At 40.2% G+C, this 57,480-nt stretch overlaps 3 protein-coding genes across 9 annotated transcripts; 1 reads left to right on the top strand and 2 right to left on the bottom strand.

Annotated features, from left to right (window-relative positions):
* Positions 1-7,102: 7,102 nt before the first annotated feature.
* On the top strand, positions 7,103-9,054 carry EFCAB10 (EF-hand calcium binding domain 10). Its single transcript, XM_074869954.1, has 4 exons — positions 7,103-7,275; positions 7,409-7,573; positions 7,829-7,913; positions 8,422-9,054. The coding sequence occupies exons 1-4, from the start codon at positions 7,176-7,178 to the stop codon at positions 8,456-8,458; spliced, it is 387 nt and encodes a 128-aa protein (XP_074726055.1). The 5' UTR covers positions 7,103-7,175; the 3' UTR covers positions 8,459-9,054.
* Positions 9,055-9,492: 438 nt separating this feature from the next.
* Positions 9,493-19,707, bottom strand: RINT1 (RAD50 interactor 1). The gene is made up of 14 exons (XM_074869953.1): positions 19,564-19,707; positions 19,008-19,198; positions 18,609-18,850; positions 18,277-18,450; positions 18,050-18,199; positions 16,749-16,905; positions 15,466-15,576; positions 15,042-15,267; positions 14,320-14,457; positions 13,384-13,583; positions 11,951-12,165; positions 11,121-11,301; positions 10,921-11,039; positions 9,493-9,731 (listed from the first exon to the last, which is right to left on the bottom strand). Exons 2-14 carry the CDS (start codon positions 19,182-19,184, stop codon positions 9,518-9,520), a joined length of 2,304 nt encoding a protein of 767 aa, XP_074726054.1. The 5' UTR covers positions 19,185-19,198; positions 19,564-19,707; the 3' UTR covers positions 9,493-9,517.
* Positions 19,708-21,222: 1,515 nt separating this feature from the next.
* PUS7 (pseudouridine synthase 7) lies at positions 21,223-45,047 on the bottom strand. Of its 7 annotated transcripts, none has more exons than XM_074869945.1 (18): positions 44,991-45,047; positions 43,621-43,768; positions 41,905-41,980; positions 40,870-41,348; positions 38,883-38,979; positions 38,680-38,781; positions 37,624-37,768; positions 33,196-33,307; positions 31,826-31,903; positions 30,026-30,154; positions 29,678-29,803; positions 29,344-29,405; positions 28,755-28,915; positions 27,766-27,892; positions 26,920-27,021; positions 23,916-24,045; positions 22,700-22,791; positions 21,223-21,971 (listed from the first exon to the last, which is right to left on the bottom strand). In XM_074869945.1, exons 4-18 carry the CDS (start codon positions 41,232-41,234, stop codon positions 21,835-21,837), a joined length of 1,965 nt encoding a protein of 654 aa, XP_074726046.1. In that variant the 5' UTR covers positions 41,235-41,348; positions 41,905-41,980; positions 43,621-43,768; positions 44,991-45,047; the 3' UTR covers positions 21,223-21,834. The 7 variants fall into 7 exon arrangements, with proteins under 7 accessions (XP_074726046.1, XP_074726053.1, XP_074726050.1 ...); XM_074869952.1 differs by having other exon boundaries at positions 38,895-38,979; XM_074869949.1 differs by having other exon boundaries at positions 40,870-41,263.
* Between the last annotated feature and the right edge of the window lie 12,433 nt (positions 45,048-57,480).

The following is a 57,480-nucleotide window of genomic DNA, read 5'->3' as shown; positions in this document are numbered from 1 at the left end:
GGACATAATAGCAGCCTGCCAATATCTATGAGGAGGTCACTGGGAGATCAGAGCCAGGCTCTGCAGTGCTGCACAGCAGGAGGGTGAGAAACCATGGACGTAAGTTGATAAAAGGGAAGTTCAGACTGGATACAAGGAAAAATCTTCCTGCCATGGAGACAGTCAAGCGTTAGAACAAGTTGCTTAGAGAGGTAGGTGCAATCTCCAACTTTTGAGGTTTTCAAACCCAAATCAGATAATGGTCTGAGCAACCTGGTCTGACCCCAGAGCTGACCCTGCTTTGAGCAGGAAGCTGGACTACAGCCTTCCTGTCCTGTGATCCAAATGTGAAGAAAGCAATAATCACAATCTAACTCCTCTCTCAAGGACCCATCTTGTAGGGTCACCTTCTCAGAAATGCTCCCTAGGGCCTTCTTAGGGTATTTTCCTAATACCAGACCCTCTTCATTGTTTGGTCTTTATGTTATTCATTAACCAGCTTTTTTGGTAGCTCCCACCCAGAGCTGTTGACACCCAAGACCTTATCATGAGCCTGTCTCACTCTTATCTACTATGTCTTTCCTAGATAGATATTTCACTGGATTTTTTTCCCATATCTTTCCCTGAGATATACCACACAGTCTCCTTTGAATCAATTTACGCACGTTGTTTCTAAGACAGCCTAGGATGAGGCAAAGAAACTACTGTCCACTCTTAAGTCTTGTCTTTTTACATTCACAGAACCAAGCACTTAACATGTTCTCCAAGGATGTTAATCTCTTTTGAGGAATCACAAACATCTTTACACTAAAGATGGCTAACTATAACAGATTAGATGGCATTATTTTCTAAATCTACTATCCCCAGTAGTGAGCACATTCTCTGTTATAGCACGTGCAGTATTGCAGCTTATATGAAGAGCATGTCTATTCTTGACACCTGTGGGAAACCACCCACATTGACATTCACTTTCACCAAATGTTGATGCATCCAGAAGCGTTGGATTTGGCAGAGCAATGCTGACAGCGGGAAGTGCTCCAAGACCTCTTCCTGGTAACTGCTTTTACAGGGTACTGACTGAAGTGACTACTATTGGAATAGACGTGTGGACTTACGGTCAAACACGGGAAAAGACAGAGGTTACTCATCCATAACATGAACCTTTGGAGATGCATAATCCACACTTACTTTTGCTTCCTAATTGCATGCCCAGCCTTTCTGTTGTTCAAAACTGTCTCTTTTTGGACTGTGGGGGGGCAGAGAAACTAAGGCAATCTCAGATCTCCACCACCCCATGTAGTGCGAACTCGCTCTACAGATACTGCTAGAATAAAAGCATCTGTGGTCTGAAGAGCTGTGGGCTCAGAGCCACCCTTAAACAGACAAATATACGATGTATCTCAAAGAATGAAGGCTCCTGCCAATAACTTCTTTTTTCCTTTTATCTTCAGAAAGAGTCCCACCACAGTTGTAGGAAATCAGTGTCTTGGGTTTTCAGTCAATTAGGAAGTGGCCAGTTCTGTAAGAGAGCTAAGTCTCCTGATACTAAACTACACTTTTTGTGACCTATTTTTACTTCTCTCTGACTCAGAAGCAGTAACTGGGAGTATTTTTGTAATTCCTGATGTTTAATTTTTCCTATTATGTGATTTTTGAGTGCAGGTTTAGTCTTTATTTTGCAGTTGACTGAAAAAAACCCAAACATTCACAGCTTATATGACTGCAGGCTCTTGTTCTTGTGGAGGGGACTGCAATGACAACATGGTGGAGGCCAAGTGATCCAGGCTACTTCTGTGGTACATCAAGGACAATTTTTTGACAGAAATGCTCAACAAGCTGAGTCTGGCTATGCTAGACATGCTACTCACACATAAGGAAGGGCTGGCTGGGAACATTGACACTGGTGGCAGCCTTGGCAGCAGTGACTACGAGATAGCAAAGCTTAAGATTCTGAGGGAAGTGAGGAAGATAAATAGTTGAATTGCAACCCTGGAATTTAGGAGAGCAGACTTTGACTCCTGCAGACATTTTGTTGGCAGAATCCCACAGAAGACTGCCCTGAAGGGCCCAGGACAGCTAGCCGAAGCACAAGAACTGTCCATTCTGATATGCAGGAACTTGAGCAGACATGGGAGAAGGCCAGCATGGCTGAGTGGGGAACTCCGGACTGAAATCAAATCCAAAAGGTGAGTATACAGACTGTGGAAGCAGGGATGGGCTACCGTGGAGGAATACAGAAATGCTGCCTAGGCATGCTGAAGCAGAACTAGGAAAGCCAAAGCTCAGCTGGAGTTGGAATTAGTGGGGGATGTGAAGGACACCTCCTGTACATTAACATGGAAGAAAGGCTGAGTAAAATATGGGCCCCACTACATGGGGAGGGTAACCTAGTGACAAAGAACATGGAAATGACTGAGGTAGACTTGGTGCTGCCTTTGCTTCAGGTTTTAACTGGGGAGGTCTGTGCTTAGATCTTTGGGCAGAGTCTGGGGAATGAAGTACTACCCACATAAGAGAAAGCCTGAGTTAAGGACTATTTATCCCAGATCTACACCAGTTTGGGAAAAGCTGGGCTCAATTCAAGGATGCAGGCTGATATCATTACAAGGTTGCTATCATCCTTGAAAGATCATATCGAACAGTGTACAGGATTGGAAAGGGCAAATGCAATGCCCATTTTCAAGAAAGACCCAGGAAACTACAGGCTGCTCAGACCAACCTCAATCCCAGGCAGATTATGGAACAAACTGTCCTAGAAGCCATGTCCAGACAATGTGGATTCACCAAGGGGAAACTATGCCTGACCAACCTGCTTGCCTTCTGTGATGAAACGACTGCCTTCAGGTACTGACCAGAGAGCAGTGAATGTTGTTTACTTTGGCCTTAGCAAAGTTTTTGACACCATCTGCTTTTGTATTCTTACAATAAATTGGAGAGAGATGGATTCAAGGTGTGGACTATGAGGTGGGTGGAAAATCAGCTCGACAGCAGGGCTCAGAGGGCTGAGGTCAGCCGCTTGAGGCCCGATTGGTTGGTTGTTACTAGTAACATGCCTCAGGGGTTAATAGTGAGCCAAATAATGCTGAAGGGTTTCATTACCATCCTCGATGTTGGGAGGGGTTGCAGATTTATGGATAACAACAAATTGGGGGTAGGGAGGCGATTGATACAGTGGGAGCAGGGCTGTCCTTCAGAGGGAGCTCAACAGGCTAGAAAATTGGGCTGACAGGAACCTCATTAGGTTCATCAAAGATGAATGCAGAGTCCTACACCTGGGAGGGAGGCATAACCCTATGTCATTGCCCAGGCTGGGTGCTGATTGGCAAGAAAGCAACTTCGCAGGAAAAGGGCTGGTGGACAAGCTGAATGTCAGTCAGTAAGGGGCCCCTGGGGTGCTGAAAGCTACCCACAGCCAGAGGGCACCGACTGTCACCCTCTGTTTTGGCACTTGTGAGACTGCATCTGCAGAATTGTGTCCAGTTTGGGCCTCCACTGTACAAGACACGGCATGCATACTGAAGTGAGTCCAGTGGAGCGCTACCAAGATGATTAGTAGCTGAAGCGTATGATGTATAAGGGTATGCTAAAAAAATGTTTTGATCAGTTTTAAGACAAGAAGATTAAGGAGGGGAGAGGGGTCTGAGCGCTGTCTTCAGCTACAAATAGGTGATTGTATAAAAGATGGAGCCAGACTCTTCCTGGTGGTGCACAACAAAATGGCAAGAAGCAATAGACATGAGGTAGAACAAGGGGAATTCTGATTAGAGACAAGGCAAAAATTCTTTGCAATGTAGTTGAGGACTGGAACAGGGACCAAGCAATGTTGTAGAATCTCCATCTTGGAGACAGTAAAAACTTGACAAGGCTGTGAAAAACCTGATCTCAACTTTGAAATTAGCCCAGTTTGAGGAGGGAGAGAGGTTGACCACATGATCTCAGGACATCCATTCCAACCTATTCAATTCTGCTGTTCTGTACAGTAAAAACAAACATTTAAAAAAAAAAAAAAAAAGCCACAACACCAAAAAAGGGTTCTGACTGTTGAGATAATTAATACCCAGAAGTTTAACATTTCTGCTTTAAGCACTTTCCCTTATAAATCCCCTGGTGGAGAACTCGCCTGTATCTTGGAAGTCCTTGAGGATACATGATGGAAGGGTGCAGTGGAGCTCTTCCTAAGCAGCTACAGAAATGGCAGGACCCAATCGCTACAGCTCCACCCCGTGCTCCCTAACAGACTGCTTTCTAATGTCCACGTTGAGGAGGAGCAGAGACAAGTAAAGCATTAAAGGAGCTGCTACTCAGCATGTTCACAGTAAGCGTATGGCAGACCTAGGCATCTTTCCCAGCCCTTATTGCTCCTGTCTCTTCCCACAGCCCTAGACTTCAGTCTTCTAACACTTCCCTTTGGAAGAGCATGTCCATCTGCCTGTTTTCCTCAGCAAGACACATGCTTGTTCTGCAGCCAGCTTCATCTCTGACCTGCAGTCCCTGTTCCTCTTTATTGCAACCCTTAAGACTCCTGGTAGTCTATTTAGTCCTATGTAATTAGATAAAAGGCTTAAGTTACTAACAAAATTTTGCAAAAGGCTCAGCTTCTGTCACAACAGGTATTAAGTCTTTCAACCAAATTCAATTTATATAACCAGGACACTTTAAATACATGAAAATAGATTTGATCCTTTAGTTCTTGATTAAAACTCAGCAACATCTCTATAACAGAACTAGAAAACTTTCAGCTATTTGTCAAACTCTGCTTTTCTTAGTCAACAGAAGTTCAATTTCTCTTACAATAGTCCATGTGAGCTTCTCACAAATTGTCCTAAACTATCATACTTTTAGGACTCATATATATAGCTGATACTACCATCATATGAATTGAGGATTATAATTTATTATTTCAATAATAAATACATGATGCATTATCAGAACATTTTTTCAAGTAAATAAATTCTGCTTTCTTAACAGTGTAATAGAATTTTTTAAAAAAATTATTTCCAGTTGTAAATCAAATTGGGTTTGTTCTGATTAGTGATTTTTTTGAACCATTCCTTAGAAAAACACACTTCAACCTGTAATTCCTGTGTTTCTTCTTAAAATTTCAGCCTTCAACATATGTATTTTATACTGGTTATCTTTGCTGACCACTAAAGGTCCTTTGCCAAACTGACTTTCCTACCTTTCTCTCCAGTCTTTCATTTGCTCCTTCCTTTCCTGTCAATCTTCCTATCCTTAGGTTCTCATTTTCACAAAAATATTTTCCATGTCTTTATTTCTCCTCTGCTGCCCAGTTCAGTCTTGTTTGTATTTCTTTGCATGTCAAGCTACGCTTTCTCCCATCATGCCTCTTTAGGAAGAAAACTTCACTAGTGCTTTGCAAACTCTACTGAAAGGCATAGAAAAGTGAAATGCAGGAATGGGTTCAGTAACTACAAATTGTATTCCTTAGGAAAAGTAGGTTTCCACCACTGCCAGGTACCTGCCAAGAGAGGTAACTGTTACGAACCTACACTTCCTCTAGCCCTAGTTAAGAATTGAAGCAGGTAGCATAATCACTATAAAATACTAAATAATACAGAGCATGGCTGTACAATCTCTGCAGTTTTGGATGCTGCCTTTCTCCCACTCTTTCTCTAAGGAAAAAAAAAGTTGAATTCTATTAATGTCTTGTGGTATTTTAGTTTTGGCAAATAGTTAAATATATATAGTGCTAGACTTTTCACAGAAATACCATTTTTCTTTACTAAATGCTCATTTATTATTGTCTATTTTTATTTGATGGCAGATGGCTATGTCTTTGTAGATTTGCTTGAATTTTCTTCTATTTTTTAGTGGGACACTTTATTATCTTTCTCCTACTCCCAGGGGGGTAGTACAATAAAAAGTTTCTTTGATGTCTCTTCTCTGTTTGCACAGGCTATGGTTCAAACCCCACAATGATTTTTAAGATGTAACCTTTCTCGCTCTCCATTGCTCCTCGTTGTCTTTGCGCCTCATACCGGTACTGAGCGCACATGACTGTGTTCCTCTGGGCGGCAGCGGGACATTTTGCTGTCCTCTCGTGTTTACTGGGATTAACAAAGTCCACCTTTAGCAAGCGAGTCCGGGTAGTGGACAGTGTATGGAACAAAGCAAAGGGTGTAGCCTGCATTACCGCATAAGGAAGGAAATGTGGCTGAAAGGGAGAAGACAGGGAAGGGATCTTACCCCTGTACTCGGCACTGGTGAGGCTGCACCTTGATTACTGTGTTCAGTTTTGGGCCCCTCACTACAAAAAGGACATTGAATTACTCGAGCGTGTCCAGAGAAGGGCAACGAAGCTGGTGAAGGGTCTGGAGCACATGTCGTACGAGGAGCGGCTGAGGGAACTGGGGTTGTTTAGTCTGGAGAAGAGGAGGCTGAGGGGAGACCTCATCGCCCTCTACAACTACCTGAAAGGAGGGTGCAGAGAGCTGGGGATGAGTCTCTTTAACCAAGTAATAAGCGATAGGACAAGAGGTAATGGCCTCAAGTTGCACCTGAGAAGGTTTAGACTGGATGTTAGGAAGCATTTCTTTACAGAACGGGTTGTTGGGCGTTGGAATGGGCTGTCCAGGGAGGTGGTGGAGTCCCCATCTCTGGAGGTGTTTAAGAGTCGGGTCGACATAGCGCTGAGGGATATGGTGTAGTTGGGAACTGTCAGTGCTAGGTTAACGGTTGGGCTGGATGATCTTCAAGGTCCTTTCCAACCTAGATGATTCTGTGATTCTGTGAAATCTTACGTACAATAGAGTGTAATTTTCTTTCCCCGTGAATTAAAGCAACTGCGGTACAAACTAGTAACTTGGCTGGAAGCGCTGATTTTCTGTTCTAGCGCTAACGTGATCACAGCTAGGCAAATCGATTTGTGCGTCCCACTGTCTGTCCCCTGAAGCGGGGCCCGCGCAGCCACTACGGCCTCGGCAGCCGCTGTGCTCCGCCTGTCGCCCTGCGCGGGCCGAGGGCGCGCCCCGCCAGCTCTGCCGAGCGGCCGCTGCCCTCCCGCCGAGCCCCCCGTCCCTGTTCCGGCTGCCTTCGCTTCCTGGAGGAGCCCGCCCCGCCCCGCCGCGCCCTCCCCTCCGCCGCCCGGGGGCCGCCCCGCCGCGCTCCCCTCAGGCCGCCGCTGGCGGGGCGGGGACGGTTAACGGCCGGCGCGCGCGGTCTCCCAGCAACGCGGGATGGCGGCGGGCGAGCAGCAGAGCCGCGACTACCTGCAGCGGCACCGGCTCCCCGAGCTGCTCCACCGCCTCGGCGCGCTGCTGCTCTACCACCGCCCCGGTGCGGCCCGCGGAGCGGCAGAGCCCCAGCGCCCCCCGCTCCGCCGCGAAAAGGGGGTGGGCGGGAGGGACTGTGCGGCCTTCGGTCACCAGCTGAGGGCCCTGCGTCTGCGGGAAATGTTAATTCGTTGCAGAAAGACCACGCGAGTTCCTGATCCAGGCGCTGGAAAGGGTGAAGGCTGGACAACGAGCCGAGGGGGAGTACCCGTACCTCATGGACGAGGCCAACCTGGCCGCCATGTTCAGCTTGCTGGACGTGGTGGGCCAAGGCCATGTAACGCCAGCGCAGTACAGAGAAGGTGCGTCTCACCTGGAGAGCAGGTCATACTGACACGGTTGGGTTTGTTTGCACAGAATTATTAAAATAGTTTCAAAGCTATGCCTGTGTGTACTTTAAGAGTATCCACATGTCTGCCAGTACACAACCTGGAACTTGGGAAGCTAAAAAAGTCACATATTTTAAGTTATATATGTTTACCTTTTATATCTAGGCCACTTTAAGGTGTTAAATTAACCTTTCAAAGACTTGCATAGGAAATTCTCTTTCCTTTTAGCTCTTAAAACTTTGGGACTGAGCACTGAAGATCTGCAGTTTGGAGATGATGTGAATATCACACTGGATGTATTCAAGGAAGAAGTGTAAGTTTAACTGAAAGGGGTTTTTTTAGGTGCGGGAGTATGCACAGGAGATATTTTACTGATTTGTCTTTTATTTACAAAACTACATAATTAAAGGACTTGCTGCTTTAACCCAATTTACTTCACATTGCAAGATCTAAAAAAGTCCATTATTGCCCGACTGACTGTGCTTGGCTTGCTGTGACCTGATCCAAAATCAGCATTTTCCTCCACCATCTCGGTTGTGTGGTTCTCTCAAAGCAGCCCTCTCAGATTACCCACCCCTCAGGTCAGACAGACATCAGCAGGTAGCCCAGGGGTTCAAATACTGATCTAGAAATGTGAAAGTGTTGTCTTCTTTGCACAGCTGTAGATGAAACAAGCTCAGAGTTATAATAATTTCTCATGGTCAAGGTATGGTTCTAGGGGCAATTTTTTGGTAGCTTTTGCAGTCACCAAAAGGTAACTGGAAATAATTATCCTCATTGTTATCTAACTAGAATTCTTTTTTTTTTTTTTTCTGTCTTAGGAAGAAGAAGATGCTGGAGAGCTGGGCTGGGTATTAGCTTGAGCAGTGGTCTGCTACATGTATTAGAAATAGGCCTCTTGCTCCAGTTCTGGTTTGTCAGCTGTGGATAGCCAATACTCATTCCCCCCTTGTTTGAGCAATCAGCTGAGAAGGACAAATGACAAGAATTTGTTCACATTTAACAGGCCCTAGAAGGGCCTATTTTTTGAGAATTGATTTTCTTAATGCAAGTAGATGGTTAAAAAAAAAAAGTAGAGATCATATTTACACAACTAAAACCATGTTTTGAAGTTTCCTCCTTGAGTTTGTAGCTTACAGTAGGGGGTTGTTACCTGTTGGCTCATTACCATTACTCATTAACTTTAGGAGTTGAGCTGTTTCATAAGTTGTTTTTTGGGCTTGTGCAGTGTTTTGCCTTTTTTTTTTTTTTTTAAAGGAAAGACCAACTTTAGCAAGTTATGACAAATGTCCACAGTTAAAGAAAGGTAGCACTTCCAAGTAAAATGATGTTTTCAAAGTTACAACACAGTATTTATGCAATTTTTGAGAAACTTTAAAAAAAATTAGGAGATACTTTGGTACAGCAAATAAAAAAATTTGAATTAGTATGAATAAAGAAAACAAAGTGACATATTCATTCCTTCAGTGTCCTGTTTGCACACATTTTAATACAGAACATCCATTACCTGGGATTTAGATATGTAAAACACGCACATTTAGGTGAAGGTGGACCAAGTCACAGGGAAGAGTTGTTTGCGTTGTACACAGGTGTATTTACACTGTAACTACTCTGTATTCCTTAGAATGATGTTACAGCACACAACCCTGACCAGGCAGACATATCCATTAAAGATGACAGTTTTAGCTTCTAAAGGCAATGGCAAGGAGGTTAAGGAAAATAACCAAATCAGTAGCATTTTGAATTTTTTTTAAAAACTGTATAGAATAAGGCAGAAGATCTTATTAGATTAAACCAGTCATTCAGCATACAGTATTGAAAAAAAAAAACCAAACAAGTATATTACAACATACTTGCTTTGCTTTTGTTTAAAATAAGTAATTTAGACCAAGTTATTAACCATTTCTGAAGAAGTCTTTATTTTCCTGTATTTGGCCAACTAGCTCTCAAATTGAGAAGAATCTCAACATCCTTTTGAGCTAATTTATAAACTCCAAGTTCATTTAGTGCTGCTGTTGCAGACGGCTGGTTTGGTTTTAATGTTTCATTTTCTGAGGCTGACTGTAGTACATCCTTCAGCAGCAAGGCAGAGCCGATATTCAGGTTCAGGATAATACAGGCTTCTTTTATGCTAGAGGGAAGTTACATGGATTAAGATGAGAAGGACCCATGAGATAACCACTATGTGCACAAAGTTAAATGTAACAAAAAAACCTCCATAGTCTTCTGAAAAGGATCAGGAGCATTGAACTGAAAAGTGGTGCTTAGATCAAGGCAAACAGTATACTACTTCTCACTGTCTAAGCCTTTTCCATTATGTATGTGTATTTCATAATCATCAATATTTTGCCTCCCAGCTTCTTAAGTTTTTTCACTAATATTAAAAATACAGAATAGAATTTACCATTTAATCAGTCTAGCTTTCCCTAGCTACATTTGCCCCTAAGATAATTAGGAACTTCTTCAGTATATTTTAAGAGCACAATTTAACACACAGTTGCTAGAACCTGAACATTTTTCCTAATTAATATCATTAAGGACCAAACTGATACCCTGTTGTTGTCACATTGTTTCTAGTCTAAATACAATAGATAGCTGTGTACCCATTACGCATTTTTTTTTTATGGTTCCTTTGTGTATGTGTGTCCTCTTATGCTGGGAATAATACGCATGTATCAATACCTTTATGAACGTGATGTGCTCAAAAAAAACCCTTAAACCTGAAGATGAATATTCCAATTTAAAAATGCCAGCATATATTTGTCTTCAAGTGTTCAAGACTGAATGCCACGCTCCATATTAATTAAAAATATTAAGATTTCTGCCCCAATTACCCTAGGAGTTTAGTACTGGACTCTTTAGAAGACTGTGGACTATTTAAAAGACTGATCACAAAGAAGGTAGTTTCTTCTCATCACTGAAAGCAACTGGACCACTATGCAAGGCAATTCTGAGCAGGAACATAGTTTAGTCTTTCTTCTAAAAATAGTTTACTGTGTTTCAACTGTATCTTTGAGTAGTTTCTTTGGCTCCAGTTTCAAAAGCCTGTGCTACTTATATTCCTTCCATAAGTTAATTTATTTAGATATCCTGACTGCACAAAATACTCCAGAACACACACCACAGTCCATTGCTATCTGAGCATATGCTGCAGAATCAAAACTTTCCTAGTTGTAAACACCGGAAGCATAAATGATCCACATATTTTAAGTGTGGTTCAAAACTAACTGTGAAAATAATCTTGGTGATATGTAAAACACATGTATTCATCTGGACATTCACTTCTGAAATACCAACGGACCAGAAGTTTGCCTACTTACTGCTTGAAGTAGTTTTCTGGCCTCTTGCAGTAGTGTGAAAATAAAGGGAACAGATTTCTACTCATGTCAAACTGGAGTTGTGCTGCTCCTCCTTCATTGAAATGATTTGCCATAATTATCTACAAACACAAAGAGGTACATCTGCTGTTTAGGCCGGTCACTAGCACCTACTGTATGGGTCACATTTTGCCGATACCTACTTCCTGATATATGTATATATCCACTTTCTCTGCAAGCATTTGCCAGAAAATTTTGAACAGTGAGTGACAGAGCTGCTGTTCTAGTTGTAGCAAGCGGTCCCGTAGGGTCAACAACATTGGGCAAGCTGTGCTCGATAAGGACATCACTGCTTGCTCTGCTTGAGATGGTAAAGATAACCACCTGAAAGAAACAATCGCACCGAAGTCATTGTAATGAAGTTATTCACATTGCAACAACTGAAGTTAAAATTATCCTTTAAAAAAAATCTTGCCCATTTACAATGGTTCAGAGAGAGTTCTTTCCCATTTCAAATCTAAAAGTAATCAGTCTAATGCTATTTTTAGATTTCATTTAATATTAAAAGTCATGCTTTAGTTATAAATCTCTGAACACGCCATTCAAACTCCATCTAATCTAGAAAATCATCATATTCATTTTTTGAACTACTTCAGAACTGTTCTACACAGGAGCAAACATTCAAGCAGCCCTATGAGCCTGTGAAGACAGAACAGCCATTAGAGGCCATTTCGTATTAACTCTTTAATACTACTATGAAGAAAATAATTCTTGTCCAAACTAGAGTGATCCAGAATTCTCCCTAAGGTTTTTAAGGTAATGTGCCCACTAATTGTGGAACTACTTTAGAAAACATTAATTAAAATAGTCTTGAAGTAAGTGTTAAAAAGAATTTTCCAAAACTTACTACCCTGTGCCATTCCTATTCAGGAAAATAATTTTGCCTATTAGCTACTCCTTCCTTTATTTACCTCAATATTTTTAATAGGAAACAATATTGTAATATGGGAAGAGAGTAAACAGACAGAATCACCTCTCTTTTTTATACAGCTTTGCAGCATCTTTGACCTCTCTGAAGACATGATCTACTTGACGAGTGAGCATATCATGTTTCAAGCGTTCCAGGAGGTTAATCATTTCGTCAAAGACAGAACTCTCCATCGAAGCCAGCTGCCCTAGCTGTAGTTTACTGACAGCATTACTTTCTGCATGAACTTCCAGCTCAGCCTGCTGCAGCTGCAAGAAGAACTAGAGAAACAAAACCAGATATGAATAACACAAAAAATAATCTTACCATTTGAACTTTTCATTCGTACTTTAAACAGGCACAGTTCTAGAAAACACTCTCCTGACCAATTTATAAACTTAAAATTTTAAGATTTTAAAATCACTTTCTTATGGTTCCCTGTGGCCCTGAAAAACAAAGCACAGTGGTTTAATCCTAGTGATGGAACTGATACAGGTTTCAGATACGAAAGCAGACAGGTAAGGGGAACAGATCTAGAGAAATACCAAAAAGATATTTTAAGACTGACAGCAGAAAGCTTAAAAAAAAACCCCCTGATTTTGTCCTTTTTAATGTTTGTGAAAGTAAACTAGAATCTTTAATTGTAAGTCGTTTTAGAAATAATCGTTCATTAAATCATAAATTTTCTGGGCTGACAACTGCAAGAAAATGAAGCAAGTTTAATGTGACATAGTGGTAACAACTTGTTGGGTTTTGCTTTTAAGCTGATCAAGACACTTCAGCAGACACAGCTTTACAAGATGAAGGCTGCTGTCCTATCAAGCCAAGATTATCCTCTGCTAGAGCCACAGTTTCCTACAAAGACAAAAAGAATTCGGAGGCTGCCCATCTTGCACACAATACCTCTTTTTACATACTTTACAAGTAACAGGTTTTTTGATCTTTTGTACCAATAACCACAGAAAAGCTGAAATGCTACACAACAGCCATGCTGCCACCAGGCTATTACACAGCAAAATCATTAATTCCCAATTCCCAGTTATCAGTGAGTGGCTTTTCTGAGCTACACCTAAACCATGCTGCAACGCAGATACCCATGCTGAGTCTGTTTAAGCTGACCTGCCATGAGAGTAGTTCAAGCATTGTGCTCAGGCTACTGCATGCACTTCAACATCAATGCTGTCAATACTGACTCAGAGATCTCCAAAATTAACTGACTAATTTTTTACAATACAAAGCATGTAAAGGGACTACTTTTTTGTCTGTTCACATTATTCCATCCCCCAGGCTCTCTTTAAATTTCCCTAGAATGTTGTAATTAATACAGCTTAGATCTCAAACAATAATCTGTCCTTATTTATACATCTTTTATTAAATTTAAATTTACATTTCATTCTCTTTTTTCAATAATTAATTCTGAAGACACTTAAACAGTGCTGAAAAAAAAGTTTGTTATCCAAAGCCCTTTTTTTTTTTTTTTAAGTCGGATAATTACTTACTACATTGTCAGCCCAGTCTGCCAACACTGTTGCTATATAGTTAACAGCATTAAGGATTGCACAGTATCGGAAGCCTAAAGAAGCTCTAGTCTCTTCTTTCATTACTTGAGTTAATCGTATTCTGAAATCATCAACTAACTCCTTCTGTAGGCCCAGGAACTGCAGTTTTCTGGAAGCTGTTGGAAGATTCTTATACCTATCTGGAAAGACATTAATAAAATGTTTTTAGGTTTTCCAACACTGAATAAAAAGCTTTTCAAAAAGAAACATTACAGTCATCTTATTATACCACCTTACACCTATGAGAACATCATATAGTTTAAGACAGTTGACATATTTCAACGATTTCAGGGAACTAGTCGCTGCAAAAGCTAAACACATAAGAAAATGACATTCTTACCCCTCCCGATTCCATTAGCATTTTGTGTTCTAATACTTGAAGCAGTATGTGATTATACCACACCAGCCAGTGTGGCCCCTAAAGCGTACTCACACAGAGCAAGATAAAGCCATTGAATATGCAGTTAAGTGTCTCCTGAAAACTTACTTGCTCTTATGTTCTGTTCCAAGAAAGCAGATGTTACTTATTAGCTTCTAAATTGACACAGATTCAAAAGGAATAGTAGGATGCTTTTATTACTACATTGTAACAAATTATATTCTCTCAAGTATGAATGAGTTTTAATATGCCAAATATCAAATGGGTTTTTTCAGTTATTATTTTGTAAACATGTCACTAGATTAAGATTAGTGCCCAGAATATGCTTGAGTTAGTGTCCAAAATACAAAACAGGAAAGCTTTTATTACATTGTAAACGTCACAACTTTGCAACATTTAGTGACTGCTGCTGACAATGGATAGTAAATAAATCCATTAGCTGAACTTTTTTTACTATTCGTTACAAACAAGAACAATGCCCATAGATTAATAATTACCTGTTATAACTAACAATAGAGTCATAAAAGTTTCAGCGCAGTCTGGGACTTTCATTTCATCTACGTCAGTGATATCTTTGTATTGCGATATCCACGCAGCCTCTGATGAAAGCATCGAGTCCATTTTCTGAAGAGCAACTGAGATGCACACAACTCATAAATTGTTTAAGTTTTTAATTAAAAAAAATGCTAACAAAGCTCCCTCTAAAATACATAAACATAAAACCCTCATCTCTTGTAAGTTAAATTTTATATTTTCAGGTTATAAAAACTACTAATGACTTCATAGAAAACCAGCTTCAACGTATCTGCATTTGCAATGCTGTTAACAACTATGTCAGAGTTGATTGGGAGTTTTGTTTTATAATAGTTGTCTTGCTCCTTTCCAATAGATTTTCTCTTAATTTCTCAAAAGTTAATACCCTTCCCCTATTTCAATTTAAAGCCCATCCTTGTCTGCACACACATAAATATAATAATTATCTAAAAATAAGGCTACTGGATTCCATACAGCTTAGAGGCAAGAGTCCTACAAACTACAGAAGCACTATTCCAGTCTAAACAATTTTTAGTCAAAATAATCACAGAATATAAAAATATGTATGTCTTACATAGTAGCCCTGTCCAAGTGACATATCCTATTTGAGAATTCTATTCCTGTAAGTATATACAGTTTCTGAATGTGCAATATAAAGGCCAACAAAATCCAATGGAAGTCTTACATTTTTTTTCCACTGTTAGCCACCTTTGGAAGCAGGATTCTTCTGACAGAATATGCATGCAACTGGGAAAGGTGCTGAGATAACCGTGAACACTGTACAACTCTCTCTCAAACAGAAGTACCTCATCCACAAGGTGACAAAAGAGTGTGTCATCATACAACAGGCATGGAATATCAGCAGCCAGCTTCTCCAAAATCAACATTACTAGAGCACGAGAGAATTCAAGCTTTTAAAAGAAAGAAGTGAATAAAATGTCAGAGATAGGAAGTATTAACAGGTGCAAACATGCACATAACAAACTGCTACTAGACTGAGTTAAGTGACCACACACTTAGTGAGATCAGTGGAAGTGGGCTTGCACAAGTATCTATCAGAAGTTGACTTACATATTCATATATATATATAAAACCATGAAAGTGCTTACCCCGGCATTCACTGAAGATCCTGCCTTGTCCAGTATTGGCTGGATTTTGTCATCAAGGAACTTTGCATGATTTCCAATCCACATAAGTACTTGTGTTAAATACCACTCGGGCTTATTTAAAAAAAGAAAATAAAATACTAAATGCATCCAAACAACATTTATTCAAGTGCTACTATTTTAAGACCAGCTTCTAAAAAATACCCATCTCTTCCCTGCCTCCTCTTGATCTCAGATCACTCAAGTCTTGCACTGTGTTTTACTTAGCTTTGATTTTCATAAAAGCAGCATCAGAGAAGTATTTCTGGATTTGAATTGTCTTAAATGCACCAATTATTCTGTTTCTTCGCAAGCAAAAGCTCCATTTTTTTATCTCCCACTGCTCTACTGCCTTCTCACTCATGAGGTCCTCTTTTCTGCTTCACATACTTCCTCCTGTTCTTCTGTGTGGTCTTTATTTCTTGGTACAGCAAAAAGGATGCACTCCTGAGAAAACTCTTCCCAGTAGCTCTGTTCTTACTGTTATTGTACCCAACCTCAACCCCACCTTCCCCCTGGAAGGGGAAAATCTATAACCTTCTTATTTCACATTTTAATGCTTTTAAGCTTTTTCAGTTTCCACACTTAAAAATATGGGCTGTAGCTGTTACAAAACAGCTCTCAAACTCTGCTCGATGCATTACAGCAGCATCAATGCATTGAAACCTGTTCCAATGACAATTCTCAGATAGAAATCTCAGTTTTTTAAGTTAACTCATACAAAAAGTGAGTCAGTTTCCAACTGCTAAAAACTCTTGTTGTAGGTCAATTAAAAAATTTAACCCAGAAAACTAATTATGTAACAGTGCCTTTAGACTAATCACATTAAGAGCAGAATCTCAACATTTTCAGTTACACGAAGGTAGCAAAACACAATGCCAAAAAACAAAGCCACAGCTTTGTACAGCCTTTGAGCTCAAGCAGTAAGAACAGTGCAAAACCCTTTGCAACACAACAGAGAAAATTAATCAAACCTTCTGAAATTATGGGAGTCAGTTGAAGATTGTAGTAACGCTTTCTAAAGGATCTGGGCAAGAGAGAAATATCACCAGGCCCAGAGAAAACGTTTGTGCCTCTAAAAGGCCTCCAAGTGCTATCTTCATGCCTGTACACACTTAGGCAGGCACAAGAACTGCACGGTTTTGAAGAATCTTAGTTTCAGAAAGGAAAGTGTTAAAGGTATACAAATTTAAATACAGGGGGAAAAAAGCATTAAAAAAATAAAATTAAACTGCTTTCTCCCATACCTTGTTTAAAACATTGGTTTGTTTATTTCCAGTGAAATGATATTTGAATCTTTTCTGAAGAGGATTCAGCATGATCTGTATTGGAAGAATAATGGGCGGCGATGGGGGTAAGGAGTACTTTTCTGGCAATTGTTTAGGTTTGGTTAACAGTTCATCTCTAAGTTTGACAGTTAAGGACAAATTTAAGTGTTGAATTCTCCCAACATCATCATTTCAAGGGAATGGGTTTATAAAAATGAACATTTCTTAGTTCTACCTCATTGGCCGAAGGCAGTATTACGCAATCTATAAAATTCCTCAAATATGAAGGATACTCAAAATATTTCAGTTTATATAATATTTAATACAACTCAGGCTACTAAGGGTTATTTGTTCAGTGACAATACAAATCACTTAAGTCAGTTTGATTTAGAAAACTCATACAGTTAAAAAAAACCCAAACAAACACAGAAAACCACCATCATCAGTACCAAACACAGGGGCTATCCAAGAGACAGATGTATTCATATTTGTTAAAGGAGGATAAAGGACTCATGAGATTAATAAATGCAATATATGATTTCCCATTTTCACGTAACTGATTTAAGTGACCCAGTCTGACAGACCAAAACTGTTACCAACTCAGGGCTGTGTAGAATGGCCTTGTATCTTCCCACTCCGTGATTTATTTTAAAAACAAACAAACAAAAAAAGCAGCCACAACCACTCCAGGAAAAATGGCTTGGTTGCACTTTAGCTATGCTTTATTTAATTAACATAAAGAAAAGAACAGGATGAGCAGCAGTGCCTTCTGATTAACCTCAAAGGCAGACTACTATCACTGCACAATAAATATCCTTCCATGGCCTCCCCTTTTCACAAAGTCTCCTTCCGAGACACATATCTTCAAGCTTTCCCTCTTTTCTTTCTGGGATGGGACATATTATAAAGTGATTAAGGCTATGAAAGGAAAAGCATTAACTGTGTCAACTAACACATACATCACCATTTTTTTATTAAGATGGGCAATCTTGCTGAAGCACGTAAGGCTTGATCCTCAGGAACCCTGAGCTGTCAGCTACCATGAGATCACTAGATCTGATGACTTGGAGTTCCATTGTTGCTACTGCCAAAAAGGACAACTTTAGCACCTGGCATTTTCTAAACAAACAATACATTCTAATGTTAATACAAAGTAACATAAATACAAATTATCTTCTGTCTTTAGGGAGAACAAAATTTTAAATAACTCTCCTTGAGAATGTGCATCTCTGACATTTATTATTCTTACTAAAATACACCACAACTGTTTAAAAGGATACGAAGTTTGCAATTTCAGAAGCTGACAAAACAACATCTCCAAATTGTTGTATACATCAGGAGCACTGGCTGGTGCAGCAAGGCCAAATGCCTGAGACTGTGGTGGCCCCACAAATGGCCAGCGGAGCTGGGTTAGCACCTCTTCAAAGTCACTGAAGGGCAAAACAAGCACTTTAACACGAACCTACAGTACAATACAAGGATGAGGGAGTGGTGGTACATCTCTCACCTTGACAATTTGTCCTTAAGAATTTTATGCCAAAATTTAACAGTGGATCTCACAAAGGCAAGAAGATGAGAACAAGATGACTCCTGAAGTTTAATATCCAGTTCTGCCATGAATGCTAGAGTACTGGCTGCCTCTGGAACATTGTTGGTCATCAGATATTGCTGAATGCTATCACTATAAAATACAAGAAAAGCCAGGGTCAAAAATTCATTAAAGATAACAGAAAATAATCAAAAAATGAAGATTAAACTTTCTCAAAACTAAAATATTTTAATGATGGATAAACTAGGTTACCAGTCTCAGAAGACATATGCGGTACTCAGAAATTCTACCTTAACTCTTCTATTCGTGAAATCCATTTAAGATAGGCCAGGTGTCGTTCAATCTCTTCTACTTGACTAATGAGTACGTCGAGATCCTCCATCCACGGCTGAGCTTTCAGTAAGTGGCTACTGATTGAATCAGATAGAAGAGTTTCTTCCTCTAAAAGCCGACTCAGAGACTTTTTAGAATCTTCTGCATTCTTTAAGGCATTCTGAATTCTTTTAGGGACTTCTGATGAAACTGTAAGTACCTACATTCACAGACAAGTATTAAGTCTGACATAAAACCACTATCCTATGTAGAGTAGTACCATTTGAGGTATTAATACATTGCTTTAATTCCGTTAAATATACTTAATCAGTCATATAGCATATTCAGAGGAGAAAAAAAAAAAAAAAGATATTTACCTGTTCTTCTAACTGCTTCTTATTTGCAGACAGCTTATCAATAAGGTTGTCCAGCTTCCTCAGAGAATCATAGTCATTTCCCACTTCTCTTTCCACAAATTCAGAAACATAGTATGGGATATCACAACGATCTAGATCTCTAATGACTTCTTTCTTTCTAACAGCAACGGCTGCCATGATTCTCTGCAATACTGATTAGACAATTTCTAATTAGTCACCACTAAAACAAAACTCCATGAAAAGCTGAGCAGTTCAATTTAAATGAAAACTTAAATAAGACATTCCATAAATACACTGCTTTAAATGAGACAATTTGCTGGCATAAGTCTCAGCTGAGATATGATAAAACCTTGCTTGCACATTCAACCGGTGATTTGTTATACATTAATTACTGAAGACAAATATGCCTGTTAATTTCTTCCTTTCCCAAAAGTGTGAATTTTATTAAAATAGTTCATTATATATATGTAGTTTCTACCTATGTAATATGGAAAACGATAAAAAATACTAGGAAATTTTGTAAAATAAAAAGAAAGATAACAATGTTCCACTTTACCTTTTCATACAGTTTAGGATGTTCCAGAGATATCAACTGATGAGTGATGCAAAGTACTAGCAAAGTATCCACTTTGGTCTTGCAATGATTTGTAAAGTAGAAGGACCACTGAAATATTTGTAAGAAAACCTACACAGTATAACAGAAGAGGCACTTGCTGATCCACACATTTGTCAGCATCCAGAGAAAACCAAACCTGAAACAGAGGATGATTATCTACAGTGAAACAAAAAAGGCAACAATGACGAGTGTTTGGCTAGTTCAAATCTCAACATTTTAATATCACTTTCACAACAGTGTTTAAAAATTAAATTTATACACTTGCCTTTATCTGCTGCAAACTTTAATTAAGTGAAAACCCTATTAAACAGACAAAAGAAAAGAGAAAATGGTGCAACTAGCGAGCCAAAGTTGGAGAAGCAATAGAGAGCACCGGGAAAAACAAACTGGGAGACCAAGTGTCTTGCTAAAGAAGTGAATAAAGAAAAGAGTAGTAAAAAGCACCATGCTGTTTGCAACAATGCAAAAAAATAATGCCGCAGAAGACTACTAATCAAGCACTGCTCTTTTCTTACTAGAGGATCAGGATACAGGAGAAGATAGGAACAGGACACTGAGGAGCATCCTCCAACCTTTTTCCCGCTCAAGCACGCAGCTCCGCACCCACCTTCGCCAGAGGGCCAGGCCGTGTCACGGCGCGTTAGAAGGCTCTGCGGGCCCCGGGGAGGCTCCGAGCCAGGCCCCCCCCTGCCGCCCACGGCCCAGGCCGGGCGACCAAGCAGTCCCTTTCCCCGCCAGCCGTTAGCGCCTCGGCGAGCCCTTCTCCGCTCTGAGCTCTGCCCCCGAGGCGGCGCTTTCCTTCGCAGGCTGCCCGGCGCCCAGCAGAGCCCCGCCAGTGGGCGCAGGCGGCGGAGCTCGGGGTAACGGGCGGCGGAACCCGCAGGGGCCCGCGGACACCAGGGCTCCCCGCCGGACGGCCAGCTGCTGGGACAGGGCCCGAGGCAGGCACCGCCCGGCGCCGCTGACAGGCCCGCGGCTCCCTCAGCCGCCGCAGCCCCGCCCCTGCCGCGTCGCAGCCCCGCGGGCGCCGCGTCACGTGCGCGCAGCTCCGCCCGCTGGCGGGGCCGGCGGTGCGCGGGGCGCACGCGCCCTGCCCCGCGTGCCCCTGGGCCCGCGTGAGGCGCCCCGGCGGGCGGGGCCAGCGCGGCGCAGCGCGCATGCGCGGGGGGCGGGGCGGGGCGGCCCGGCCCGCGGGTTGGGCCCGTCAGGGCGCTGTGGGCGGGCGGCTGGGCCGGCGGTCGCGCTTTGAGCAAGGCTGGGCTCAGTCGAGGAGCGGGGGATTTTGTTCCTGCGTGGAAGACTCAGCCCCGCCGGCCCAGGAGCCTTCACCGCTTCGTGCTGCTCGAGACATCGCCTCTGCTGAGGTGCCTGAGGGGCGCGAAGGGCCACCCAGCCCGCAGGGCCTGCGGCAAGGGTAACCGTCTTCCACTTACCTGATTTTAGCAACACAAGCTTTTTATTTTGTTCAGAAAGAGGCTGAAAATGCAATGTCTTTTTAGAACAGCTGTATGGTACTTTTTTTTTTTCTACCAGAAGCCCACCTCATCCCCTACCAGAAATAGACAGACATGTGTAAAGGAAGCAGCTACTGATACACGCTTAGTCTTTCAAGTTAATTTATTTTCAGTACCTGTTCTCTGGTACGGGTATTAGTAAAGCTGGAAAATATGCACAAGTCTTTTCTCAATTAAAAGACCGACTAATTAAAACAGCTGTACATCTTTACATAAAAAGCCTTGCTAACAGAATCCTCTACCACATCAGTGCAAATGCAACCAGCAAAACACCCTGCGATATAAATGTTCATCGATACCTTAATTTTGTTGTAACTCATTTTTCTAAGCTGTAATTTATTGTATTTGAAGAGACTTCCAAGGTGTGCTGAACTCATGAAAACAGTGCTTGCCAAAAAAAAAAAAAAAAGCAAGCTAAACATTCTTCCAGGTCTGAAACTATTAGAAGCCCATTTCTTAAAGATGCACCCATGTTACAGCTCAAGCAACTTATTCATTAAAAAAGCACCAGTCACTAAGATCTATATTCATTTACAGCCACCATGTTGCAAATGACTACTGAAGTTAAACACTAGCACTAATAAAAACTTAAAAAAATACAAATCTCTTATTACCAATCTTTAAAGATTTGTACAGACCATGTAAATAGGAAAACACTTTATATATGTTAAAATCTGAGTAATTTTTTGCAATTCAATCAGCGTAACCAGGTAGTATTCAGTTGTGTCTGGTTTTTTATGCTTGTGTCCATTTTCAAAACTTCTCGAATCGCCATGGTAGCGTAAGTGGATGGGGGAAGGGAGAACTCCATCTTTAGTGCCCTGAATTTACCATCTGTCATAAGGGGTAAGAGGAGACACAAAGCAAGAAAAAGTTAAGGACACAAGTAATGCTTATTCTGGATGCCATCTAAACTGAACGAAGATTTTCCACGACCAACCCCCCCAGCACAAAGCAAAACAACCACCACCACCACCACCACAATCTAATTTATAATCCACAGCGGAATTTCATAAAACAACTTCTTTTTAACATTTTTCTCTCAGCGGGAAGTGTTTCCTTCTTTTAAAAGCAGAATAAACTTTTGTTTCTTTCAAAACTGAATTCCTAGCCTCTCTACACTTCTTCCAGAAAGCAGTGTCAAAAGACCTTGCGACCAGAGTTATATAAAAAAATTTCCATTGAATTCTGTTAAGTATTTGAGTAGTCTGTTGTGTTCAGCACAAATAATACATGCTCAAGCATACAGACAATTTGTGGCTTAATTCCACCTTCATGCATTTCACAGACATTTATTGCTAAGCATTTACTTTATTTTACAAATGCCTATAAGAAAATATAACAGTCAACACAGACTACTGGAAGAATTGCTTGCACACTTGAGAAACAAGGGTTCTTATTCAGACACCTAACTTCGGGTATATCTTTAATACCATTGCTTAACAGTCTAGTTAAATGAAAGATCTTCCTTAAAATGTGTAGTATTTCAAACATGTAGTAGTTCAAAGCAACAGCCAGATCAAACTTCTATTTTACAAACATCTGTCGAAAAATCAACTTACCTGTAGGAAGAACTGGTAATGGTTTTCCTTCCAGCTTATCCAAATCCGTAGTAAATAATGGGATTCTGGGATCGTCATATGCAACAACCTCCCTTTATAATATATGTAAGATTTTAAAATTATTTTTAATTATTTAGAATAAAATTTATATGTTTATTATTTTATATAAATTCATGTTTATTATAATAATATTACATTTTATTATTCCAATTTGGCAGTTACAGCTGAAATTGAATTAGTTTTCTAATAAAATAAGGGAAGGTGTCATTTATGGTGCAGTAACTGGTAAAGCTTTATGTAGAAGACTCACCTCTATCTGATGAAGATTATTTTAAAAAGAAAAAAAAAGTAGTGAGAAGTTTCTTTGCATAACTCATCTGTTTTCCCTCATGGGCTGTCAGGACTTCCAGCTATACAAGAAGTATAGTTTATGAAATTACGGGAAGAATGGTGTCAACTCTACGAATACTTGTGGGGGGAAGTGCCTTCATTTTGAAGAAAGCCATCTAAACTTCCTTGAAAGGGCTTAAATACATATTCTACTCTTTCTGCCATACATTTAACAGAAATCCGATATGTAATGACAAGGCTGAAAAAGTAACTAGGAAGTAACGAGCTTTAAACATCAGCACTAATTAAAATAAAGTGTAAACATTTGTACTTTCTGTCTCCCTCCTAAACCCTCTATATTTTTTTCCTATGCGTCAGTGATCAAGTCTTTCTGCATATTTGTACGATCACCTGTTTAAAAGGTATTTATTCAGTTGCCATATGACAACTGCGCTTTCTCTCTAACAACAGTGATTTAGTAGGTTTAAGTGATACAGATCTTTCTGATTGACAGACAGGTAATTGGAGACCAACTTCCTCATAGCAAGACTACAAAAAAGCCCGTTTTGAATATTATCTATCATGGTTTCAACATAAATAATTATCTATGAAGTGTTCAGGCAAGCCCTTTGCAAGGAGTATAACAACTAGATAGATGTCTTGACACTCATGCATCACAGAACCAGAGGACCAAGGAAGAAGTAAGGCTGTGGTTCAACTTCAGATGCATCAAAAACACGAGGGAAACGCACAGAGATTCCTCTCTACCTATGCTTCAGTCTACGTGTACATCCCATGGGTCAATCTAACGATTCTTGTACTTGGTCATCCCACACATACTCTATGCTGTCAATTCAAGTGTAACTTCTTTTCTCCTGCTACTTACCAATTGACATTCTGAGGTCGAATAATAATCTTTCTGTATGCTCCAGAAAGTGAATAATCTCTGATCTTATGCCTCATGTTGTTGATGTCAAGATTGTCAGCTACCAGCATTTCCTTGTAAGCCTCACCAACTGCAAGAGAGGAAAATATTTAATTGGAGTGTAATACAGCCAGTTGAAACAGCCTGTTTTCATGGATCATTCCTTCCCTTATATTTAGTAATTTTCAGCATATATGGAATAGACGTTACATAGAAGTTTAAAATTACTTATTGTAAATCTTATTACCTACAATGTTTGCTTCTACAACCTGATTAGTAGAGGCAGTAACAAAGAATATTAGCAAATCAAAATTTCAGTTGAAGACAAAGTCTACAAAATATTTTATTGACATTTAATTGACATCTCATACATGCTTTCCAAATATATAAACTTCACAAGACTAATCTTAGGTATATGGAGGGAAAAAAAAAGAAAAAGGGCCAGACTACCCATTGCTCTATCTTTGAAAAGTTAAGAGAGCCCTCTCAAGAAATTATAGTAAGGATCTTTAAGTACACTGCCAACAGAAGGAATAATTCTATTACAGTCTTGTATCCCTAAGTAAGGGCATGTGCATGCACACCTGGAGAAGACAGAGAAGGCAATGGAAATACAAGAATATACTGCAGCTAAAATACTGTCTGGTACCTTTGATTTGCCAGCATTACTTCATGCAGTTGGGAATTTTAAACTCAATGTGGTTCAGAGCCACACCTCATCACAAATAGATCTCTACCTTCCAAGTGTTTCAGAGATAGGTGATAAATGGGATCCTAGCTCTGGGACTTAGGTCTGACAGGCAGTCTCAAGAGACCTGACTCATCTTTTAAGGACAACCAAGTACAAGAGCAGTTCAACCCAATATCGAGGAAAACAAGCATATGTATTGGGAGACTGGTTTGGCTAAGCAGGGAACTCATGACTAAGCTCATATGAAAGGACAGATACAGTAGGTGAAAGCTAGGGCCAGCTACAAAGAAGGAATATAAAAACATTGTCCAGGCATGTAGGGATGGCGTTAGGAAAGCCAAAGCTCAGCTAGAGTTGAAATCAGCAACAGACATCAAGAGCAAGAGTTAAACTGCAACATAAAGAATAAAAGACAACAAGGAAAATGTTGGCCTGCTGCTAAATGGGGCAGCTGGCCTAGTGACAGACATAGGGCTGATGGTCTCAGCATCTTCTTTGCCTCAGTCTTGACCAGCAAGGCCTCCCAAGCCTCTGTTCCAAGAGGCACTACCAGTAGTGGAAGAAGATACAGGCCCAGAGAGCTGGCTCATGTCGTGGTAAAGCTTTTTTCTACCATCTCTGAAAGATCACAGAGATCTGAGGATGAGATCAGAAGGTGAGAAAACCAAGTGTTGCATCCATCTTCAGAAAGGGCAAGAAGGATGATCTAGGGAATTACAGACCAGTCAGACTCACTTTCCCAGGTCCCTGGGAAAAATAATGGAGCTAATGGTCTTGAAGCACGTTTCTGGGCACACAATGAGAGCATGGTTTTACCAAAGGGGGAAAAAAGAAAAGAAAAACCAAAAAATCCACCAACCCTACTGCCTTCTATGATGAAATTATTACATCTGCAGATGAGGGGAGAGCAGTGACTGTTGCCTACCTTGCCTTTAGCAAGGGTGTCGACATGTTCCCACAGCATCCTTGTATCCGAGGTTAGATTACAGTAGGTGGGGCTGCTAGATGAGTAAAAAACTGTCTGGCTTATTGGCTCAAAGGATAGTCACTACTGGTTTCAGTTCTAACTAGAAGCCTGTTACAAGCAGAGTTCCTCATGGAATACCTTTATCAGCATATGTGGAAGAGGACCTGGAATTCACCCCAAAGAGTTTGTGGACAAAATCAAACTGGGTGGCTATCGATACACCCAAGCGCAGGACTGCCATTCAGAGGAATCTAGGCAGGCTAGGGGAATGAGCCAAGAGGAACCTCATGAAATTCAGCAAGGACAAAGTCCTGTACCTGAGACTCATTAACTCTTTGCAATGGTACAGGCTAGGGAACAACTCTTCTGACAGTCACCTGGGACTCCCCGTGGAAAGGAGACTGAACAGAGCGCCCTGGCAGCAACAAAAGCTAACAGCAACACAGGCTTAGCAGTAGCTACACTGAGAAAAATGATTACTGCCCCTCACTGGGCACTCATGAGACTGCACTTAGAGTAGTGTGTCCTGTACAAAGCAGATGCTGATAAACTTGAATGAGTCCAATGGAGGACCACCCCAATGGCCAGGGGTTGTAGCTCATGCCCTGTGAGGACAGACTGAGAGAACTGGGCTTCTTTAACTTAGAGAAGAGAAGACTTAGAGGAGAACTTTGAGACTATTTGTTCTTGAAAGTTTCAAAGCCCTGACCAAGCTGGCCAGAATACAGCACTGACCTTGCTTTGACCAAAAGGTTGGACCAAACGGTCTCCTAAGGTGCTTTCCAACTGAAATGATTCTGCAACTCTATCCCTTAATAATAACATCATGTTCAATGCAAATAATTATAGATCACTCAACCTATTCCATTAAAGAAAATTTAGAACCAATACAATGTATTACAGGAGATGAAAGATATGATTTTTTTTTTATTTTTAAAACATTCATATTGTTTAATATTTAATTAAACACCTCTGGCTCTTTTTCCTAACTTCAAGCATTTGCTTGGGTTACAGATTCTAGAAGTTTGGTTTGTTTTCTCATTTAAAAATCAAATGCATACACTTTTCAATTAACATTTCACCATTTTTTTTCCCCTTCTGCTAAGTAATTTTGCCTCAGTAAAAAATTCCTTTCTTTGGAAAAGCTACTAGCTAAAAAGAAATATGAAACAGATTTATGTTAAATGAAACAAGTTACAATGCAGATCTGAAACCAAGGTTGCATAGATCTAATCTTCCTTTTAAGAACAATCTTAAAGTAGACTTACGTTTTCAGAGTAGGTACATAAGTTAGCAGTCAGACTTACTTTTATGCTTTGGATAAATAACATCAAATCCAGGCAATGGCATCACTACATCGTGAATAGTGTAGTTATCAACATCTCCTTCTTCAATATGAACAGCTGTGGCTACAATCAGGACAGAAAAATGAAGAGTTATTAGTATGGATGCCTGTCACAGTTAACATTTTAAATTAAATTTGAATTTTAAATCAACCATTTGATTGAAACAAGCCTACTCTGAGAGGGGTAACTGGTGTTTTATCTCCACTTAATAGACAACATTTCCAAGAAAAGAAGTAACAGTCTTTAAGGCTGTCACAGTTACTGGCAGAACCACAGCCTGGTTTCCAGTGACTTTTAAAGCTGAATGAAGTAAGGACTGTTAAATGAACAGTTCCCTTACCAGGCATCAGGCATACATGAAGGAGAAATACTGTGGATATTCTCACCCCAGGGAAATGCCTGAGCAAATTCAAGTGAAGAAACTGAGCAGAGCCTCTGCTTTACAAGATACTAATGCAAACAAAAATTTCTGTGGTTAACACATTCATAACATCCTTCCATAGGTCTCCATAGCTCAACTAGGTTTGAGTTCATTCTTGAGAACAATCAGTCTTTCATAGTCTCTCTTCCCTATCCAGCTATTTGGAAAAACAAGAAAACCAACAGCTCACAGATGTGTAATACCTAACTTCCAATTCCTTGCAAAATTTGACTAAAACTGTCCAATGGATTCAGAAATCACTGGACCAAAATGGGTGAGAAGGAAAAGAAAATATGTAAGCAGTATCAAATAAACAGGTATGTGCCTTGTTTTCCTAGGAATTTAAACCACACAGTGTCACTGGCTTTTTGTTTGTCTGATTTTACCTCCTTTAAGCGTGAGATCTCCTGCTACAGCTCTAAGCCCATATTCTTCTATTCTCTTGCTCACCATATTATTCCACACATAACTCTGGTAGCTATGAATATACATTAAACGATTATTTCTTGGTATCTAGAGGTACAGGAAAAAAAAAAAGTGAAAAAGAAAAAAAAAAAGTGAAACATTTTTTTCTCTCAATCATAACCAAAAAAGCTTATATTTGAAATGTTACCTTCTCCAGCAACAAGACTAACACAATTTCTTGCTATACTGGTATAATTTTTGTCCATTATTTGGGAAAAGGGTATGAGAAGAAATAATGTTTTTATACATTTTAAATCCACAAAAAAAAAAACCCCTGTGCTTAATTTTTTTTTAAAAAAGCTTTTTAATTTTTTTTTTTATTCAACAGCTGAAACACATACGGCTATTATAAAACACTGAATTCATCAACCCCCTGAAATCTTAAGTAAACTTTGCAGATGTGAAAGCACAGTGTTATTCTAATTTTCTTCATAAACAAGAAATTATTCCTACAATAGCTCCTACAATGGGCCCAGTAGTTTGCTGGTGATGAGGTATTTTCTCCAAAGACTTGATCTTGATTACAGTCCTTGAAAATGATACCACCTCTATGCCAAGCTTATTCATTAGCACACTATCAGTTTATTTTTAAAGCAACAGAAAACTCTGATACTGAACTTTAGCACAATTCTCAGACCTGTATTATACATGGTTACTAAGCCTAATTGTATGGCTTCCCACATACCAGAGAGATTGCTGTATAAACTGGAAAGCTCATTATGCATACATTAATTACAGATGTCATCAGTTACCATGCAGCAGTACTTCAAACAAAAAGGCAGGATAAATGTAAGGATTTTACACTTAACCTTCTACTCATCAAGCATCTATGAGTCTACTTCAAATTCATCATGATACCATCAAAAGAGCATTTATTCAAGTAAATACCCCACAGCACTTTTACACTCACTATGCCAAATGCAGAGATTATGTTCTTCATTCCATACTTTAAGAGTCCACGTAGAAGCTGTCCTTCCACGCACCTTTTTACGGGTAGTTTCCTGAGGGCTGCTGCTGGATCTTTAGTCTTTGCCCATTCTTCTCTGCATTTTACTAAGTATCCCTTTTCAGCTAGAATGAGGATGTAAAATAAAAATATTTTAACTATGCACCAAAAAAAAAAATCCATCTCACATTTTGTTAAAACAGTTGAAAAATTAAAGTTTCTGTCACAGTAGTTACACAGATTAAGAGAATCACAGAATAGGTAAGGCTGGAAGGCTTCACATGGAGTCTGAGCAGATTCTGTGGGTAAGTATTCAGGTCCCTTTTCACCCCACCACAAGAAACCGCACAGCAAGGAAAGAGAAGCAGAAAGGCAGAGTCTGAAGATTGCTTCTCCATTGCTAAACTGGCTGAAGTTTAGCACGTGCAAAGCTGTCCTCACAAACACCCTTTCAAATTAAAAGAATCAAAATCTAAAAGTGTTTTTTCCTGAACATACAATTCTTGGAGGAGGAGAGGCAGAAACACCTGAAGTATCATTTTTCAGTCCTTACCTCCTGGTCGTGGTTTTAATATCAAATCCATTACTTCATTCCAATTGTTCTGTAGAATAGCTCTAAGATTCAAACAGTAAAGTTTATTAAGAACTGACTACACATATTTTAAGGAGATTTAGCCAACTTAAGAAGTGTTTAGATTTATGCAATATTTAAAGTAGTGGTATTATGCAAGATACCTGCTGAAACAAGTTCAGAAACAAGTTCCTTCTTGAATCTAAAATTAAAACTGACACATGCGATATGCTAGAAAAACATTCCCAAAAGTACATTAGAAGTTATACAGGGATTAAAATAAACAAATAATAAAAGAGATGAAAACAACATATACCTGCCAATTTGATATGTAGGAACAGCTGTGGTTCCAAATCTTTGCATTCCATAATAATTAATGAATCCAATTTCCCTGAGAGAATGCATTGCTTGCTCTATCTGGTCATCAGTTCCTGTTATGTTTCTAGCATTAAAAAAAAAAAAGTTATAGACAGATTATTAAGGACTTACACTATTTTGTGATCCCCATAATATTAAAGCGCAACATCAACATTATACAGCACTTAACTCCTGCCAACAGAAGGACTTTTGTTCTTTTTTATAACACAAGATGCACTGATATACCTTAACTATTTAAAGAAAAAAAATTCTAACAGAGCTGTCTAAATACATACTAACATATCACCTGAGAACAACAGTGAAATGGTTTCCTTGCAGTTCTCCTAATTTCAGTGGATGGTTCTTGTAACTGAAATTTCCTAGTTTGAAGTTCATCAAACATTTATTCAAATGAGCAAGTCTTTGTGCAGTGATTCTAAAAAGAAACAGACAACAGTGACCAACCCATGCTTTGAAAAAGAACATAGTTAAATAAATATAGAAATGTCGGCATTTCAAAACAAAAAGCAGTGAGTCCAGTTTGCCCAATTTTCTATTGTTGCCTTTCAAAACTATTTTAATGAAACATCTAAAAGAAAAGAACAGGTAATTCTTAAGGCTACTTATATACCGTGACAAGAATGTTAGTACCGGCTTTTCACATCTATGTTACATTATATACTCAACAAGGTGTTGCAATATTGATGTATACTGTACCCCACAAGCTGAACTCTGCTTTATTTGAGTAACTACACCATGAACCACTCCAGTTAGCACAGTCATAAACACAGAGTGAAGTAATTAGCTACTGTGTAAACTTAATGCAGATGAAGGAGTATGAAGTCCAATCCGTCACTAGTATCTGTCATTTTTGTTACTAGTACTTTTGGAAGCATACCCCATTCTTTGCATCACCAACTCACTCTTTTTGACACTTCCACTAAAATTTATAGCAGGATAGACAAGTTTATCAACCAGCATGGCCTGTGTACTCAGCTCAGCCGGCTGATAAATGGTAATGTCTCCTCTCCTACGCCATCCTTCTCCAAGGTTGCACAGGAGAGTTGGGTACTGTGGCACTACTGAACAGACACCACAAATCAGTACATTCCCCCCCGCCAGTGCTTACAACGCACTGAAGATCTTGGACACAACATTAAATGTGATCATGTTAAAAGTAAACGGAACAGCACCCAAGATGGCAACACCACAAGTTTGCTTAATTGTCATCACTTTGCAAACTTGCCTTGCAGCAACAAGAATCTGGGGCTTCTCATGATTCACAAATTAATAAGTCCTTTTATATGTGCAAATATATGCACATGCAAAACACTGGGAGGAAAAATATGAATAAATTAAGTAGTGAATGTCATCCTTTTAACAAGAATTTGATCAAATTTCTGGTGCTCAAACCTTGGAATTCCTCACTTAAGGAATGTGGTTTTCAAAGAGTTGTAAATAGTAGTCCAGGAATAATATTCCAGCTAGCTAAACAGATATTGTAATACATGACTGCGAGGCATCCATCATTCCCAGTCATGGATGTAACACTAATTTCAAGTTCCCAGAAACCATATAATTATCTTGGAAACAAAATAAATTTTGTTTTCTCTTAGTAGGCAACTTAATGGAAGTAGGTTAAGGGAGGAAAAATTCCTCATCATTTTTTGCCCCTTCTGGCTACTCACAGATGAGCAAAGGCAGTGGTTAGCCTTCTCTGTAGCTGTTCAGATAGATCAGTGAGGAAAAAAAAAAATAGGATTCCAGCTGGAGGAAGGGGGAAACAAAAGTCACGAAGAAAACGGGACATAATTTCTGGTTTTCTGCTGTTGCATGGGAGCCATGCAGCATAAGAGCACATAGGCAATCCGGCCCACTGCTTCAGCCAAATACATGTATCCAGCCTACAACTCAGACGACCACTGACTGAAAATACTAGCAATCACCACGGAGTAAAAAAAGGATTATAGTATCTTCATTAATACATGTGTTTTACAAGATCAGAATCCACCATTTGTGTCACATGCATACTGAGTCTTCAAGGTATTTAGTGAATATTCAAGCTATCACATTAGGAGTGCAAATACTCCAGTATACTTTCACTTACCTAAGAACAGCGATCTCTTGAACTGTTATAGCCCTTTTATCTTTAGTTCCCATGTAGGAAAATATGTTTGGCTTCACTCTTAAAAGCAACAGTAACAGATATTATGTATATTAAAATAGCCACAAACCAAACATAATTTTTAGCATAATTACCTAAAATTATTAATCATCTATATTAAAAATAGAAAATAAACATATATTCCCCATAACTAGACTACAATTTGACATATGTGACATTTTCTAATCTCATCTGTAAGTACATAAAACACAGGGAAACTTCTGTTTTAATTATACGTAGACAGATTAATTTTTACCACAACTGTGCTTTCAGAATATGAGCTTTGAAGTACTTCTTTATATACATCCACTCAATGCACAAATATGCAACCACCACTAATTTCACTAAAAAAAAAAATTCACGTCCATTTCTTCCTTAAACTTCAAATAACATGTCTGTTTGAATACTATGCATGTACATTATGTGAGAATATGAGAATATAAAGTTTGATCCATTTCTTTCCTTGAGAGGAAAATTTACTTTCCTTTCCACTCTGTACTTTACAGCCTGTGTTACACAGGGAATACTCCCAGTTATTCCAGCTATGGGCACCAGGGGGTAGCAGGATTACCATTACATGCATTTTTCCACTAAAGTATGCTCCTACCATTCTGTTCTCAAATACAAATACTGCTAGTATACTAGTCAGAGGCTAGATTACAAACATTTATTTTTGGACAGGAAGAGTGAAGGGAAAAGGAGGGGAGAAATGTGGAAGTTTCCCTACGAGTAGATCACTGAATTGACCCAACTTTAAAATAGTCCTTCCTCTGCAATTCACTGTGTTCACTTCATGCCTCTGGCAAATCTTTTTGTTGCCACACTTGATGGGGTGAAAGGAACTAAGACTGTGTTGCCATGGAGAAATTAATACATGGAACAACAGTTTACCAGCTGTAACTGCTTAGGAACTGATCAGCATATTATCACAACAATATCTGACAGGTTCATAACATACTTGCGTATGTTACACACTGGGAAAGAAATAGCATTTCATTCAGGTTATGCACATCAAGGCTTTCAGCTGCCAAGCCTTTCTGAGATCAGCCAAAGTCCACTGAAGTAGTAGAGTACAGTCTTTTAAATTTATTGGGATCATTCTGTTCCATTCTCACCTCCTTCCAAAACTTAGAAGTTTCAAATTTGATATTCTAAAATAACTTTTTTTTTTTTTAAACACTGGCTAAAAATTAGGCAATAGTAATCACTTGTGTTGCTCTTACATAAATTATGAAGCATAACATTTACAGTAACATGAAACAGGCAGAGGGAGGACTGCATGCTAGCCAGGCTGGCAGAAACAACAGCCTTACCTTAAAAATTTGGATAGGACGTTAATGGCATCCATAGTATCCTTGTTCTCCTTGTACAGTACAAAGTGGCAGTAGCTTCCCCTAGATTTTGGCCAAGAGTGTTTTCTTGGATCTTTAAAAAAAAAAAAGGTTAAAATCTGTAGTGTCATTTTAAAAAATTTAATTAGTATCTTTGTCATTGCAGCCACATTTAAAACAAATATGCAAGAGTCAATTTCTGCTAATTTCCATCTGCTTTTTTTAAAAAAGAAGAAAGTGAATTACTGATGGCAAAACCTGCAAAGCACATTAAAAAAGACCTTCTTCCCTTCCACTGGGCTGTAAACTTCTCTTTAATCAATTCTGTCACCTAGAAAATCTTGAATGAAACGGTGACAGTTCTCATTAAATTATCTAAAAATATACCCTAGTCATTTAACTGCAATATTGCCTGATTAAATTTCTCAAAAACATTATCATTACACTGACTTTCAGCAATAAAAGCCACTCCACACTTCATCTAGTGCCTTCTATAATTAATAGATGAGGACCACTGGAGCTCTGTTCGTGGGAATAGTACAATTATTATTTATGGTACTAACATATTCTTCATTTCTGTAGGATTTTTCCTGTGTGTCATGCAAAAGTATGGGTTGTATCTCTACAAAAGCCTAAAAAGTATACTCACAAAAATTTACTTTTAGGTAAATTTTTTTAAATTCTACGGGAGAGAGAAATCTGGCCCAATAGACATTAACAAATAATTCAAGCCAGGGTGAGATAACTTCAGCTCCTGCAGACTAACAACTGATTTACAATTCTGTACAATTATTTGCCGTTTTCTGCAGAGGGAAGAAAACTGTCAATGTATTTGTCAAGCTTTTGTTGTACATAAAAGCTTCCAGAGATAAAACTTTCCTTTTACAATCATCCACTGTTGATGGCATTACCGGGAAGGGGGACTGATTCTACACGTTTAGCAACCAATTCTGAGCTACTCTGTTTATCAATTCGTTCTTTTATAAGAACAAAACTAAGGATTTGTTTGGTTTTAAATAAGAAGTCCTTTATCTCTTGGTAGCCACCAAGCAGACATTCCTGGTTTAGTACAAAAAAGGCTTAAGCATCTTTCATAACAGCAAAAGCTAACTGAAAAGGCCAGTCCTATTCCAGTATATAAACACCAATACAGGAAAGAAGTTCTTAGGAAATTTTGCTCTTTTTGTTCACGTTAGTTTAATGAAGCCCAGATGTCCCACACAGACAGTGAATGTATTTAATTTTCACAAAACTTTCCGGTAAAAGTTAATTCTTCTTGCTCTTTTTTTTGAGAAGCTGCCATCCATACACACACTTCTGCAAAAACAATTTTGGATGCTACAGTTTAGAATACTATACACGTAGTTTTCAATCACTTAAAAATTATCACAACGCTTGCCTTATACCATCATTTCTAAGCGAAGCTCCCCCATGGAGTTTCCTAGGACCTAAACTGAGCAGTATGGTCCAAAACCTGTTAAGAGACCTCATGCTCCTGGTCTCCCTTCTGAGCCACCACTGCTCTTAAACACAACGAAACACTGCATTCAGCTTGAAGAGCAAGGTCCTTCATGAAGAACTCGGTAATGAGAAGGGAAGAGAGGAAGACAGAGCATGATTCACAAGGAAGATCTTCTCCAGCTGGAACCATTCTTTAAATTTAACTAACACATCTTGCACACGGTCATTTCAACACCCTTCAAAAAGTGAGCCCTAATCTGGGCTAGTCTAAAAGGACTCTACAGATACTATATATACCAATGGGCTCCTCATGCTTTGGGCATCACAGCCATGTGCCTATCCACTGCACTGGCCATGCTGAGTACTGGGAGGCTGCAGCTGCAGTCCCAGTAGTTAACCATTCCTCACCCAATACTTCAAAATATTCAACTGGGTAGATGAACCAGAGGGAGAGTTCGCAGGCCTTATTGCTATGTTTCAGAGCCATGTTACATTTTTGACAGAGAAATTGTATTTCCAAGCCCTTTTTTCAAACCTTTCACTGCAACTCGAGGGCTAGAAGCTCTTTTTCAGTATCGGGCTGTATGAGATACAATTTTAAAGCTGTATAAATACAGATAGTGGTGTCTGAAATACAAGGCTGAAGAGCGAAGGCTTGACTTAATGAAATCAATGGAAAATTTACCATAGATGTCAAACAGTATCATCAAAACTGATCATTCACATAATTTATTACCCTCAGACTTTCTCTGCTCTGAACAAGTACTGCCTATACTGCACTAGGAAAAAGAGGTAGCACAAGCCCAATCCTTGGCTGTTTCAGGGAATTTTAAGCATTACTTATGTGTAGGGTTTTTTTAAAGGATTAATTGTTACTAGTTTGGCCAGTCTTGTGGCTATTTAGGAGGTCGTAATGGTTGGCATTTCATTTGGTTAGCATGAAATGTCAACATCTCTTACCTGTTGCAGTTCTGACCTCTGTCCCAGTGCATAGCATAAAGAGCACAAAAGAGTAGCATTTAATTTTTAGACTGTCGAAGGGTTTTTAGAGGTGAACATGCAGGTTTATGGTTATGGGATTGTTTATGCTTTAGGGAGCATCCAACAGTTAGGTGGTGGATGACAGCAATTTAGACAGTTATGCAATGGAATCGTGCAGAGGCAAACAGTGAACATATGGAAAGCTTCAATTGGAGATGCAACAAACTTCATTTGTGGACAATGATGAAACAGCAGTTTACTGACAATTTAGTAAGGTAGTATTTTAAGTATTTTGGGTGACTATAGACACAAAGCAGCTTTTAGTTTTAAATTTTAGGAAAGTATGTTTGGTAACCTTTTACATTATCAACAAAAGTAATCAGATGTCTCAGCTAATATTCAAATATTCTACACTTCTGAGATGCTTCTTGCTGGGGAACCTACTCAGGACTGACGTGTTAGTGGCTATATAAACGCAAAAGATAAATATAATCCTGACTAAAAAGAACTTGCACTCTTAAATCCTACATTCATAAGCATTTACACACACTCACTGAAATTGCACACATCTCCACCAACACACACAAGTGTCTGTAGCATCACAACTTAGGAATCCAAGTTTAAATAGATGATGCTTCTCTGCATCACAAGATGGTGCTCCAGATAATGTTTTAATCCTAGAGACACATCACTAAATTCTTTTCCGCGTATTTCAAATACTTAAATTCTTTTACACACTATCTCTTAAGTCAAACTGGTCAGCTTAATAACAACCACTTGACTGTAACAATGGTTAAAGAATAGAAGCAGCAGAAGGAAAAGGTGGAGGTAAAACCATTACAAACCAACAGAGAACAAACTGGCTGAGGAGAATTTTGTGCTGGTAAGTATACATACTCCATGCATAAAGCATGCAAACATACAAATTTTCTAAACATGGTTAAACAAAATACATAAACACATTATAACCGTACCAATAAAAGTACAACATTCCCATATTTGTGTAGAACGAGCCTTAAAAAAATAACTAAATTGAATGTGGAGATGGTGTTATTTCCAATTTTAAATTGTCTTATCTCCTTATCTTTCTCCATCTCCTTCATCTTTAAAATAAAACAGATAGGTTTACACACTGTCATTTTTAGTAGGCTGAAATGACATAGGAATGCAATCAGTTTAAATCAAGCCAAACCTTTCATTAAATGTGCAACATTCTGCATGTAAACAATCCTCTCAACTTACAGTAGCAACAAATTTGTAATAATATTAAAAGATGCAGAACACGTGAATTTATGCCCAGTAACCAAAACAGTATTTGGCAAGGTTAAGGTGGATAACACTTTGTTTTGAAAATCCCTCATTACTTTGATTATTCCAAAACAGTAACTGTGATTTATAATGAATAAAGACAATTTTCTGCAAATATAATTAGCTTTGGAAGCACAAGTAGCCTTAAAGATCATGGTAAATATATTATGTTTATATAAAACCATAACTCTTAGAAAACAAATAGGTGCTTGTCTCTATTCAAGTCATTGAGAATTTTGTCATGGATTTTCAAGACAGTCAAAGATTACACTGACCGTCAGCGTAACGTATGCATTTCAACTACAACGTCTTCCACAATGCACACTTACACATCCAGGTAAGTTCAAACTAGCTAAGTTCAAACAATACTGAAAATAAAGCCCCTATTTTGCCTATTCCTACTGAAATAGCAAAAGATCCTCTCATTTCTAACACAGTTGTATTTGATGAATGATTTGGAAAGAAAAACTAGTAGAAATTTAGATTTGAGACACTCCTTGTCCTAGTCATTTTAGATGCACAGCATCAGTTGCAAAGAGGAAAAAGCAAAGCCAGACTAAAGTAGGAGGTATGCTCCACTTGAAGTACTTACTAATAATTTTTATTTTTCAGATAATTTTAGCATTTACTTTACCCAACTGCTGTGATACTGAAACTCACTTGCCAGTGCTTTTTTCCCAGCAGCATGATAAGCAATAATGTATTTTTTTCCATCTCGATCTTCTGTTTTAGTCTCCAGTCCAGGAAACAAGGACTTCACAGCCTGATGGATAACTGTTCTTTTTTCTTTGGTGTCTTCAATTACCTGTGTTAATACACACACATGCAGAAACCAAATAAAGTAATACAAAAGGGGAGGGATTCTCTCAAGAGTTAAATTTTGCATGCTTAAAGAAAAGCTACCAAATCACACTGAAGTACTGAATAGGTATACTTTTAGAAGTCTGTCCTACTTATTAAAATTAGTTTGAAAAATAATAAATAACTCTGCTACAAAACCCTGTCTCAAGATTCACAAAAAAAATTCTCAAGATTTGTTCCCCTCTCCTGTACTTAATAAAAATTCCCTCTTCTAATGAAAACTCTGGCAAAACAAAGTTTTTCTATATGCATTAAAGGAAAAAAATGGCTAGATAAGATTATTTAATGTGTGAATGCTTATTTGAAATTACTAGATTCAATCCTACTCATCTCTGTCCCAAATTTAGCTCAACAGTTATTCTTCAAGTATATGGAATATTTATATGTTTAAAAACACCAAGTTTTAATTTCATTATGTGGCTTCTTATTTTTCTTGTTACAGAAGAGCATATTTATCTTTTTTTCTATTAAACCACTAAACACTGATGTTGAAAATAGTCTTTCATCATGATGGATGTTTTATTTAATCCTTCTTATATAATTATTCCATAAAATACTACTAGACAGAAAACCAAAACACTGCAAGAAAATTTTAACAGCACAGAAACGAAGACGCATACTTGAGTTCATGCGTACAGTCCCACCGAAATCAAAATGACAACTCACGTGCATGAATTTAAGTATATCTGTAAGGGTTTAATTCTGTAAATCCTTAACTGGAAACATTTTGGTATTACCTGGTGCATCATGTTCAAACTGCTCTTACAACTTACAGGTGCTACAAAGCACGGACCTTCCACTCACTCAGTCTCTCATCCTCCCCCCCACAAACTTAACATCATTTATTAATTTTACCTCTATGGCAACACTAGTTTCCTTATTCTTAAGAAGCTGGAGCTCCTCTAAACGCTGCTTGTCTTCGTCTGACAAAACTGTGAATGTTTCTTCTGATGGGTCCTAATACGTATTTCGGGGGGGAAAAACAAACATCCAATAACTCTCATGGAACAACTTTTAATGTTTCTGCTTAAGGAGCATAGCCATTACCAAATCTTTACCTCAAAATTTACCTCATCATCCACTGGAACTGAAAAGTCATCTAAATGGCTCACACGTCCATCTTTGCCTATTTCATGGACAACAAAGTCCGAGTATCTGATAGGAAGAAACACGCATTAAATTTGTAATTAAAAAAATTAAAACCCTGCATCACATAAAGTCCTTTCCCAAGAAGCTGTTTGTTAGCAGAATTCACTCAAGAATTCTGAATTCACATAATTCAATTCACATAAAAGAAACTTCAACCGTGAGAAAGCTGTACCTGATCCCACCCCTCAGAAGGATACCATGAGAACACAGAAGAAAGTCTGGCATATCTAAACACAGCAGACTTCTTTGCAGATAACCAAACACCTGCTGTAGATTTATTCTGAGTCATTTTCTCACTAGTTTGCAGAGATCAGTAATGCATATCCTCAATCCCAGTCATTACTGACAATTAAGACTCTACTGGATTGCTACAATGTGAACACAAATGCATTAACTCTGACACTTCAAATAACCTGCAGAATAAAGTGCATGTTAGCCACTCTAAGGAAAGCAAGACAAATTCAGCTGTTACATATATTCAGTTCTAGAGAACATCTTTCAAATAAAGTTACTCTGTATACTCTATGACAGAGCAACAAAAAATTTGACTGTGACTTTTTCAATCAAGTCATTATGTCTAATAATAAAAACATCCTGACTTTAACAGAGCACAGACAGTCTATGGTGCAATTGCTAAATGGTTTTTAAGTAGCATCTGCTTGTAAAGGAAAAGAAAAAAGAAAAAGAAAAAATTCTTAGTCTATGAGTGTTGAAAGATGAATAAAACTTCACCATGAGAATATTTCTACTGTATCCCCCCCAAACCCTTGTTTGCTATACCTCTGTGCAGCCATATGGATAGAATTCCTTCCTGAGGAGGGTTATGTGTCCTCTCTCTTATTATCTGTAGCTGTCTAGACATGCTAGTGACTGCTACCATAAAAACGCCAGGCCTAAATTAATGATAGGTGTTATAAACTAGGATCAAAGAAAAACCATGAGCCCATGAACGTTTCTACCACCTGGCTACCTTTGACCACCTTGGTTCAAAATTGGCAGATTTCCCAGAAGGAGGTTCAGCACAGACTGTGTTCCCCAGTGAAGGATTATGCTAGCTGCTTAATGCTGTGTATAAAGATTAAATACATACATAATGTGTACATATCTCTTTCTTATGTAAAATGATCTATATACAAAGCCAGTATTGAAAACCATGGACTTCTTGGTGTGTAAACAAAGCATCCTTAACTGCTTTGCTAAGTCAGAGAAACAATGATTCTCACTTCGGTGTTTTGGTATTTGCATTCTGTTTTATTCCAAGATGTTATTTAATTTTGAAACCCTAGAAGTTTCATTAAAAAAAACTACTAAAACCCAAACATCTTATTAAGTATATAATGTAAAATTCCACAACCTGAGTTATAAAATTCCCTTTTATGTTTTGTAAATTACATTAAAACTGATCAGACTATAATTTAAAGTATAACGAACCATCTCACAATATATGTGTTTAAAGACATTTGCACAAAAAAGGCAGAAAAAAGCAAAGAACCACCAAAGGATGGTTTCAATAGCATTCTCCAGTGCATCTTGCATCAGCACTGAAGAGTGGTACAAAAGGTGAGTGTACTGCATAAGGTTTTATGCTGTACGCTGCTGCCACAGAGCAAAACAAACAGCAAAGGTCAGTGTAATCACGTATTTCTATCCATACACAGCTTCTTTCTTCAGAGCTCCACTTGACAGGAAAGAAGGAAAAAAAGCAAAAAGTAAAAACAATCTAGAAAAGTCCCAAATTAAATCTTTTTTTCAGTCTTAGCACTAGGAAAAGAAAGTGATCAACCTCCCAAGTAGCTGCACATAACCTAGTGGCATCCTGAGAGTCAGAAAAGGAAAATGGAGAACAACAGCTGCTTAACACAAGGAATTAACATACATAACAAGACAAAGAGTTACCTCTCTTTTAAGATTCCAGAAAACCCTTTATGACAGCTAACAAATTTAGTTATGCCAACATCACTTTCTGTCAGTCCATGCTTCATCATGTCTGCAAAGCTCTCTGGATCTCCATCTTCATCACTGTCCTCTAGTTCCTCATCTTCCTGCTCCTCACTTTCCTCATTGGGGATTATTTCATTTTTCGTGTCCTCAAGCAGAGATTTGTCAGGTTGTTCTGTTACAGTCTCAATGCTCTGCCCAGAGTCGTTCCCTGTCTTAGACTTCTCTGAGGTCTTCTGTCTTTTAATTTCGTCTGCATTAGCCACATCATCCTCAGAATGAGGACGTTTCAAGGATACACTATTCATTTCTACAGTTTCCATGTTTAAGGCACAGTGTAGGACAGAAAGCCCTGAGGAGCAAGAAGAATGGCTTATTTCCTGTCTGTTTAAGAGCAATATCAATACATAGTCTCTTCACTCCAAGGACTCTGCGGCCTGTAATAGTTCAGGAAAACCATATAACTTTCTGCAATTTAAAGTTAAACATCAAGTAAAGATTTTGTACAGCTAGAAACAGTATGTACTTGGGAAGAGAGAAGGGACAAGTTAAGGGGACTTAATACCCACCCAAGGCAGCATGCATGCGAGGCTACAGAAGAGCATGATTTAATACTACGCTGACCATTTACCACCATCGTCACTCTTGCCCAACTCTTACCACAGCTGCATCCAGCCTTGTGCACACGGGCTCTGCTGTCAATAGCAATTCAGTGCCTAAGAAACTTTTTGTTCCCAAGCCTTCTGTTAAACATGACAACTCCCAATTATTCCTTGTTCTACCAAGATTTCATCTTGCAAGGATTGAGAGAAGATGGCTTGATTTCCCCAAACCTGAAATCTCATCTCCTCTAACAAGCACAATCCCACATGGAAGTCAAGGTGGCAGCAATTCAGACCAAAAGATAAGAGGGATAACAAAATTGTTGAATGAGTAGGACAAACAAAACAACAAGGAAGTGAAATGATCTCTGAGAAGAACATGACTACTCACGTTGGTGGACCTGAGCTCTGACTCTTCCCCGGCAACCTGAGCTGCCACCTTTGTGTGAGAACTAGTACCTTCAGATCTGAAAAACAGGAAAACTAACTCTTTGAGAAAGTTTTAGGAAAAAAAACCCAACTATGAAAACATGTATGAATGTAATCATTACAGAGACCGACTGCCTCTGAACCCAGGTATCAGTAGTTATATAGGAGTGAACACTACTCAGACAAGTTAACAACACATACAACTGTAAAAGTGTTACCAACCTAGTGACATAACACAGTATTGCTATTTAGCAAGCTACAGCAGAGAAGTTTGGGTATATTTCTACATGTATGAAAGGAGACCAGAGTTCCTGTAACTAGGCAACAGCAGGACCTTTCTCCCAGCATCACCCAACTGGCACACCAGTGTGTTGGGGATAAACCGCAGGTTTTGGTAGCAGGGGCCTGCATGGGAGGAGCCATCAACTGCCCTGCGCTGGTCATGGCCAGCTCCAGCTGGCTCCATAATGGACCAAACCCACCACCTGCCAAAATTCCAACTAATCAGATGAGCACACAGTGCCTCTGACCTGGCTTGTTTAAGAAAGGGAGGAGCTGCTGGTGGCAGCACAATGGGAAGCACAGGAGGAGGTGTGTGACAGCACGCTAAAGAGGACACAGGGAGAGGCACAGGGAAGGGGACATTGTTGGGGATGAGGCTGGAGATGCACTCTTGGAAGGAAGCTTTTCACACCAGAGCAGGACATCCCTGAAGAGACTGCAGCCCATGAAGGAGCCCACACTGGGGCAGGGACACCCCTAAGGGGACTGGAGGTTGTGCAGGTGCACACATGGGAGCAGAAGAAATGGGAAAGAAGGAGCAGCAGAAAGAAACCTCCACTCACCAACCCCAAGCTCCTGCACCACTGCTGCCTTGCCCAAGGGACAGAGTGTAACCTGTGGGGACAACCAGGGGAAAGGAGAGAAGGAAAGCAGGGGAGGGGAGGTGTCTGGAGTGAAAGGAAGAGGGAGGAAAGGAGTTTTCCCCAAGAGTTTGTTTAACTGGTTCTCTTCTTTGCATCTCACTAGCCAAATCAGTAATTGAAAGTTTATATTAACTGACAATAAATTAAATTCCCTAAATCAAGATGGTTTTGCCCACAACAACAGACAAGTTTCTAAATTAATAGGATTCAACTGTTACTAAGAAATTAATCTAGGCACAGAGCAGTATTTTAGAGCTACACACATCGTCCTGTATCATTTCTCCAGTCACTAGACAGCATATTCTATTTAATTTTAAAGGGTATGTTTTTAAAGGAAGACTCAATACTAACTTGATAATCACCACATGCTGGGTTGTTAACTGTTACCAGTTAGCTGTTAGCCACTGCTGATTTCACTGCCTGGACTTTCCGTTGTAGAGGTCACAAACTTAGAGTAAAGAGACAGAACAACTGTTTTGGAAACACCTGAAATGTTTTGCTCAAAGGATTGAAAATGGACACTAGAAAAAAAGAATGGACAAAAGTGAAATAAGGAGAGACATAAAAAAGTGTAGGTATTGCCTGAAGAGTGACAAAACACACACAAAAGCAAGGAGAACAATGAGCAAATCAATGTACCTTCAAGCAGAAAGCACCAATTTCAGTTTGTCCTCAAATAAAAATGAAAGTACATAAAATCCCGCTTTAAAAATAAAAAAATTTTAAAATCATAGCCAAGAGAAGCAATTCACCATCATTTCCAGATTCTTCTCCTATGTACCCAAATTTACAGAGCCTGGGTTATAAAGCACTGACATGGAAAAGACTTCTAGACAGCTTGTGAATGTCTCCGCATGGCGAACAAAACACCACTCGGCACAGTGAAATCCTCTGAGACACCTGCCAAAGGAGGTAACAGGACAAATCTCATGTTTCTAAAATACAATTGTAATACCTAGTTATTGAATGACACAAATTCTTAGAAGAATTCATTGTTGGCCACAAATACTCTCAAAGTTGTCAGATACGGCCTATTCTCACAGCAGAGAAATGACTCACATACAACAAAGTACTATCCTGTGCCAAATGGTGGCTGTCATCTGGGGAAACTTCTGCAGGATAATTACTTGTAGGAGCAAGTTGAAGTGAGTGGGGCACACTCAGTCTCACTTTGTGCAAGATTGAGGGAGAGGCGTCTAATAATTTTTGACAGCTGCTCAACTGTCTCGGTCCTTTTCCTAGCAAACAGGTGTTTCCCTAAAATCCAGAACTGGCATAAACAGCAACTCCGCAGCAATTTCAACAGAGACCCTCTTTTAGCAGAGCCTGAATTTACTACTGCAGATAAAGGGCTTGATTCTCCCCAGCAAGAAACGCTGCGCGGTTACTCCTGGCGTGGAGGCTGTCAGGCAGACACGCGGGCTGGCGGGGCTCCGCGGAACTTCCCACTTCAACGGATAAATAAAAGAGTAGGCGCACGCCAGCGCGGGGGGCGAAGCTGGTTTCTCGTGAGACGAGGCAGATGGATGAAAAGCGACCGCCGAGAGGGCTCGGCGATACGGCAGCGCCCGCACGCAGCCCCTCAGGCGGGCGCAGGCGGCCGCGGGAAGCGCCCCCCGCCCCGCCGGCCCTGCGCGCCCATGCCGGGCCGGGCCGGGCCGCCTCAGCGGGCGGCGCTCCGGGAGGGCCGGGCCGGGCCGGGCCGCAGAGCGGTGGCCGGTCCCGCGGCCCGGCTCTGCCGTGGCCGGGCGAGGGCAGGCGAAGGGGCAGGGGGCGGGGGGAGGAGGCAGGACGAAGGCGCTGCGCTGGGGTCCCGGCACCACGCGGCGGCCGCTCGCCCGCCCTATCGCGGGAGCCCCGGCGCGGGCCGGCGAAGCCCGGCGCAAGCGGGAGGGAAAGTTGGCCCGAGGCTGAGCTGCCCCCCTCCACCACCACCACCTCCGCCCGCCACCCTGGCCCCGCGCCCGGGCTGGGAGCGGGAGCTGGGAGCCGGCCCCGCCGCGGAGGCCGCGGCTCCCGCCGCGGAGCCCTGGGCGGCCGCGGCTGCCGGGGGAGGGCGCGCCTCCGCCCGCCGCCAGGCAGGAGCCCGGGGTGTGTGTGTGGGGGGGGTGTTGCCACTTACCCGCACGCCGGCACGGGAGGACGGGCCAGGCGCCAGCGCCGCGGGGAAGGAGGCGGCGGCGGCGGCGGGAGCGAGCGGCGCGGGCCCGCCCCAGCTCCGCGTGTGCGGAGGCGGCCTCCTGCCTGCGCCCGCCCCCGGCCGGCCCCGTCGCCGCAGCGGCGCGGCCCGGCCAGCGGGGAGCGAGCGATCCTGCCCGCCCGCCGCAGCCGTTTGCGGGCGGCAGCGCCTCCGCGCCCCGGCCGGCCCCCGCAGAGCCGCCGCTTTGCGGCGCGGGGCTCGGCCGCGCCTCCCGGGGGGAAAAGCGGTGAATAACCCCCGGCGGGGGCGCCGGGCCGCGTCCTAACGCGGAAGGAGGGAGGTGCCATTAGCAGGGCGCCTCGCGACACCGTAGTCGTGTTTGGCTAAAGAATGTCGAGGCCGGGCCAGCCGCGCGGGGAGTGGCGGCAGCGCGGCCCCGGCTGCCTCCAGCCAGGGCGGGGGGCGGTGACACCCACCGCGGGGCTGCGCTCGCTCACGCCTCCGTCACCTCTGGGCTGCCGGAGCTCCCTTTGGCAGTAAAAGCCGGTTTGAAGCATCTAGGGGAAGAATCTAATTTAGAAAAAAAGACAATTTAGAAAAGAAGAGCAACTCTACCGAAAATGTTTAATTTCTAAAATACAGCCATAGCCAAAGCCAGGAGTCACGTATACGAGACGGTGGCCTTTGGGAGCTCCCCCGATATTTGACACAGATTACGCTAAGTAAACATTAGTCCCAGGACAGCGACATGCTGGAGTACCATTTCAAAACCTACACCATATGTATGCAAATCATGCTACCGTTATAAAACTAAATAAAACCATGCCCGATCTGTACTATGAGTCTTTTCTGACATTGTCAGAATGTCATCTTCTACCCTCCTTTCTATTTTAAGCAGTGGTGCAAAGAATGCCTTTTCATTAACTTCAACACGTATGATTTGTCTTTACTTTTAAGACCCTTTGTGTCATATCTTAATCCTACCCAGCCTCAGACTTCCTCTTTGCCAGGCTGTTAACATCACTCTTTAGTTTCTCATACTTCTCATTCTCTAGTTGTATTCTATTCACTCGTATTTGATGAGACTTAAAACCACTATGCATGTATGGGTGATTTATTTTCTCATCCCTTGTTCTTACTTTCTTACTCTACTCCAAGAGGGGAGGTAACACAATGGAGTGGTTTGGTTTGGATTTTAAAAAACCCGGGTAAGCATGCATTGCTCTATGGCTAGCTTATAAAAAGGCCACATCAAGGAAATGCATGGTGCAGTTCAAAAGGAAGGAGCAAAGATTTGTGACTATCCTTAGTTCTGAGCGGAGATGGATCCATAGAGATTTATTTTATCAAGTACTAGGGGATCAAAAATTTGTCTTTATCACAGAGCTTTAGTTTACCTACGCCCCACCCACTTGGAATTTAAATAACCTACTAGAAACCAGTCGGGGTATCAGGAGTGCGTTTAATGTGTTCCTGTGAAGAGGTCTGGAAAGAGTAATAGGCATTAGCGATCGACAAGGCAGAGTATGGTACTGCTGAAGACTGTAGCATCACTGAGGAATCCAGAGCTAGGACTACTCTTGTCCAACACCCAGGCTGTCTCAGTGATAGGAGCAATACAAAAGAGCTGTGTGTCCCTTGAACGTTGCTGTCACAGAATCACAGAATCATCAAGGTTGGAAAAGACCTTGAAGATCATCTAGTCCAACCATTAACCTAACATTGACAGTTCTCAACTACACCATATCCCTAAGGGCTATGTCAACCTGACTCTTAAACACCTCCAGGGATGGGGACTCCACCACCTCCCTGGACAGCCCATTCCAACGCCCAACAACCCGTTCTGTAAAGAAATGCTTCCTAACATCCAGTCTAAACCTTCCCTGGAGCAACTTGAGGCCATTACCTCTTGTCCTATCGCTTATTACTTGGTTAAAGAGACTCATCCCCAGCTCTCTGCAACCTCCTTTCAGGTAGTTGTAGAGGGCGATGAGGTCTCCCCTCAGCCTCCTCTTCTCCAGACTAAACAACCCCAGTTCCCTCAGCCGCTCCTCGTATGACATGTGCTCCAGACCCTTCACCAGCTTCATTGCCCTTCTCTGGACACACTCGAGTAATTCAACGTCCTTTTTGTAGTGAGGGGCCCAAAACTGAACACAGTCATCGAGGTGCGGCCTCACCAGTGCCAAGTACAGGGGTAAGATCCCTTCCCTGTCCCTGCTGGCCATGCTATTTCTGATACAATTGCTGTCATCTGACCAATTGCTATAGCTGCGGTATGTAGATGTTGAAGGGTAGTTCCTTCACCTCTCCCAGGCAAAGACATATTATCTGGCTGAAAACAACTGGCTGAGGGATCCATCAGCAAGACTTTTACCATGCATCTGTCCAACTTTTTTTCTCACGTAACTTTTTGCTTCTTTCATCTGGCACGGGAGAAGTTTTCTGAAATACTTATTTTTCCTCCTCCAAATTCTTACATTAAGTACCTCCCTGTCTACAAAATCCTTGTCAGTAATTAAGTAGCTTGTATGTTACAACCTGGGCTTAGTATGATGATTACCCTACTGTTAGTTCTCCCAGTTGACTATGTTCATCTATCATCCATTACCATTAGCTTGGATTTAATAGAATTTGGAGTGGTATGAAGTGCCTCATACAGTGAAGAACCAGCATTTTGAAGGACCTGCAGGTGCTACCACAAGGTAAATAGCTAATAATAGCATTACTATGCATTTCTCAAGTTTTCTAATATATTCAGCAAAGTTTATTACTCTTTTCTCGATACCAGTAAGCAATCTCTGACATGTTAAAGAATACTTGCCTATGTCTGAGAATCTACAGACAAAATCCTTGAGGCTGTCCTTCCTGTGGTTTAGGAGCTGGAAGGAGGGAATCTCTAGTTCTGTTTCTGAGATAGAACTGAGCCGTTCTGGCAAGTAGAGACGATCACTACTTATAAGATGACATGCTCAGTCACCTTCTGTTATGGCCTACCGCTAACATGGTTTCCCAGTGCGGGCTGGCAAAGGGCACACAGTCATCACCACTTTCTCTTTCCATTAGTCAAGTGCTCCTTTTACGTACAGAAGTATAACATAAAATATGATAAGAAAATAATTATATGGCTGCAACTTCAGGTTGATTTTTTTCTCTGGTTGGTTTAACAATAAAAAATACTCTTATAAATGGTCTAATATACCTGACAGTGGTATCATTAAAATATTTTTTTAATCTTGATTAAAATGTATCAGTACATTCTCATAGAAACTTTATTTAATGCAACCTACAGGAAGTTTGTTTTGTGGAAAAAAATTATGACCAACCATAGTTATGTCCTGTAATAAGTTTATAATGTCTTCCTACTCTCAGGCTCCCCAGGAGGGGAAATCAGGATAGCACATATCAGCAGATGGGAGCATAAATCTGGCTAGAAAGAGAACACAAGTGAGAAGCACGTTGAGTCAGTCTCCTCCAAAGATGCTTCTTGAAAACCCGAAGGTACAAAGTTGAGTTGTTCCCACTCCATAGAAAAAGCTAATAAAATAGAGCAGCAATAACTGCACTCACTCTTCTTCAGTTTTATGCCTCCCAAGGGCACAGACAATCAGGCAGATAAATTGTTATTTTACACCTCTTTGCACCATCTGCACTTAACTGGTCTGATTTTTACCTGTCACTAATAGCACCACAGAGAATTAAAATGAAAGAACTATTAAAAGCCTAATGTATTTTTCATAGGTAGGTTGTTTGCATTTCTTATGCTTATTTTGAAGCCTTGCATGAAGTGAAAAGTGGAGGTGATAATTCATTACCATGCAAAATCTAACAGTATGGTATTATTAAAAAAAAGGGAGGTTTTTTGAGATAGAGAACTTAATGCACAAGGTAAGTAATTTCAGTGAAGAGGTTCTTTGAAGAATGTTGAAAACAGTCCAAAAAGAATAACACAGATTTGCAAAATAATGACAAAAAATGGGTTTCAGAGAACACAGATTATCAAGCTTTATAATGCTTTAATAGGTCATCGCCTTTAAGTTGATGGAAAAGGCCATTGCCCTTCCCCCATTCATTTCTTAAGATGAAAAGCTGGTTATTTTTCAAATTAATCTCTCCAAATCCCTTGGTCAATTAGTTTGCAATAGGAGAAAGGTGGAAAAGCATCTTATATAGACAGACAATGAGAATTTTAGGCAGAGAGGACTGTTTGGTTTTTTTACCAAGTTTGTTCCTCTCTAAAAAAATAATGATATCAAGGTAGCTGTAAACCAATCATCAGGTACTGTGCTGTACAGGGTAATTTTAAATTAAGAATGTATGTGACTATAGAAGATTAAGTAAAACCTTAACCATAGGATTGGGAGGTAACTGAAATATATTTTCTTTTTGTACCTTTGTTTCACTGTTAGAAGTTTGACTCGGGGATGTTGTAAAGCTTTGCAGCAGTGTAGACAAAACAGGATGTTATCACCCACAGATCAACTATCTTTGAGTGGCAGCATTCACTTTTTGCAAAGACTGCAAAGAGGAAGTATTACAAGAAATAGGAATCTGAGCTGGGGGAATAATTACATATTTCTGCCCGCACCCACAGTTATCTTGGAAGACCTTTCACCTCCAAGGGCTGAAAGACCTTTCTGTGTATTAGGGCTAGGGCCATGTGCATGGGAGGAGGAGAACGGCTGAGACAGGTCACAGAGCCTGAAGTGTGAGCTGCCAGCAGGTCTGGCTGCTCCTGCTGCTCTCACAAGGGCCATGAAACAGCGAGGATGCTGAGTGGTGCTGGGTGGGACCATCTCCTGCAGCAAAGCTGCTGCCTCACATGCAGGAGGAAAAGCAGAAGGCCCCAAAGGTGGAGGGAGAAAATGAGCTATCCTGGCAACTCATGCTGCTCAAGCGCTGGTCTGTGGGGTAGCAAAGTGTGCTTTTATATGCCTGCCTGCCTTGCCTGTGCCTGCTGTCACACTGGGTTTTCCATTAATTTTTTTGGCTGCCTTTGATCATTGTTATTGGTGTGGCATTTTGTCCCCTATTAAGTTCCTGGTAAAATGCCTGTTGTTCTCAGTACAACTGGATTTGGTCACTAAAAACACTTTAGAAGTCACTGCATTCATGTCAAAGATTGACAGACATGAAACTGAAATGAATTATGGCAATATCTGTGGTATTTTTTGCACATGTGAATGACTTTAAAATCTCATTCCCCATCATCCTTACAGAAAATCCTGATACCTGTGTTTGGCTAACTTCTAGGCTGTAGTCACATCATAGTATTCCCTCTTTACATGCCTAATTCTTCATGTCGTTTGTGGATGATAAAATCCAGAATACATTTCTATCACTCTCCTCTTTCCTGCTGCCTGGAGATACTATTGAACCTTCATTCACTTATGGAGTTGTCCAAACTGATTAGCGCTGGCCAAAGTAATCCCTGGGTCCTCCTAGTTACTTGACAAAAGGAGCATGACTGACTTCAGGCTACTGTCTAGAAGGAGTATAGTAAACACTCGTGATTTCAAATAGGAAATAGGTAATAGGAATGTATTCCACCAAAGTGTCATTTCATAGCAGCTTGTTTAGCTGGGCATTCACTGGGCCAGTGCATCAGTACTGGGAGTGCACAAATAAGCTCTCCTATGCAGCTGAAGATGAGAACCAGAATCCTGAAAATATCCCAGAAAAGTTTGCCTGTTATATGGAGTGAGAGGTACTTGCCAATTTTTAATCATCGAGCTTAGTGACTGGCATGATAACATTTTTCTGTCAGGAAAATTATTTACAGGGAGTTGGAAAGTCTGTAAGGAGATCAGGAGGCTGGCTCAGTGACAAACTTAGAGTATGCCTTTCAGTGAACCCAGTCTCTCAGGTACCTGCTTGGTGGTCAACTGGGAACATGGAGTATGTCCTAAGAGCAATCACCTTTCAGTGTACAAAATTACCTTGTAATTATGAAATAAGTGCAAAGTTAGGGAGGACTCTGCTTTGAGTCTAAGCTTGGCTGTGGGACATGATAGAAGGTGTATAGTGGGCTGATACAGTGCTCGATTCTGGTTTTGCATCAGACACTTGCCAATGTTGCTGGTGAATAGTAGGGGGGAAATCTGAAAAATCCCTAAACCAAATGATAAAATAGAGTATTAGTTTCGTGTTTCTGCTGCCAGAGAGTCATGCAATCCATGGAGTACCACACAAGGTCTAAAATGTTGAGAGAGGAATTCCAAATATGATTTTTAGTATCCAGATAATCTCTGAATCTAAACTCCAATAAACCTTTTCACCAAAATGAGATGTTAATTAGTCAACACTATATTCAGACTCTTTTGTTTAAAAAACCATTTACTTCTGCAGAAAGGCACCCAAAACCTGTACTATTTGTGCTACTCTGTTTCTGTGGAAACCGCGTGTTGGACTGGAATAGGAAAAACAGCAGGGAGAGAAGGAGAGGTGAAGTGTTTTTGGCTGAAGTCCCATTGGCCAGTCACAGTTTCAGCTTGGGTAGGTCAGACAAGCAAACCCTAAAGTCCAGACAGTTCTCTTCTCTCTTCCCCTTAACTTGTGGCAAGGGAGGAGTCTGGTTCAACAGACACCATTCAAAAAGTGGTTGCTTAAACAATTTAGCAATTTATCTCTCCCCCCCCCCCCCCTCCCCCCCGATTTTTACTGATATTTACAGATTTTTTTATGCAAGAATTGTAGTCAATCACTAATGTTAGTCAATAGTTACCTAAAGTGATAGAGCAAGGTTTGCTCTGAAATGAGCCTTCCATTGACAGACATGTTGCACGGTCGCTGGTCTTCTGAAAAGCACCATTGTATTCTTGAAAGGATGCTCTCCTCCTCCAAGACTGAAAAGGTGCCTTTTTATCATTCTGGAGCTTTCAAAGAATGCATGTTTTTGATGACTTGCTATGAAAGACAGACAGCCTTGACTAATAAACTCAGCTCTTTATTTTCTGTTCCCTGATAACTGTTTCACTGACAGTCATATTGCTTTCTCCTAGAGTAAGACACCTTTCTTCAAAATAATATCTAAATTAAGAAAATAATATATTGTGAATTTTTTCTGTTGTTAATCAATATTTACCTGCTACCTGTAGGTGTGGGTCAGGGTAAAAATTCTAACATGATACAATTGTGATTGATGGCCTTGTTCTGTAGAAGGTGGTGGTGGGGTCTGTTTCTACCACATACACACAAAAAATGGCAGGACTGTCATTGCAGTCTGAGGCTCCAGGTTGGAGAGCCTGGGCATTCTTCTGTCTAGCCTCAGTACACATGTGCTGCCACGAAAGACCAAATGGAAATATCCGGCATGTAACATTGTGTCCAAAGTTCAGTAGAGAATTCTGAATTACTGCAGGAAAAGAGGAAGGTACAGAAAAAGCAGCTTGCAAGAACGGAGATTACAGGGAAAAAGTAATGAAGAAAATGACATTATCTTTTCAAATTCAGGTATAAGTGTGTGCAGATGTGAGAATTTCAGAAGTATTTCCTACATGTAGGAGGTAAAGGGAAGGGTCAAACTCATAGGGACAGTAGCTGTGCATGTTCAGGCCTCTGCATGGAGCAATGAATACCTACTTCTTGCTCCGCTGCTTCAGCATCTTCATAAAATATTAAAATCTCTTCAAGTCTCTCTCTAATCTCTATGCATGGGGGTTAGTTAGCAGTCAAACATGAAGAGAGTTAACTGGAACAATTCAGGGAACCCTGCAGCCCTTTCCCTTTGTATGCCTGTAGTGTGTTGCGCTGTGCATGAAAGAAGCAGGAGGGAAAATGAGAAAAAAGCAGAAAAACAGGCAGATGGTATCAGGCACTGGTGCTGCCTTCATTCTTTCGTGTATTAGAGTTTTCATAAACTACAACTGAGTTGTATCAACCTAACTTGATTTGTAATATTTGATTTGTAAACCATTCTACATTTTAGAAAACTGTTTATCGTTTACAGTTGGCAGGTCTGATTACACTCCTCTTTAGGTTATTCAGGCTTTCAGTTTGACAGCTTAAGAAATATTTGTTTGTTGAAGTGCTTATTGCTGTTCACCCATTTGTAATGAATAGGAAGTTCAGGCCACACAAAGACATTACTGATAGTCAGAACACGCCAGAAACACAATACACTGAAGCAACACTCCATTAACTCAAGTTAGGTAGTGCAGAAAAGTGATCACATTTATATCAATATATGCTTTAGGAGACAAATTAGCCTTTTATTCACCGTAATCCATAAAATTCATCAGGCACAAAACAGAAGGCATTAATCAGCAGCTATTTGGCTCTACACTCCTCCCTACAATAGGGTCTGAAACTGCCCTTTACAAACTGAGAAAGTGTGAAAAGCTCTCTCCAGTGCAGTATGAAAGTCCAATTTGAAAATCATGATAGCCATGCTAAGTAAACAGCCTTCACAGAAACGCTGTGGCTCACTGCTGCACTGCAACATCACACAGCAGCCATAGGTGGCCGGTTTCTACACAGTGACTTTCCTATGCACAACACACTCCTCTGTGGTTAGACTGTTCTTTGCATAGGTCCGTTAACTTTCTGTGCCACTGTTAGTCATCACTGGTCTACAAATAATAATTCCACTTCTCTTCTTGGTGTTAGTTTTCCTGCTACAGAAATACGGTTGAGGAAAGAGTGGCAATTACAACATGGATTATCTTGTACAAATGCATTGTATTTCCAATACTTTCTTGCTGACAGCCATATAGTCTAATAAACCACAAAAGCTCATTTCCGCATCTTGAAGCATCCCTCTACACAGCTGTTCAATCACATACTCATTTAGTATACACTCAGAAGAGATGCCTTCAAAACAAGTCCATAGTAAGTGTATTTCTACCATAATATTTCTACAAAATGCGTTTATGTAGCATGTGGGCAGCAGCTGCATCCTCTAGCAGCATACAGTATTTGCCATTGATATGATACTTGAGAAAAAATGCCCTACAACACACTGCAGACAGATTTTTAGAAGGATTCTGCTCCAGGTAAATTGAGGAAAACTGAATTGGCTCCAGGTAGTTCAAGGTAACTAGCTCACAGTGCTGTACCCAAGTTAAAAGAATATAGGTTCAGGATTTTTCATAACTTTTACAAAAACTGCAGACATGACAAAGGCAAGTCACATGAATACCACCATGCCCAATAACTGCTTATTGATAATGGCATGTTCAGTTTTTCTCAGCAAGACTTGCCATATAAATACACACGTAACAAGCAGGCAGCCTGACTGACTGCATGGCTGCAACTGAAAACAGTGTGCCTTAAAGTTGCAGCTCAGACTAACAAACCCATGGTTTGCTTTAAAGAGCAAGATGCCAAACTCTGATTTTCTATTGTAAGAATAGAGAGTTCACATAACTGACATAGAGACAGCTGTACTTTCTGAGCTAAGAATACCCACAAAAGATCTGTATTTATTTGACTTCAAATATATTTGAGACATACTGTTAAAAATGTGAACGGAATATAGACATTGGGAAGAATGCAGTTCAACTAGTCCACAAAAGAATAAGTGCAAAGATCTGAACTTGGTGCAAATGAGAAAGTATTATCTTAGAATCATAATTCTGCAATTTCTCTTGCATCCCTCAATCAGAATCAAGGTGTAAGATTCAATGCCCTTTTTAAAACTTCTGTTACTTATAAATCACAATATGTTCATTAGCTGAAGATAAATGTGGCAACAATTGAACCAATTTCTGATCACTCAACTTATCAAATTTGTAAAGCCAGATTTGCAAATCGTGTTTTCTCAACTTTGAAAAAGATATGGAAATTCCAAAACAGTGTCCAAATGACACAATCACTTATACCAATCTCTTCTAATTTTAAATATTGATTCAAGTCCAGACTAGAAAAGGTTCTTCAATGAGAGAGTGGTCAGTCACTGGAACAGGTTCCCCAGGGAAGTGGTCACTGCACCAACCTTATCAGAGTTCAAGGAGCTCTTAGTCATATGGTTTAGTTTTAGGTAGTCCTGCAAGGAGCAGGGAGTTGGACTTGGTGATCCTTATGGGTCCCTTCCAAACTTGAGATATTCTATGATTCTAAGTTCTACAGTTACATTTTAAAGAAAAGATGTAGAAACTCCAGCCAGAAGTCCCGTTTTCAAACAACTTTGGCAATTAAGATGCAGGTAGGTTCCATTAAAAAGTACTAAGAAGTGACACCACTACTTTGTCTCATGAGTAATAAAACCAATGAAGGTAGTTTTTTGATAAATTTGTATCCTGTGTTCCCTACATCTTTCCACCATGAGGCCATCAAAATATTCTCCCGGTCTTTCTCTTTGTCTCCTGCACTTCCTTCCAATACCCTCAGCTCCCTTCTAGAACTCAAATGCCTCCCCCCACCCTGTAATATTTCTAGTTCATTTGTACATTGTTCTAGATGCTACCTTTGCCCTCTGCTTGCCCTTTTCCAGCTTGTTGACTGGATTGCAGGAGGATAATAGGTTGAGTCACTGGTGAGGATGCAGCAACTCCTGCCAAATAGAGTAGAAGGCTCCGGAGTTCTCCTTCCCTTGCTGTTAATGGAGACAATAATAGTGTCTATCCTTAGTATACTCATAGTAACTTTGAGACTTCTAACCTTCTGCCACCTTCATTTGAAACTGGACAATGAAAAAAAAAAAAATCAGATGTGGACCAACCCTTCATAAAACATTATTTTCTTAGAAAATATGCTAAGAAAATATTAATACAAATCCCATAAAAAATTAAAACATGAGCAAAGTAGCAATTAAAATAGCTTTAGGGATGATTCACTTAGATATTTTAATTAGAGTATTAGATTGCTTGCACTCAGTACAAATAAATAATTTTCCACTTCAGAAAAAAAAGCTTATCATTTAGAAAGAGGTTAAATGAGTTATGAGATGAATAAGTTATTTAGAGTTAAAACTTTAAGAACCTAACTAAAAAATTCTGACATTTGCAAATGTTGTGGTGCTAGCATTTCTTGGCATTTTAAAATGACTGTGTTGCGAGCTGTATTTTTGTTTATATTCAACACTTTTGGCCCTACAGAAGGATGATTTTCCAATTTAATTAAATACTGCTTGAATAAAAAACTGTCTGTGGTTAACTGAGTGTCTGGTCTTCATGAATAGATGTCTTTGTTTTATTGCTTAGAAAGCAAACAGAAATGCAACATGATAACAAACATGAAACTTTTGAGATAGCTGTTTTGCAAAGTTTTCAGACATTGCAAACAGAAATTGAGAGTTAGGGTACCACAACCTCATTAATTAAATTAAACCTTCCTTAAAGGATGCATGTAGTAAAAATAGAGATGTTTTTAAATTCTAAGTGCTTAAATATACAGGGTGAATTGTTGCTATATACAAATAGACATTATTCCTTCAGCCAGAGGTCAAGCCTCAAAACCCCCCACAGAAGTAGATCTTAAGAAACAGGAAATTAATAATATGCTACTTTAAGAAAAACAGGGAAAGAATCTGAAATATCTATGCTCTTTCACTTTCTGCCAGGGAGGCATGATTAAGCAGTGATTAAATTCAGAAAAAAAGAATTTTTATTCACACAGTATTCAACAAACTCATTATTAATCTAAAATGGTCTAAACTTTCTCAAGACCTGTCTAAACTGCAGAAGTGTTGTGCTGTGCAATATACCCTAACCCTGGTCCCTTAGTTCCTCCAGACTGGACACCAGATCAGAGCGCCATACAGCTGCTTTCTGGCCTTGTGCCCAATTCTTATTCCACCCATCAAAACCAGGTGGCAGAGAGGGTTGAGTGTCGCTGGATTTCATGTCAATGTAAGGCTGAGAAATAGCTGGGGATTCTGGGTCCTGAATTTCAGATTGACTCAGTGGTCTACTGGCCAATGAGACTGCAATTTATTGCTATATGACAGACAGATCCTGTGTAACTACAGCTTGTGTTAACAAATTTAAGATAACTTTAACCAGTTAGCCTGTGTTTATCCAGCAGTGTAGCCTGCTAATTTTCTAGGTTACTAATTCATTAATTCAATAATTTAGTGTTAGAGTAACCACAGGTCACCAATAACAGGCTGCTGCTGTAGTACCCAAGCTGGCTCATTGAAAGCTAACACTGACCTTCTTATGCAAGTTGCACCTGTATCTGTCTGCAGTGGGTGTTTAAAAAAATTTCAGGAAGGCATGCTTGATCCTGACAGCAAAAAAGTAAAATGACTAGGCTATGATGAAAAGCTGAATCATTTCATCTGAAAGAGAGGAAAAGTTAAGACTTACACAAGGCCACTGATGTCCAAAAATAGGACAGGAGAGGAAACATGGCTTGTACTTTTATACCTTGTGATCTCTTCCTGAAAAAGTCGTATTAGGAAACGTTCTTTAAGTCCTCTGAGTTTAGTCTTATCTGCATAGGTAAGGGGATAAATTAAAGTCATATTCTGCTTACTTGGTATCCATCCTACCTATTTTGCTATGTGAATATGCATTATGGCATGTGCACT

This window comes from Strix uralensis, chromosome 5, assembly GCF_047716275.1.
Source record: "Strix uralensis isolate ZFMK-TIS-50842 chromosome 5, bStrUra1, whole genome shotgun sequence".
Classification (NCBI taxonomy): Eukaryota; Metazoa; Chordata; class Aves; order Strigiformes; family Strigidae; genus Strix; species Strix uralensis.
This window is presented reverse-complemented; position numbering and strand designations above follow the sequence as displayed.

Excerpts from the sequence above, each read along its gene's own strand:
- EFCAB10 (XM_074869954.1), top strand. The coding sequence starts at position 7,176 with ATGGCGGCGGGCGAGCAGCAGAGCCGCGACTACCTGCAGCGGCACCGG. Across the intron at positions 7,574-7,828 it reads GCCAGCGCAGTACAGAGAAG|CTCTTAAAACTTTGGGACTG; the intron begins GTGCGTCTCACC and ends CTTTCCTTTTAG. Across the intron at positions 7,914-8,421 it reads GATGTATTCAAGGAAGAAGT|GAAGAAGAAGATGCTGGAGA; the intron begins GTAAGTTTAACT and ends TTTCTGTCTTAG.
- RINT1 (XM_074869953.1), bottom strand. The coding sequence starts at position 19,184 with ATGGCAGCCGTTGCTGTTAGAAAGAAAGAAGTCATTAGAGATCTAGAT. Across the intron at positions 18,851-19,007 it reads AGAAGCAGTTAGAAGAACAG|GTACTTACAGTTTCATCAGA; the intron begins GTAAATATCTTT and ends CTGTGAATGTAG. Across the intron at positions 14,458-15,041 it reads GCTAACAGTGGAAAAAAAAT|TTGCTCTTCAGAAAATGGAC; the intron begins GTAAGACTTCCA and ends TGTGCATCTCAG.
- PUS7 (XM_074869945.1), bottom strand. The coding sequence starts at position 41,234 with ATGGAAACTGTAGAAATGAATAGTGTATCCTTGAAACGTCCTCATTCT. Across the intron at positions 38,782-38,882 it reads ATGATGAGGTAAATTTTGAG|GACCCATCAGAAGAAACATT; the intron begins GTAAAGATTTGG and ends AATACGTATTAG. Across the intron at positions 28,916-29,343 it reads ATTAAAACCACGACCAGGAG|CTGAAAAGGGATACTTAGTA; the intron begins GTAAGGACTGAA and ends TCCTCATTCTAG.